The 72089-nt window shown below is 37.2% G+C and overlaps 3 protein-coding genes across 7 annotated transcripts in view; 2 read left to right on the top strand and 1 right to left on the bottom strand.

Moving 5' to 3' along the window:
- Positions 1 to 22070: 22070 nt before the first annotated feature.
- On the top strand, positions 22071 to 26622 carry LOC131052301 (disease resistance protein RUN1). Its single transcript, XM_057986921.2, has 4 exons — positions 22071 to 23771; positions 23904 to 24197; positions 24422 to 25298; positions 25990 to 26622. Exons 1-3 carry the CDS (start codon positions 22812 to 22814, stop codon positions 25085 to 25087), a joined length of 1920 nt encoding a protein of 639 aa, XP_057842904.2. The 5' UTR covers positions 22071 to 22811; the 3' UTR covers positions 25088 to 25298; positions 25990 to 26622.
- A 6560-nt stretch (positions 26623 to 33182) lies between these two features.
- On the top strand, positions 33183 to 42246 carry LOC131064855 (disease resistance protein RPV1). 5 transcript variants are annotated; one of them, XM_057999156.2, is made up of 6 exons: positions 33183 to 33821; positions 33912 to 35013; positions 35168 to 35461; positions 35544 to 36410; positions 41938 to 42000; positions 42103 to 42246. In XM_057999156.2, the coding sequence occupies exons 1-6, from the start codon at positions 33358 to 33360 to the stop codon at positions 42127 to 42129; spliced, it is 2817 nt and encodes a 938-aa protein (XP_057855139.2). In that variant the 5' UTR covers positions 33183 to 33357; the 3' UTR covers positions 42130 to 42246. The 5 variants fall into 5 exon arrangements, with proteins under 5 accessions (XP_057855139.2, XP_057855137.2, XP_059069780.1 ...); XM_057999155.2 differs by lacking the exons at positions 41938 to 42000; positions 42103 to 42246 and adding an exon at positions 36781 to 37710 and having other exon boundaries at positions 33185 to 33571; positions 33698 to 33821; XM_057999154.2 differs by lacking the exons at positions 41938 to 42000; positions 42103 to 42246 and adding an exon at positions 36781 to 37710 and having other exon boundaries at positions 33184 to 33821; positions 35174 to 35461.
- A 21000-nt stretch (positions 42247 to 63246) lies between these two features.
- Positions 63247 to 72089, bottom strand: part of LOC131052295 (TMV resistance protein N-like) — a 10087-nt gene continuing 1244 nt past the window's right edge. Inside the window, exons 2-5 of the mRNA XM_059216922.1 lie at positions 71227 to 72089; positions 65147 to 65443; positions 63902 to 65053; positions 63247 to 63732 (exon numbers count right to left, since the gene is read on the bottom strand). The exon at positions 71227 to 72089 is cut by the window's right edge and continues 242 nt beyond it. Of these exons, the coding sequence (XP_059072905.1) occupies positions 63247 to 63732; positions 63902 to 65053; positions 65147 to 65443; positions 71227 to 72089 (2798 nt within the window). The remainder of the gene's footprint in view (positions 63733 to 63901; positions 65054 to 65146; positions 65444 to 71226) is intronic.

The following is a 72089-nucleotide window of genomic DNA, read 5'->3' as shown; positions in this document are numbered from 1 at the left end:
TTCAAAGGTATCCTTAGGTAGTGTCTTAGTGAATATATCTGCCAACTTCTCCTTACTTGACACATGCTCCAGTCTCACTTTTTTTTCATGTACTCTTTCTCTCAAAAAGTGATACTTCAATTCAATATGTTTAGTTCTAGCATGCAGTACCGGGTTCTTTGAAATGTTTATAGCACTAGTGTTATCACAATGTATGATCACCAATTCTATCATATCCTGCATGTAACCTTCCAAGATATATCTCATCCATATAGCTTGTGTACAATTCATGGATGCAGCTACATACTCTACTTATGTTGTGGACTGAGATATACAACTTTGTTTATTACTGGTGCAAGCTACCATTCTACCACCTAGAAAGAATGCTCCACCGGTTTTGCTTTTCTGGTCATCTACATTCCCTACCCAATCAACATCAGTGAACACCTGCAAAGAAAATTTTCCTCTATATGGATACCACAATCCATATTCAATTGTCTCTCTAAAATATTCTAATATCCTCTTCATTGTTTTCATATGTGTCTCCATAGGGCTCTTCTGAAATCTTGCTACTAAACCAAATGCATGGGAAATATCTGGTCTACTATGAACAACATAATGAAGTTTCCCAAACATAGATCTATAATATTTCTCATCCACTGAGGGTGAATCATCTTCTTTTGACAATATGCAATAGGTAACCATAGGTGTTCCAATTGGTTTACAGTCTTCCATTCGAAAGGTCTTTAACACTTCTTTCACATACTTAGACTGACTGATAAAAATACCACCTTCCGGCTATTGGAACTGCAAACCAATGAAAACTTTTATCACACTTATAAGAGATATCTAAACTCTTCCTTCATCTCATCTGCAAAAATCATACACATATCATCATTTCCACCAAATATAATGTCATCAACAAATACTTATGTGATCAACTTCTTGTCTCCTTCAGTCTTCAAATAAATATTGTTGTCCTCTCTAGTTATTTGAAATCCTATCTTTATTAGATGTGCATGAAGTCTTTCAAACCATGCCCTTGGTACTTTCTTCAATCCATACAATGCCTTATGCAGTTTTCATACCATATCCTTAACTTCTGACAATGCAAACCCATCCAATTGTTCAATATACACCTCTTCTTCAAGAATACCATTCAGAAATACAGGCTTTACATCCATTTGATAAACTTTGAAACCTTTAAAAACTGCAAATGCAAGTAGCATTCTAACACCTTCAAGCCTAGCAACTGATGCAAATGTCTCTCCATAATCTTCACCTTCTTCTTTTGCATACCCTTTGCATACTAGTGTTGCCTTGTTTCTAACAACTTCTCCTTCTTCATTCAACTTGTTTCTAAATACCCACTTTGTACAAATTACATTTATATCATCAAATCTAGGAACAAGTTCTTTATGCATTGCCTTTAACCAGTCATCATCCTTAAGAGCTTCTCTCACTATATTTGGTACAACTTTGGAAATCAGATAAGAGATTTCTCTGATTTTTCTTCTAGTCTGCACTCCAACATTCTTGTCACCTACGATCTTGTCTTCAGAATGATTTAACCTTACATACCTAGGAAAAACTTGTTCTAGTGCAAGAACCTCTTCTTGTTCTTCATCTTCTACCGGTTGTGCTTCTTCAACTCCACTATTCTGCTCAACATCTTTCTACACTTCCGGTTCAATAAACACAAGTTTTTGTTCCTCATCTGCTAGATCAGATTTACTGTATCATCGGGTTTATCAGGGAATTTATCATTTTTTACATTCACACTCTCCACAATCTTCTTTGTCCTTTTTTTGTAACACTTGAAAGCTTTTCTCTTAGTGGAATAGCCAACGAATGTTCCTTCATCACTCTTATTATCAAATTTACCAGTATATTCATTTCTTTTTTATAAAACATCTGCTACCAAAAACTTTGAAATAATTGACATTAGGAGTTTTACCATACCATAACTCATAGGGTGTTTTATCATTACCTTTCTTCACCATACCCGGTTCAATGTGTATACAATAGTGCTGACTGATTCTCTCCAAAATATCTTTGGTACATCTCCATGTATCAACATAGTCCTTACTGCTTCAACAATGGTTTTGTTTCTCCTTTCTGTAATTTCATTATGTTGTGGAGTCCTTGGAGAATATAATTGTCTCTTTATACCATTTTCATCACAATACCTTACAAACTCATTTGATTAAAACTCTCCACCCCGTTCAGATCTCAGGCACTTAAGATTATTACCGGTTTCCTTTTCCACTAAAGCTTTGAATGCCTTGAATTTGCTAAAAGCTTCTGACTTTTCCTTCAAAAAAGTAACCCACATCATCCTTGAAAAATCATCAGTAAACAATATTAAATACTTATCACCATAAAAACTTCTAGTCCTCATAGAACCACATAAGTCAGTGTGCACCAAATCTAGAATATGCTTAGAAGAAAAAGACTTACGCTTAAAAGAAGATGTAGTCATCTTACCCAATTGACATTTTTTACACAACACATTGTCTAGTTTAACAAGCTATGGCGTACCTCTTACCATACTAGATTTGTTGACCTTAACCACATTTTCAAAGTTCACATGACAAAACCTTATATGCCATAACCAGCTATCTTCAACCTTAGCAACCAAACAATTGTTCACATTAGCATTTAGGTGGAACAAGTTACCTTTACATTGCTTGCTAGTAGCAATTAATTCTCCTTTGCATCCTAAGACCCTGCACACTCAATTCTTAAACTCAAGATGATAACCTTTGTCATTCAACTTACCAATACTGAACAAGTTATGTTTTAAACCTTCAACCCAATATACATCATCAACATTACTTGCACCATTCAAAGAGATAGAACCTTTACCTTTTACCATACAAGGTGAATTGTTTCCAAATCTTACTACCCCACCATCAAATTCTTCAAGAGAAATAAACTTGTTCTTATCACCAGTCCTATGGTATGAGCAACCACTATCAATAATCGATTCATCACTATTGTCAATGTGAGATACTAAAGCCTTCTTATCAGATAGATCTTAACAACAACAAAAACAATTTCTTCATTGTCTTCATCTTTAGATTGTTCATTAGTGACTCCTTCATCTGTTGGCATTTTTTATGATTATGTTGTGATTTTTATTGATGGACACAGACTTGCATTGAGATCACTTTTTATATGTATGATTTAAAGCTCAACCGGAACTTGTTCCAACTAGTATAATGCATTATAGTCTTTAGACTATCGGTGTTTTGCAGAAAGTGTTTACCTGTCTGAAGCGGTATGAACACCCCATGAGGTTCGAGGATCTCAAGTGGTATGAGGGATCAAAGCGGCAGAACACATATTTCCCAGTCTTCATTTTTGTCAAACCAGCAACCGGTATTTTGTGTAAATCGGTATCTTGTATGAACCGGTAATACTCTTTGATGAGTTACCAACCAACATTTTGTGATAAGTTATCATCCACCGATTGTTTGACGGTGTCGACACTCTGGCGGTGCTTTTTGTGTCATGTTACCAAGTATGTCTAGATTCACTAAACCTAGGAAATTGGATTGTAATCCTATTGGACCGACATGAAATCATATTCCTTTATAAGGACATCATGTCTAGGGTTTTAGGTGGTTGCTAGGGTTTAAGGTGGTTGATGAATTTTTGTAAGTACGATCTTAACTGAGAAGATCAAGCTGTAACAGAGTGAGAGTTACTGAAGACTGAAGTAATGCTGAAATGCATTAGCTATGAGTCATAGTGGATCTAATCAAGCAACCTATGCCATTTGCTAGATCATTCACTGGTTGATTACTTACATCTTTGACAAGTTTGAAACCCTTAACCGGGTAGGCTCAGAGAAGCCTTTGTAAAATCCTCTAACAAGGTGGTTCACATCTGTGGATCTAAAATCCTCTAGCAAGGTAGTCTTTAATCGGACTTATCTCCTACAGAGATTGAGATTCCTAACAGGATCTGTTTTGATAAAGAACATTGTGTGAGCTTAACCGATCTGACCTTAACCAGTCTAGTTCCTATTCTGTAGATAGTTACTTGTGAGTTTCATCTCACCGTGGTTTTTCCCATTTGGGTTTCCACAAATATCTTGTGTTATGGTGTTATTGCTCCTGTGGGTGAATGTCTTATTTGCTATCTGGTTTGCATGTGTGTTAACCGGTTTGTTTGTTAAACTGTTTTACCAGTTTATTACTAGACTATTAAAGTGTTTAAATACAGTGTTTTTCGGTATACTAATTCACTCCCCCCCCCCTCTTAGTATTCATCAATTGGTATCAGAGCCTATCTTTCTATAAGTCTAACCACTTGGAAAGAGATATGGGGGAATACACTGTGAGGGAACTTACTTACCGGCTCACTCAGTCTGAGCAAGCCTATGATGAGCTTATGGTAAAATATAAGGCCTCTCAGGCAAAAAGAAGAGAACATGCTGAAAAACTGATGGAGCTATCTGAAAATAGTTCTTCTGATGAAGCGGATATGGAAGCCCTAATTCAAGAAGTAGAAAAGCTGAATGAATCAAACTCCAACCTGATAAAGGAGTTGGAAGGACTGACTATCTGAATGTGTCAAGAGCTTGAGAACCGGAGGAAAGCTGAAGATCTGGTTAAGGACAAAGATCATGAGATCTTCAAGTTGAAACAAGAAATCAGTGCTCTAACCATTCAACTCCATGCGAGCAAAGTGGAAAAGGAAGACATGCAAGGAGAACTAAACATAGCCATCTCTAAGAATGCAAACTTGATGGAGACAAATGTTGCTATTTCCATAGAAATCTCTGGGTCAAAGGGAATACTTGCTAAGTTCAAAAAGAGTACTATCAAGCTAGAGTAGAAGCTTGAATCAGCCAAACTGGTAAAGAATACCAATGGACTTGGTTTCTCTAGTCATGAGGAAGGTGAGACCACAAGTGCAAATGTTGAAGCATCAAAGAAGCAACCTACGTTCAAAGGTAAAGGTAAGCAAAAATTCAAACCTATTTGCTTTAACTTTCTTAAAGAAGGACATACTGCCAATGTATGTAGGAGAAAAGCCTACAATAATTTTCCTTACTTTATAAACAATGTACCTAGATCCAATAAGTTCAATGGTAATTGTTATGCATGCAACAAGTTTGGGCATAGAGCATCTGAATGCAGGTTTTTTATGAACAACACTGGAAGATATCCTCAGAGGACTCAAGGAGTTGGTCTGAAACCTTTTGTGAACCGGAATCCCAACCGGTTTAATACCTATAATCATCAGTCACATGGTGGTGGCTATCAAGCGACAACCGGATGGAGAGAAAACTGTTCAATTTGCCATGGTCATGTCACACTACTGCAACATGCAGAAGGAAGAATGGAAACATGAACAATGGACCTTGGAGAGCACCTGGAATGGTTTGCTATCATTGCAACAAACTGGGTCATTCAGCAAGATTCTAGAGAAGTAGAAAGAGTATATCGGATGATATACTGGTCACTCCGGAAGAAAAAATTAATGTTGAAACCATTCAAGTGGATATGAACAAAACCTGGAAGAAGAAACCAACAATGTTGCAAGAAGAACCGGTTTCTACACCTAGTATGGAAATCATGGAACCAGCAAACTAAGTATCAGAAAAGATTAGGGGGAGCAAACAGTGAAATGTTTCGGACCCTTGATTTACATAGTAAAAGACCTTAACCGGTATGTGATACCAGTCATTTGGCAGAAGACCGAAAATGGTAAAAGGCAAATTAGGGTTTACGCCCTAATGGTGGAGCATTTATTATGGTAGGTGAGGAATATGTTTAAAAGGAATTTTCAAATCATTTCTCACTATCATTTTTTGAGCGAAGAAGTTTTTCAAGTGCAGAGTGAAGAAAAAGTGATTTGTGTTGCGATTCAAAGAAATTTTGAAACCCTGAAGAAGATTCAGAAGCAAATATCAAACAGTCAAGAGAAGAACTCAAAGCAGTGATTCAGCAACCGACGAAGTGTGAGGCGAAGTGAAATTAGCAAGCCCTAAATTCTCAATTTCCGAAAGGTATTTCTCGATTTTTTTGTTTTATCATGGCTTCCGCATCACATGCTAGCTCTAGTGCACCTATTGATTCCATGAACTTCATTAAACGCAAGTCCAAATACAATGCCCTGTCTCAAGTACTTGCTGGTGTAATAGTGGAAGAAGGCATTTTTGATTACATAGATTGTAAAATTGAAGACCTAGTGTCTCTTGCAATCCATTCTCAGCTAGGTCTATTCTGTGGGAAGGATAAAAAGATCAAACCAGAGTATAGCATCTTGGAGAAGAAGAAGCTTCACAATACAGTTTATTTCCTTGAGGATTTCACAGATGATCACATCCGAATCATTCTGAGTAGAGTTCATGGTGACAAGATGTATCTTGAGAGAACACATGATATCACACCGGAAGCTATTCATACTGTCACCAGTTTCTGCAATGTCGATGAAATGCCAGCCCTGAGGAAGGTCATCAAGACTGAAATGACCAAGCTCACCAGTTTAGTGAGCGACTCACGAGGAATGACTATCAATTCCATCAAGGATGACCTGGTGAAATATGCGTGTATGGTGATATGATACTAGACGTTTCCTGCCAGCAGAATTAACTCTGTATCTGCTGCAGTGGTAAATGCCACTTACAGGATGATCAAGGAAGATGCACTGTTTGATCTGTGCACTTGCATGCAAAGACAACTTCTATTGAATCTCAATTCAATCAAATAGGATAATGCATTAAAAGTAAAGTTTGGACAACTACTGGTAGGGTTATTCTTCTACTTCCAAGGTTATTTCCTAGGAGTTGGAGATATTCAGTGGTATGCCGACCAACTGGTCACCAAGCAAATCAAAGAAAGCCTACAAGCAGTTGGAACCAGTTACCTTGAAGTTCTGAACAAGTACTTTGATGAGTTCAGAAGCAAGATGAGCCTAAGGATGAGGATATCCAGTGACATTGTCAGGAAATATGAAGAGGACATCTGCTTTATCATCAAAGTGGATGAATGCATAATGGAGGCCGTTGGGCCCAGACAAGAAGAAGTGGAGCCTATGGGCTATGAGGTGATGTATGATATGTTGGACAAGCATGCCTCTACCCTACTTGCCTCGCCTCTTGATCTGAAGGCAAAGAGAACCAGAACCTATCTGGAAAGGGTGACACCGCTTAAAGAACCCTCAACAAAGAAAGGAAAGGTAGTGCCTTCAGCATCGGCACTGGTTACTCCATCAAGTCCCAAAGTAACCAAGCGGTCACCTACTAAGAAGAATCCATAAGTGGCACCTGCCAAAGTCTTCGAGAGGAAGAGGAAGATAAAGAACAATTCACCAAACTCAGAAGAAACTGTGTCTAAAGAAAAGCCTAAGAAGACAAGGCAAACAAGGAAAAAGATAAAGAATGAACTGACATCATCTACACCGATAAATATTGACATTTCTTCCTACAAACCTTTGACACATTGTCAAAGAACTATTAAAAATATTAGGAGAAAGTTATTGAATGATTTAGTAGATCATTTTGATGATTTCAATGATGAAGAAAAGGAAGAAGTTGAACAGGAAATTATTAAGTGTGTGCTAATGACTGGTCGCCTTCAGAAATTAGATCTGACACACTAGATTCTTTGTATAAGTCCTTAGAAAATAAATGGCGCATTCCCATAGAGAAGGAACAAGAAATAAGGGAGAAAGTTTTTGCCCAACACTTTCCTGACCTATCCAATTCTGAGCTATTTGAAGTCATCAATCAAAATAAAGGACTCTTCTTCACTAGAAGAAGAAGACTCTGGTTATTAGAAGGGAGAATTGATGATGTTGAAAAGGACACTCATCTTCATATGACAACTGTTGTATATACTCATAAAGCGCTTCATGCCAACAAGAAGGCTGAGCAAGAACCGACAATAACAAAACCGGATGAAGTGTTTGATAATGAAGGAAACCCGGTTACTGAACCTATAGACACTATTGATGTTGACACTCTGGATGTAGAGGATGTTGCTCAGGGTTCGCCATCAGAAGAAATAGGATAGGAGAAGCAGGCAGAACCGGAAGAAAAGCAAAAGGAAGCAGAGGACGGAAAAGACGAAGCAAAGAAGCAAGCGGAGGAGAAGAAAAAGGAAGAGGATGAGGAGAAAAGGAAAGAGGAGGAAAAGAGAAAAGAGGAAGAAGAGAAAAAGAAACAAGAAGATGAGAAGAAGAAGAAAGAAGAAGAGGATAAGGAAGAGAAGAGAAAGGAAGCGGAGAAGAAGAAGGAAGAGGAAGAAAAGGAAGAGGAGAAGAGAAAGGAAGTGGAGAAGAAGAAAGTAGAGGAGGAAAAGGAAGAGGAGAAGAGAAAGGAAGTGGAGAAGAAGAAAGCAGAGGAGGAAAAGGAAGAGGAGAAGCGGAAAGAAGTGGAGAAGAAGAAAGCAGAGGAGGAAAAGGAAGAGGAGAAGTGAAAAGAAGCGAAGAAGAAAAAGAAGGAAGAAGAGAAAGAAGCGGCAAAAAGCACTCAGATGGAGACTCCAAAGGCAACTGGTAGTCAATCCAAACTAGTTGACCTCACCAGTCCTATTGACCTCCCATCTGCAAAAAAAATGGAGCTGCTACAGAGCATTAAGGTTGCTCAAGAACGCCTTGAAGTGATAAGGAGGAAGAAGGAGTAAGATGTGATCCAAGCTGCGGTGGACACTCTTACCAGTTTGATACCCAGCACAAACCTCCCCAATACTGATTCATCACTCGCACAATTAAAGCTCCTATGCACAGCCGTAGATGATCAAGTGCAGAGCCTAGAAGAGGTAGCAAAGGAAAATGCCAAGAAAGAGCATCAAAAGGCTCCGAACACTTCCCTGGTGAAGAAGCTAAATGAGCTTCGGTCCGATCTGCAAAAAGCTCAAAAAGATATAAGGGATGCTCTGGATGAGGGGAATCTAGTACTTAGTAATATTTGCCAACCCCATCTCTTCTGTGATGATGTGCTTGTACAGAAGCAAAATCTACAATCTGACTTGCAGTTATACATGAGCACCTTCAAGCCACCATATGACTCTTTTACAACTTATGGGCAAACCGTTCACCGGTTTCATATCCAGTCTGCAAGAATAGATCTAGAGATCAGCAACCGGACACGAGATTTGCATCAACTACAACTGGTTCTACTCCCACGCCTGCAAATACTTCAGAAATGCTATCTCAATCTGGATGCCTTAACGATGACTCAAGAGATGAGTACAATAGACGCCATGGAAGAACAGGTCTCCCAGATGCAAACAAAGAAGTGGCTACCTCCCTACTTGAGTCATGGTCCTTATCTATGAAGCAATTTTTACAGGACTTTAAATTAGTTTTTGACAAGTTTTATTCTTTATTGTCATAAACTCTTATTATTTTAATACCAAATGAAAATAGGGGTTGTTCAGCTGTACTTTGTCATTGTTGGCAAAGGGGGAGAAGTATTCTAGTATTTAAAATTTTGGTGTATGCTCTGTATATCTTCATGTCCATCTTTGTAAGCAAATAGTTATTCATTGTATTATTTGCAAAAGGGATAGTGTATATTCTTAAGGGGAGTAATTTTGCTTATGGCATGATTTTTGTTGTAAAAACACTTAGAAGTCAAAAAAAATTTCCTAAGTGTTGCCATCAATGCCAAAGGGGGAGATTGTTGGCATTTTTTATGATTATGTTGTGATTGTCATTGATGGATAGACACTTGCATTGAGATCACTTTTTATATGTATGAGTTAAAGCTCAACCAGAACTTGTTCCAACCGATATGATGCATTATAGTCTTTAGACTATTGGTGTTTTGCAGAAAGTGCTTACCTGTCTGAAGCAGTATGAAGACCCCAAGTGGTTCGAGGATCTCAAACGGTATGAGGGATCAAAGCGACATAACACATATTTCCCAGTCTTCATTTTTGTCAAACCGACAACCGGTATTTTGTGTAAATCAGTATCTTGTATGAACCGGTAATACTCTATGATGAGTTACCAACTGACATTTTGTGATGAGTTATCATCCACCGATTGTTTGATGGTGTCGACACTCTGGCGGTGCTTTTTGTGTCGTGTTACCAAGTATGTCTAGATTCACTAAACCTAGGAAATAGGATTGTAATCCTATTGGACCAACATGAAATCAGATTCCTTTATAAGGACATCATGTCTAGGGTTTTAGGTGGTTGCTAGGGTTTAAGGTGGTTGATGAATTTTTGTAAGTACGATCTTAACTGAGAAGATCAAGTCTGTGAGCTATAACAGAGTGAGAGTTACTAAATACTGAAGTAATGCTGAAGTGCATTAGCTATGAGCCATAGTGGATCTAATCAAGCAACCTGTGCCATTTGCTAGATCATTCACTTATTGATTACTTACATCTTTGACAAGTTTGAAACCCTTAATCGGGTAGGCTCAGAGAAGCCTTTGTAAAATCCTCTAACAAGGTGGTTCACATCTGCGGATCTAAAATCCTCTAGCAAGGTAGTCTTTAATAGGACTTATCTCCTAACAGAGATTGAGATTCCTAACAGGATCTGTTCTGGTAAAGAACATTGTGTGACCTTAACCGATCTGGTTCCTATTCTGTAGATAGTTACTTGTGAGTTTCATCTCACCGTGGTTTTTCCCATTTGGGTTTCCATTTCAAATATCTTGTGTTATGGTGTTATTGCTCCTATGGGTGAATGTCTTTTTTGCTATCTGGTTTGCATGTGTGTTAACTGGTTTGTTTGTTAAACTGTTTTACCAGTTTATTACTAGACTGTTTAAGTGTTTAAATGCAGTGTTTTTCGGTATACTAATTCAGCCCCCCCCCCCCCCCCGCTCTTAGTATTCATCATCATCAACTACAACATAGCACTGTTTCATTCGTTTCCCTTATATTTGCTAAATTTTCCCTTTTTTATCACTATTAGGATAGTTTGTAGCTATATGTCCTATCATGTAACAAGAGAAACATTTGAGATGCAACTTACCTTTGTACTTACCAATGCTTCTAGGAAGAATTTTAGCCAATGATGACTTGACCTGCATTCATGACTATGACAAACATCTTTCCCTTTTCTCATCGGTAAACTAGATACAGATGCTTTAAAAATTGTTTTTGTCTTAGGTACACTGTTATCAAAACTATTTAACTCAAAAGCAGTGAGCTTACCGATCAAAGAATGAATAGTAACCTTATCCTTAGTAACTAACCTCAACTCTTGAATAACAGACACTCTAATGGCATAGGTAGGCAATAGGGTTCTACACATCTTACTCACAATAGTGTCTTCTTTTATAGTACCACCAACACTTTTGATTCCACTGACAACCTCTTTAATCCTCTGTGCATACTGAGTAATGTTTTCTCCTTCCATCATTCTCATATCATCAAACTTTCCTCTAATACTCTCTTCTTTCACTTTTTGAACATGCTTATCACCACCATAGATTAATTCTAATTTCTCCCAAACTTCAAAAGAAGTATCTAAACCATGGACATCAATATATTCAGTATCAGACAATGTACTTATTATGGCTTCCAATGCTTGAATGTTCTCTTGCTACTCTTTAAGTTGATTTGTAGTCAGAAGACCGGTAGGAGGTACATACTTAGTAATAACATGCTGCCAAAATAGAGCACCCATACCTTTGATATATATCTTCATTCTATCACTCTATATTCTATAGTTGTCCTTAGTGAATTTGGGACCCTCCATCATTTTCCTCAGATCTTTTCCTCAAGCAGTTAAGCTTCTACACAAGGAGGACCTAATGCTCTGATACCAATTGTTATTGTGAGAATCCGGTTATTATTGAGAGCGGGGGGGGGGGGGTGAATCAGTAATAAGGATAAAATATAATCTTTTATCAATCTACAAAATATTTCACAAAACAGTTCATAACTAGTACCGGTAACCACTTAATCAATCACTTTAAAGAAAATTTACCAAACTACTCATTCATATGTTCAACAACTTGTAAGCAATGAAATGATATCAAAACTACACATAAACAAATCAACCACCACATGAACACTGAGTTTTTTAACGTGGAAACCAAAATGGGAAAAGCCATGGTGGGAATTAGTACCCACAAGATTTTCACTCTTTCAGAATGCGTCCTGTTAAGAGCTTAGCCTGGTTGGGAGATTTACAACAATGCCCAGTTAAGAGAAGAACCTGTTAGGAGTCACCCGATAAAGGGATTTAAACCTCAGCTCTATTAGGAGCTTTACCCTGTTAGGAGTAACCTTGCTAAAGGATTTAAACCCAAATTAATGAGCGACTCGGCGAAGGGATTTACAAGATCAAGCATGTTAGGACCTACCCGGTTAAGGGATTTTAATGTTGCTACAACTGTTAGAAAGCAATAGATAAATGGTCTGATCAATGTACTTTCTGCTTGCTATTAAAGATCCATTTCAACTCCAATCTGCTTCACTCATGCAAACATCACAATTTGGTTCGACACACACTTCTTCTCTGATCACCGACATAATAAACCTTGTAAAACAATCTGCCAAAACATATTACAGATCATTACAACAATTAAGAAAATTACAACCATTTTATCTTATCACTTCACACGGATTATAGCATGTCATCATCAAATTATGAACATGAAAAGAATCACCACCAAACCATAAAACATCACCGGTCAAAGATCTTGTTACCGGTTCTCAAACCCTACACTGAAAATACAACAGTCAATTACAAACATGACTTCCAGTTCTCCAAACATGATGCGGTTCAAGTCATAGACTCGTCACAATGTCATAAGCACACATTCCAAACCACAACACCTAACTCAACACATATCACTACCGCAACCATCTCCTTCTCTATTCCTACTTATCGATTCATTGTCACTTGGCAATTTTTCTTTCCAACTCAATCCATTACTGGTTAGACTTAACTAATAGACTTAGATAGCTTAGATGACATACCAAAACATAAACACACATGGTTTCCATCAATGACAACACAAATAACTGATCATCAAGCATCATAGCATAATTATATCATCACCAATAGTCCTTTACTGGTACATCGTCATCTACATCAGTTATGCCAACATACCAACACATCTTTCTCTGTGGGCTTACCGCACCTCCATCTGCACACCCATAGGCACCACTCCATATTCCCTCATCTTTGGCTCTGAAGCTTTCCTCCCTCTTGAGATCGAGATCCCCTCCTTAAGGGTGACACTGCAGAACATCCTCCTAGATGAGGAATATATAGTTGCCAGGTTGCAAGAGCTAGAATTGTTGGACGAAAGACGCCTCAAGGCCTTAAACCATCTCCAGGTGTATCAGAATCGCTTACACTTGAGTTACAACAAGAAAGTCAGAACCCAGGAGTTTGAAGTTGGCTATCTAGTCCTTATCGAAAATTAAAAAAATCTCCAAGAAAGAGAGAAGAAATCCAAGTTTGAGCCCAATTGGCTTGAACCCTATGTGATCACAACAAAGTATGGGTTAGGGGCATATCAGTTGGCTACTCCTGAAGGAGATCCCTTGGATGAGCCTATGAACATCATGCACTTAAAGAGATTCTATGCCATCTTATCCTTTTCCCTTGGGATGGATCCTTCCCTCGCTTGGCATTTTAATCTTCCATCCTAATCCTACTCTTGGAAAGAGGCGTTAGTTGGTCATGTGTGAGTGACTTGTCTGATTTTTTTTGGGTTTTTATTTTGGCTTGCATCTTTTGTCCTATGACTACTCCTATCTATGACTGCCTGGATCCTCCATATCCTAGTATATTTGCGATAGGTGTATACTAGGGTAGGTTTCATGGTATGGTGTGTTTAGGATCTCTCTTTTATGAACTAACAACCTGGTAGTAGTGTGTGTCAACACTTAGCTTCTAGTGTACAAGGCATATCTATGTATTTGAGGGTTTCCATGCACGTACCCACAACTTTGTATTAGTGTTTCTCAACCCTTGCATAGTTATATGCATGGAATTCCTGCCCATATTCCCTCATCTTTGGCTCTAAAGTTGTCCTCCCTCTTGAGATAGAGATCCCCTCCTTAAGGGTGACACTGCAGAACATCCTCCTAGATGAGGAATATATAGTTGTCAAGATGCAAGAGCTAGAATTGTTGGGCGAAAGGTGCCTCAGGGCCTTAAACCATCTCTAGGTGTATCAGAATTGCTTACACGAGTTACAACAAGAAATTCAGAACCTGAGAGTTTGAAGTTGGCTATCTGGTCCTTATGGAAAATTAAAAAAATCTCCAAGAAAGAGAGAAGAAATGCAAGCTTGAGCTCAATTGGCTTGGACCCTATGTGATCACAACAAAGTATGGGTTAGGGGCATATCAGTTGGCTACTCCTAAAGGAGATCCCTTGGATGAGCCTATGAACATCATGCACTTAAGGAGATTCTATGCCATCTTATCCTTTGCCCTTGGGATGAATCCTTCCCTTGCCTGTCATTTTAATCTTTCATCCTAATCCTACTCTTGGAAAGAGGCGTCAGTTGGTCATGTGTGAGTGACTTGTCTGATTTTTTTGGGGTTTTTATTTTGGCTTGCATCTTTTGTCCTATGAATACTCCTATCTACAACTGCCTGGATCCTCCATATCCTAGTATATTTGCGATAGGTGTATACTAGGGCATGTTTCATGGTATGGTGTGTTTGGGATCTCTCTTTTACGAACTGACGACCTGGCAGTAGTGTGTGTCAACACTTATCTTCTAGTGTACAAGGCATATCTGTGTATTTGAGGGTTTCCATGCACATACCCACAACTTTGTATTAGTGTTTCTCAACCCTTGCATAGTTGTGTGCATGGAATTCCTTCTTATCTATGAGTCAGTCCATGCCTTGGGTTTCTCATGGCATCCTATTTCCTATAATTAGTGGTGCGGGTTACCTAGGGCAGTATTAAACTAGGTTGGCTCTTCACATATTTTGTGCACAACTCCCCCCCCCATCATTCCTATCTTGCATTTTCATCGAGTCCTTGATTTTCCTCATCTGGAATTCCCGTGGAGTCTTTAATTCCCCCCTGTTCTTCTATCCTACCTAAGGTCATTGTATTATGATTGGCTTATTCTCAAATAGATTTTGCATTATTCATATAGGTGCATTACTCATTTTTATCTATTGCATTAATCTTTCATCTTTCATCATTTAGGTTGCATCTCAAAATTTTGTTATGTCAATCATTTCTTATCCATCATTTAGGTTACATTTCAAATTTTGTTGTATTATTCATTTTTATTTTGTTCAGTGTGCCTATTACCTAGTTTGCATCCAAATTTTGTTACACTTCTCATTTTATAGGTTATCCATTATAGTGTATATGTTCATTTCATTATAGATTTTGTTGCATAACCATTATAGATTAATCCATTAAATCACATTATGTATTCTCAAAATCATCAAAAAAATCTCGAAATAATACATCATACAAATATATATATATATATATGCATCATAAAATCCCAAAATATATGCATCCACATAGACAACCATCCTGCATCCATCAAAATGTCAGTGATATATCATAAACACATGCATAAGTATCCATCTTGCACCCACCAAAGTTTCAGTAACACATCATAAGTATAGGCATATGTAAGCATCCATCTTGCATCACCAATAGGTCAACAAAATACATCCATAACCATCATCAATGCATCACATCATAAAATAACAAATAATGTCCATCATAATGTCCATAATAAAGTACATGTATGCATAGGCACCAAAATCATATATATATGCTCAAAAAAATGAAGATAACAGTCATAGTACAATGGCCGCCCCGAAGAGTCAAAAATAATATATAATGTCATACAGAGCTAACTCTCCCCTGCTATCTCTCCAACCCCCTCCTCATCCCATCTCCCTCCTCTGGATCCCTTTTCTCCCCCTATCCTAGGTGGTCTCATACCCACTGATCTGCCTATCTGTTGGCTCTGCATTAGACACTGACTATGGGTCCTATGAGAACGTACACTCTCTATGTACGATGCTTCTCTCTGATCTGCTAGAACCACTCCATGATATAAGCCTCTATAATAAGCAGCCTCCCATCTTGCCCTCTTCACCCTCTCTCATTGTTGCATCATATCAGAGTACATCTGTTCTAGCCCTGCGGGGACTAACATCTGTCGTGTTGAATCCCTCTCCCTCCGCAGGTGATTAACATATGCCTCTTCTCTTTTTACCCTCGCTTGTAGCCTCTCCAGCTCCTCATCCTGGTACTGTAAGGTGCTCTGCAACTCCCTAATAATAGTCCCTTTCCTCGCCTCCTCCAACATACTCTCTTCCTCCTCTCCCTCCCTCTGTAGATCATCCACCTCCATCTTGGGTGTCTACAAGCTCTCTGTAACATCTCCACCTCTGCCTGCAGACTCTCCCTCCTCACCCTCTCCACTTGTAAATCATCAAGTGAGTGTAAACTCAGTCTGGTTGCACCCCTCTCCTACAAGAGCCTGTCAAAATCTACTTGGGATACTCCCCCTTCACCCTACACTCTAGCATCTTGTCCTTGTATATCAGGAATCTCCATTGACACTACCTCATCCTCTCCACCCTCTCCCTCCCCTGCTGCCTATCCTATCGCTACTGTTGCTACCTGTACCTGGCCTGGAATGGTGATGCAGAGGATCCTGGAAAACCAATCACAACTCTAGGATCATTCTGATCCATCTATATTTTTACCATTATAACAATTCATTAGAGGCATATTCCATCATACTTCAATAATCAATCAATCAAGAAAACACAAACTTGATCTAGGTATCAAATTTGCCAACTTGCTGTCCCTTTGGATAGACCTATACACAGAGGTATATAAATATCTAACCAGATATAAATAAATCAATCCCTTGGTCAGAACCTGAATAGATTTCTTACAAACAACATGTCCCAAATTTAGCCAAATCCAATGGTTAGATTAAAAGTTATGGTCTTTTCACCGAGACCCATTTCTGCTGTCCCCAAATAAGACACGTGCATGCCCAGTCCATCTAGGGCATCAAATATATTTCACAAAAAAAAACCAAATGATTCCAAACTAATATAACATGAAATATTTATGGATCTATTTTCATAATATGTAAGCCATTAAATTTTCAAATGGTTAAATCATTAGATAATCACAAACCCTTGTCTACAACTCCATTGAATATAGTTTAAAAACAGTTTTCACCAAAATCTTCATAACTTACACAAATGTGCATAAAAATGATTCAGAACAAAATTAAATGAAAGGTTATTCATATATATTTTTAATGAATCTATTTTTATGTCATAATTCTTCCCAATGAGTCCATACCAAATGCTGCAACATGACTGTTCTCAAGAAATCTCAAATCTGCAAACAACTACTTTCACCAAAACTTTCATAACTTATTCATTTATTCATTAAACTGCACCAAACCAAAAGAATGAGAAAGATGATTCATTCCAATATCTAACCATTATAAATATACAGGGTTTCTAGGCCATACATGGTCGTACAAGGCCTGGAAACAACAACTTAACACAAAAACACCAATCAAAATGCAAGTTTTAAACACACCAATTTGTTCCAAAACTTTATCCTCCTTCTCTATTCTTCCAATGATGATTTGGTTCGACCAATACAACATATTTATAGACTCTTTGGTAGTTATAAACCATCCAAATACCTTTATGACCCTTCCTCTTCCCTTTTACAACTTTATGTGCAATTTTTGCACTTTTATATTTTTGCAAATGTTGAACTTTTGCAATTTTCTTGCAACTTTGACACTTTTTCCTAATGACTCCCCAAATTGTAAAAACTCTTATATACTATTTAAGATATTTTACAATGATTTTACCCTTCCATGGGTTATTTCAACGATCTTGACCTTATAGACCAAACTGGGACCTAAAGAACAACTTTTAACAGCTTTATGCAAATAATTACAGTACTTGATCTTGTCTTTACAAATGGATTCATCATGAATCAATACATCATAAAAATGATCAAAATGACTTAAAACATCACTTTTCTCCTTGTGACCTCATGTTCTTGGGTGCTCCTGCACCAAATGGCCACTTCAGGCCCTCTCCCTCATACCACCCCCCTCCTCTGCCTCATGACACCCCTGCCTCCTCTTGCCAAAACCATGCCCCAAGGAGCATCCTCCTCCCCTCCGAGTATCTCATCTACCGCAGGCTGTACCTCATCATCCTCTAACACCCCCGAGATAGTCAGACGCACTGGTAGGTGCGCCTCCTACTAGCTCCTGTATCCCCCCGTCATACCTGGATCCTCCCCCACACCCCTTCTCTTGTCCCAAACTAGATAAGACCCCATCTCCCCACCTCCCGAATAGTCCAAGTACATAATCGTATATCTCCTACTATATCCTGTACCTATCCAAACTATCGAGCCACCCTATATGGTGCGTACTACTCCATCACATATACTGATCGTCCAAAGAGCCACATCTCCACACTCGCCCAATGTAGCTACCAGTCTCCCCTCCACCGCTCACTGTCCAAAAATGGCCACCATGTAAACTCCATAAGCTCATAAAAAATGCGGTGCCAAAACCATATATCTCCTATCCATGTGTAATGAAGTAGGCCCCTATATCGGTCAATGTAGGGTCATTGAGGTCACCTGTCCTATACCTCGAGTGGTCACTTCATTGCAATGTGCTCCCATGCCCATAAATGCAATAAAGTAACCCTTGCCAATATACTAGCATAATCTCTATATACAACAAGATGCATATCATGATATAGCTGAGAAAGCATCACTACTCCCCAGGCATACTCCGAGCAGTCATGTATCATATAGTATACACACCTGCTCCATTTGATAGGAAATCCATGCCCTCCTAGATCAGGCATCACTCGTCTGCTCAAAAATCCACAAATCACAAGAACTAGGTGAGAAATCTGTCGGATCTTCGTCACTCTCCCTAGATGCATTTGACTCCTATCCATCATAGGCAGCACCTCACACTCACAAACCTCCTGAAGATAGAAGTATGTCGCATCCAACCTGTACTCAGGAATGATGTCACGAATGGGGATCTTCAAGATCCTTCATACATCCAATAGTGTCATAGTGGCCTCTCTTGTAGGTAGATGGAAGGTATAGGTCCTACTATGCCACCTTTCTACCAGCGCAGTCATCATGGTGGCATGCACTCTGATCCTCGACCATCGACCGACAAAATCCAATCCTATGACGCTCAATATCTCCAGCTTGCCTACCCCCAACTCCCTGTAAAGCCTCATAGTCGCCGACCAGTGCTCCCTTGATGCCAACGACCCTAAATAAAATATTATTTAATTAATAAAAGGGATGACTAAATAACTAGGATTGTATTCGTTTAATTATAGAAAAAATAGTTGGGTAATGACAATGTGTCAATTTAAAGTGTCTACAATAGGTTAATTGCTTGTGAAAATTTTAGATTTGAAAATTTTGTTGTATATGTTTTGTCTTCTCTAAATTAGACTAATTGTTTGTTATATTCATTAAACCTAATCCAAATTTATTATTATTATTTAGGATGTTATAGCATTATTAGTTACAATATATTATAGAAGTCATTATTAAAAAAAATCTTTAAAAAATTGAAAGAGATTTAAAAAGAAATCTTGAAGTATTTGAATGATATGAAATAAACATTTAATAAAGGTGATAATAGTTGATATATCACGATAACTTTATAATGTCAAAAATTGTATATCCTATTAATTATAGCATGACTCACTTTGTTAGTTGCCTCGTAGCATGCTCTAAGATTATTTGGACTAACCTAATATTTTACAAACTGAAAGCAAATTTAACATTATTATTTTTAATATTAATAATACTCAATAACTATTATAAGAATGTGTGAGCCATAAGTACCTATAATAATCATTTTTTTGAAAAATACAAATAATGTCATTTTCTAGGCAAGTGGAGGAGAAAAACCTAATCCACTTTTTTTTTAATAATATTTAAGATGTTATAGGCATTAGTGGCTATAATGAATTAATAAGGACCTATAATAATCCTTTTTTTGCAAAATACAAATAATGTTATTTTCTAGGCAAGTGGAGGAGAAAAACCTAATCCACTTTTTTTTAATGATATTTAAGATGTTATAGGCATTAGTGGCTATAATGAATTAATATAGATGTCATTGTTAATATTGAAAGAAATCTTGAAAAAGTATTTGAATGATATGAAATAAGCATTAAATAAGAGTGATAATGGTTGATATATCAAGATGACTTTGTATTGTCAAAAATTATATATCTTATTAATTATAGATTCACTTTGTTAATTGCCTCATAACATAGTTATAGATCATTTAGACTAACTTAATATTTTGAAGAAGTGGCTAATCTCTACACAAAAACATCGTCCATACCAAAATTAAATGCTGCAAAATGTGATGGATTTTTATATGAAAAACTATCGTATTATGTAGATTTAAATTTAAAAGTATCATATTATGTAGATTTAAATTTTTATAGGTGCACCATTTTATGTGGAAATTACCTAGCCAATTGCACATTTTAAAAGCTGAAAGGAAACCATTTTTTTTTTCTTTAATTTTTTATGGAGGTCCAGATCTGCAAGCAGCAGCAAGGGCATGCAAGCAGCATGACCCAGCAAGGGCATGAAGCCCACGAGCTGCCACCACAACGAGGGCCTTCACAAAGTAATTTTTGCCACCCGATACGGGGGGCACGAGCCAATAGGTTGAACCTCTTCGACGAAGAGTCAATGGGCCCATGGCTCCAAATGAGTCCACCAAGAATCAAGTTTTGCTGAGTGCAAGACTCTGACATCACAAGGGATGAAACCAGGATCGGACGAAGCAAACCATTTTTTAAATCATATTCTTTGAAAAATAAAATAAAATTATAATAAATAAAATTGTTAAAATCTTCATTATTTAACATTATTATTTTTTAATATTAATAATTCTCCATAATTGTTATAAGAATATGCGGGCCATAAGTACCTATAATAATCATTCTTTTGAAAAATACAAATAATGTTAATTTCTAGGTAAATGCGTCACATGGACCAAGAAAGTAATTTTGAGTGGAGTACACGTTGTCCGCTTATCAACTTCAACCACCTGTCGTCCTCCAACTATTCCATATACCAAATTTGAAAGGGCTCTTACATCCGAAATGTTTGCTTGAATCGCCCGGACCTGGCCATTCTATACAACATAGCTTTCAACCCTTCTCGATTCCGCCGGTTTTGAAAGGTTTGGAGTCCACAAAGTGTATTTTATATGCTGTATTTTATAAGGTTGGGAGTCCACAAAGTGTTAAACACCATTTCCCAGAAAATTAACGGAGTCCGCCGTGAGAGTGCATTTAGTTTTAATTAAAGCAATTTCGGTTCAAAAATGTCATTTTTTTTTAATTTTCGAAGTCTGCTTTATTATTATTTATAAAAGTAAAAAACCACGAAATTTAACTTTTCCCACTTCATTCACATGATTTCCTTCGTTCCTATTTATAAAAAGACAATAATGTCAGTTTCAAGTTAGATGCGCCACAAAGAATAAAGACAAAACGACAAAGTAATTGAGTGGTGGACACGCCATGTTTTCGGCTGCGTCTCATCCTTTATCCTATCAATTCACACCTGCCATTAGTCCTACACTGCGTTACGTTTACGATAAGAAGGAATATAATAATAGAGAAAAATTATTATATTCTCCTTCCAACTAGGTTCCATTCGGAAAATTACAATAATAAATTATATTAAAATCACCACTATTTAATATTATTAATTTAAAAGAATATGCCGCCCATAATAAACAATTTCTTTTGAAATACAGAATACTGTCACTTTTTAGGTTCGTGCGCAGAAAAGACTAAAAACAAAGTAACTCTGACTCGTCGACAGTACTTTCTAGCTAAGCAATCAACTTTGTCCTCTCAAATCACATCTACCGTGTGTGGTACATTTTGTTGCGTTTACAATAAGCCAGAGAAAACGAAGATAATAATGGAGCAAAATTATTTTGTCTCCTTCCAGGTGGATTCCATTGGGAAATTCTACATAACGTTTCGATGAAACTGGATCAAACTTTATCAATCCTATAAACGAAGGCCAAGTATTTGGTCTGAGCAACTATCAACTATCGGGCGTTATTTTTGAAGAAAGTTGCAAATAACGCCCGATAGTTGATAGTTGCTCAGACCAAATACTTGGCCTTCAATATGTTTACCCCTGCCGCTACTTCGCCTGTTGACTCCTCCTATGGATTCAATAATCTCAAAATGTATGACGTTTATTTGAGCTTTTGTGATCCTCATCTCGGCCAAGGTTTTTCTAACCGACTGTATTCTGGTCTTGTCGCGGAAGGCATTGTCACCTGGGTAGAAGGAAAATTCATAGATGATATCCCTCCTTTTCAACGCATCCGAGAAAGTAGGATTGGCATTCCCATTTTCTCCCAAATGTTTATCCAGTCACAGTCGTTTTTGAATGAAGTGTGTTTTATGAGTAAGTCGAATGTCAAAATTATTCCTCTGTTTTATGATATTGTGCCTTCAGACGTTCGCCACCAGCTAAGGCTTGCATCCGCTCAACATTCCGGGCAACATCTAACCAGCGAGATAGTCGGAGCAATGCAGAAGGTTTCCTATATCTGTGGCTGGTCTTCAGATCAATATAAAGTATTCACTGGTATTGGTTCACAGATCAGCAGGGAGGATGTTTTGATGAAAGATGTTGTAAGGGATGTAGTGAAAATCTTGGAGACATATAAGGTTCATTTGGACACTCCGAAATGCTTTGGTTTAGACTGGCGTGTTGAGCATGTTAAGGGACTATTAAATTTAGCGGATCGTGAGAAGAAGATTGTGAAAGTGGGTATACATGGGATGCCCGGTATTGGTAAAACCACCCTGGCCAAAGGTTGTTTGCAAAGAAGTCTTCTACAGTCAGTTTGAAATGCATTGTTTTGTACTGGGTGTCGGAGAAAGATGTCAACTGGAAGATGGACTCGTAAAGCTGCAAACCCATATGCTCAAAGATGTTTCCCGATTCATGGCCAAAGAGGATTCGCTCCCATTCAGAGACGAAGTAGAACAAATTGATCGAGGAAAATACCTGCTACAAGAGTGTCTTAGGGGTAAGAGAGTTCTCCTACTCCTTGATGACATTCAAAGTGCCGAGCAGCTGGAAGCTCTTGGGGGAAATTATAGGGATTTTGGGGCAGGCAGTCGTTTGCTCATTACATCTCAGAATCAACAAATTCTAAAATTGGCAAATGTTGATGAAATGTACGAGGTAAGGAGGCTTTCTCAAGAACATGCCATGGAGTTGTTTAAATTCCACGCGTTCCCTAATTACTGCTGTCCGGATCCAGAGCTGCAAACACTAAGCAGCAATATTGTTAATGCTTGTGAAGGCCATCCTCTTGCACTCCAACTTCTTGGTAAAAGCCTGGTTGGTGAAGACGATCGAGAGGTATGGAAAGACATGGCAGACAAGTTAAGTGATGAGCCTTATATGCAAAAGAAACTTAGGGCCACGTACGATACACTTGACCCCAATGAAAAGGAGATGTTTCTAGATATTGCTTGTATTTTTACAGGGCAGGACAAGGACATTGCTATGATCTTTTGGGCCGAAATGAAATGGAATTGTCATGCGTCTCTCGCACATATCTTTCAAAAGTCCTTGGCGAACGTGGGCCCTGGTAATGAATTATCGATGCATCGGTGCCTCCGAGATTTGGGAACAACTTTAGCAAATGAAATTTCTCCAGAACCCCATAAACGCACAAGACTATTCCATGAGGACGATGTGCACCATTTGTTACGTCCACCCTGGGTATGGATTCTCCACATCTCTTCTTTTTTTCTACTGTTTCATTTGGCTATTTTATGTTTGTCTCGCATGGTAGCTAGATACCAGTTGCAATGGAAGTATGAAATATTTGTATATTTTTTATATGGAATCAAGGAAAAGGCCAAGACAGTTCGCTATCTTCGCTACGAGCCCAAGGAAAGGAAGACAGTGACGCCAGGCATGTTCATGCAGCTGTACAACTTGAGGTTGCTTTGGCTTGCAGATGTTGATATAAAGGGACACTTTCCTGAGGCACTCTACTTTGACGAATTGAGATGGCTAAGATTGACGAGATGTTCATTAACACGGCTACCTCCGGGAATGAACCTGAACAACCTTGTTATTCTGGAGGTGACTGATAGCCAGATAACTCATCTCTGGGACGAAAAGACAGAAGAATATTCAAACGTAAGACCTACAAAAGTTGCATTCTTTTTTCTTCTGACGTTGCTATACTACGTAAATCAGAAACGTTGATGATTCATCGAAACATTAATGCAAAAGCCTTTTACCCAGTTAAATATAGAAAAAATGAAAATCTAATAAATTCGATCCATACAAATAGTTTTTTCGTTAATGAAGTGTGAAGAATTTAAGGGTTTGGATTTATGTATGTCATGATGTTTGAACAGACATGCCCCGAGAAGCTTAAAGTGCTTATTTTGAGAGGATGCGCGTCCCTGGAAAAACTACCTCCTACAATAATCTATAACCAGTTGCAGATCCTGGACTTGCACAATTGCCAAAAACTGAGAAGTCTGCCCAATAATTTGAGAAATAATCTGGGAAACTTCCACAGCTTAGTTTCTCTCAACATGAAAGGCTGTGGCGTTTCTTATTTGCCCGAGGATTTCGGCATGCTTTCAAGTCTGGAAGAATTGGATCTCTCTTGGTGTAAGAATTTATGCAACCTTCCGGCCAGTTTCGGCAATTTGACTCGGTTGGAAAAACTAGAAATTCACCACAATTCAAATCTTAGAGAGCTACCGGTTACCATGGGTGGCCTAAAAAGTTTGGCTTATCTGGATGCCGGGTACTGCCAATTGTGTGAAAATGGACTCCCAGCCGGACTATTCGAATTGTGTTCGTTAAGAATCATCCATCTAGAATATAACAGGTTTCGTAGCCTTCCCGGCAGCTTACAAAAGTTGAGTGGACTTTGGGAACTCCATGTGGACGGGTGCAGCGAGCTTTCCGAATTGAGAGCGGTCCCACTATCACTAGAGATGCTGTTTGCCCGTGACTGTATGCAATTGCAGAGCATATGCTGTTTTTTCCGGACAGAAAAGTCTGTGTAGATTAGACGTAAGCAGGTCATGCCATCTGACGGGTCTGCCGGGATTGGAATCATTGCAAGGATTGACAACATTGAAATTGGTGGGATGTACAAAACTTTCCAGCTCAATACTCGGAAGTTGCTTGGCTGGTCTCAAGTCGCTGGAGAGCATTTTCATTGCGGGGCCCGGTGTCAGCTCAAAGCAATTACTTTCTTTCTACGATACCATCAAGGTTGGTCCAACGAAACTTCTCTCCCAACTTCCCATTCACGTTTGTCGTACTTTCTGTCAGCTAAATAATATGCGTATTTTTTACGGCACCGTCTCAAATTGAAATTATAAAAGTGTGTGTCAATTTAGATTTTATTGGTGAATATTTTATTTTTATGCAAGAATATTATAAAAGTATATCACGTGATTTGTACGTGTCATATGCAAGAATATTATAAAAGTATATCACGTTCAAAGAAATGGCGAGCACAACAATATGTAAACCAGCTGTGATTTCTACAATATCTGCACTGCGAGACAGTTATATGTAAACCACCTGTCACTGTAAGTAAAAAATATATCTTGACAGCAAAGGTGACCATCAAATTGAAAGCTCTGCTCCCATTTGATTAAGTACCTTGACCTAACCTTCAATATGTAGTTGGCAGGCCGTCTCTTTCGACTTGGCTTTATGCACTCCCATGTTATTAAAAAGTAAAACCTAACAATCTGCAAGAAAATTTAATTTATTATTAGAACAGTTCAAATAAATGGCGAGTACGTCTGTACAACATCTACACTGCGAGTCAGTGTGTAAACCAGCTGTCACTCGAGAAAAAAATGTCGTGACTGCATAGATGACCGTTTATTTGAAACACATTTTTCCATGTTATTAAAAAATAAAACCTAACAATCAAACATGTATTTGGCAGGCCATCTCTTTCGAGAGTCAATGTCTAATGTCCACTCCAGCTATCACTTCGACTTGGCTTCATGCCGAGCCGAATGGAGAAAACCGGGATGAAAATTGTTTGTTGTCTTTCGCTTGGCCACAATTTTGATTGCGAAGACAGGAACAGGCTGCGCTACAGCATTGAAAGGAATCAGAATTTACGGGCATGTGAAATGATCCACCCGGACGTAGATTGTGGAAGAGAAGATGTGTTGGAAGTACGTGTGGTGAGAGCGGAAGGTGATTTTGACTTCAATTGGCTGAGGATGGGAGACAAAATGAGAGTGAGTGCGCGCTCTGATCATCAGGATTGGAAGGCCTGCTTCAAATTCTTGATGTACGATCCTCTGAATGGAATTTATCCTTGTGTAGAAGAAAAACCTCCTCGTACCATAACATTTGGCGTGTAAAACTATATAAAGACATTAAGCTTTCTTCAAGCACACATTTTGTGTGTAATTAATTGTACAAAGGTAAATCCTAAAGGGTGTGTATTTAACGTAGCCAAAATTTGAAAGTAACTCAATCCAAATATAAATGTTATATTTCTGGCTAGTAAATGGTGTTTCAATCTTATATTTATATAGTAAATTTATATTTGAGTATAGATTTGTGAGTTTTTTTTCAAAGATATCGATTAGTTAAATAAGCATGTTGATAAATTTTCGTTGCAAGATCATGTTTAGTTTTAAAAATATTAAAATTTATATTTCTCAAAATTTCGCTTGGTAGTAGAATTTTTTTTAGACCCAAAGTGGTTGTGATCAAAATATAGTAGACCTAGATTTGAAGATACTACTATTTTTTGTTTTTGAAAGTTTCATTTAAAAGTCATTTGTAGGCTTTAGAGGCATCTCTTTGGCTAAAAAATAGTCATAATTGACATAGCAAGTTATACCTCATTAGAGAACTTCATTAAATTTTGTGTGTTTCAAATAGTTCATCAATCAAAGTCTCATAAGTTGGGTCTCTTGAAAAGGGAAATATAAAAACATATTGGACACATAAATGAGTTGTAAAAGGGAGTTACACGTGTTGGTGTGTCTTTTGACACATCATAGGGTATTTTGAATATTAGATAATTTGGGTGCCACCTTTTGGATGGTTTTAGCTCATAGTTCGGTAATACTATTTGACGATTTCATATATTGCATCTCCTATATATTAGGTACATAAGATAAAGGGTGTTTGTAAGAGTCTTATAGATGTTGAATTACATCTGGATCTTTGGATGTTTATAAGGGTGTTTATTGTTTTGCAAATACATTGTAATTGGTTGTTGATTTTTGAATAATATATTGGGTGGTTTTTGGAGTGATTTATTTTATTATTAATTTTTTTAATTGTTTCAAAAGGGTTTTCTTCGTGTAAATCACTTTGTTGTAGTATGCATGTTATTTATGTTTATTTTTATTGAATTTTTGTAACTATTATAAAGATTTGAAATGGTTTTGCATTACCCTCTGAAGATTAGTGCTGGAACTTGTTTTGCTACCTTAACTTGCTTTCACTTGCACGTAAGAAACCAAAATTATGATTTACTATTAAAGAACTAAATGATCAAAATAATGGACAACTATCTATTGGCCACTAGAATCAATTAAGTGGTTTGGTTTTTATTAGTTCTAGATTTCAAAATTTTATTGTACATAATTTATGTTAACTCAAAATATGGTTAATGACCTATCATATTCATAAAATCTTGTCTTAGGAAGGCAATCCACATATTTCTTCACAATATTTAAGGTTATTATATTGGGAGGCATTCAACAGTAAGGGGTGGAGTGTGAAAGTATAAGTGTGTTTAATAACTCTTACCTTTAATCTTAAATTTGATGGTCATTTACATGTCAAAATATTTAATATAATAACAAATATACTATTAATATTGAAGAATAAACATAAACACAAATATATGATATACAAATGATTTGTAAATCATTTTTCTTGATATTAATACAAATGTAGAAATAAGAATAAAAACTTTTATAATAAATTTTAACAACCATAGTAAAAAAAATTAAATAAATACAAACAATGTAGAGGTTAAAAAAGTAGAAAAAAGAATTTAGAGTTCTAAAAGTAAAATTATAGTAATTTTTGTTTTGCATTATTTTTTATGATTTATTGTATTACTATTGCAAAATAAAACCAGAGTACCTATTTTTAGAAAAATTTATTTAAAGGACATCATAGATTTCATTTTAGAGATATTTATTTTTTATTAGAGCAAAGTAAACACTCAAGAATTTTTTTTTATTCAAAGAAGCAAAAGAAAGAATTTATAAATCATTGAGAAACATAAAAAACATGAACAATTGATAAGTAATAGCTACACCTACAATAGAAGTTGATGTATATACATGAAACTACAACAATGATAGCTACAACTACAAACAAAATTGGTTGTAGACACATAACAAATACACCTATAAATAACAATAGTTACTTGAAAAGTAGTTATAGCTACAACTACAACAAAAGTGGTTGTAAATACATAAAAACTACAATTGAAAATAAGAACAATCACATGAGAAGCAATTACATCATAATTGAATAAGAAAAAAATACAATTTTTATTCTCGTCATTTTCCATCCATAAGTGAATACTAAACGATGTCAGGATCTCTATTATTTTCAATAATTGCATGCAGCTATTGAAGAAGATTGTGTACTTTGTCATTTTGCAAAATGTTATGCCAACTTGTTTGCATATTCTCTATTTGGATAGACAAATTAGCACATAGCATTTGAATTTCTATCTGCAGTGGAAGGATTGGATTAGAAAAAATAATATTGCAATGAAGCTTCCAAAATCATCTAAGAATCACATGTCTACAAGTATGGGGTACAATATCAAAGGATGAAGAAGCACCAAGGAGAATTGTTTTCCAAGACAATGCTCAAGGGAACAAGGTAGGAAAGGCGGTGAATGGAGAGCTCCATAAATTTTTTAGCATAACTACAAAGCCAAAAAGCATGTTTTATAGATTCTAATTTTGCACACAAAAGGCAAGTGGGAAGAGGGTAAACAAATTAAAGGCTGTTACTAATCTACTGTTTAACATGAAGAAATTTCCATGCTAAGAGTTGAGATTTTGCATCAACTATGGACTTCCAAATTTGGAGGTTGACCATGTTCCATTTGGACTGAACAAAAAATAAATGCCACATCTTATTGAGATGGGGTGAGATGGTGGTAGGAGGAAGGATTTGTTTGTAAATGATTCGAAGTTGGAATAAGCAGATTCCATGAGCATTAGGTCATCTCCAATCATTGAAAAAGTTTGCATGACAATCCAGGAATAACAAATTATGAAGTTTAGGAGCAACTAATTTTTGTTTTTCAATAATTGGTTGCTTAGCAGAGCTGAGAGATGAAATTGAGTTTTAAGTAGAGGCCATGTTTTCCATTGGAAAATGGAAGGGTCCATAGATCCCAAAAACCTTAAATACCTTTCCTAAAAAAGACATTTTCCTTTGAACCTATTAATAGTAGCTAATGGTTTATCAAATTTTCTTGAACCAATCAATTATGCCAGATAAATGAATAAGAGAAACTTAGCCCATGATTGAGAGACTAATAAAACCATATTAAGTTTGTTGAAGTCATTTAACAAGCAACCCAAATAACAGTCCTGCAAAAACGTCCAGATGAGATAGTTTGGATGTGAAATTTAGTCAACTCCTTCCAAGTTACACAGAACAGCCCATGATCCATCAAGGTAGGTTCAACTAAAATTCTCTCTCCACTTCCAAATCACATTTTTTCGTCCTTACAGTTAGTAAAACAATTTGCTTATTTACTGCAATACCGTCTTATCAAGTGAATTTATAAAAGTATAGCTGTAAATTTTATCTTTTAAGATATATAAAGTGATTTCGACATGAAGTTTGCAAGAGTATAATTATATTATAATTTAATAGTTGAAATAAATGGTGAGTACGTCTGTACAATATCTACACTGGGAGACAATGTGTAAGCCAGTTGTCACCGGAGGGAAAAACAATTGTGTCGACATAAGTGACCGCCAAAGTCAAACCTATTCTCCCATTTGATTAAAAATAAGTACTTCGACCTGACCATTAGGGACGCGTCTATTCTGGCTCCAAAACGACAGTACGGATTGACTAACATGCGCGTTAGTCGCGCATTTTACATCGTCGATTTTGCAATTAACGGTTGCGATTGACTAACATGTCGCTAACAGGCTGTACAAAAGATCCATTTTGGAGGCAGAATAGACGTAGCCAACCATCAGCATGTATTTCACGAGTGATCTCTTTTGAGAGTCAATGCCTAATGTCTAGAAGAGCCACCTTGTAGAGTTGGCTATAGGCTGATCCAACTGGACAGAATGGGGAGGAAGACAATTATTTTGAATACTATGTAGTTGACAACGAGATTAGCTAATGTGGAGGATATATCATTTGTTGTCTTTCGCTTGGCTAGAATTTTAATCATGAAGGCACGAATAGGCTATACTACAACATTGAAAGAAATCACAATTTACGTGCATGTGAAATGATCCACCTGGACATGGATTCCGGAAGTGAAGATGTGCTACAAGTACGTGTGGTGAGAGTAGAGGGCAATTTTGACTTCAATTGGCTGAGGATGGGAGACAATCTGAGAGTGAGTGTGCACTCTGATCATCAGGATTGGAAGGCGTGCTTCAAATTTTTTATGTATGATCCTTTTAATGTAATTTAACTTTGTATAGAAGAAAAACCTCCTCATACAATAGCATTTGGCGTGTAAAACTATATTAAGGACATCAAGCTTTCTTCAAGCACACATTTTGTCATTTCTTTTAAATGTACATACATCAATCCTATAGGGTGTGCATTTAACGTAGTCTAATTTTCAGAATAATTCAATTCAAATATAAATGTTATGCTAATCTTAGAACATTTGAATTCCAGATATTTTCATTTAGCACATAATCCTAAAAACCCATTTCATTGTTATTTTAAATTTTTCGGGAGGATGGAGATTAAATTTTTATTGCTCGTCCCATCATGCCTGCAATGCTCCCTCACCATAATGAACTTAATAATCAAACCATTTATGGTGCAATTTTTCATCCCTTACCATCGGGCAATTTTTCTTCCATTATACTTTTGGTAGTAGTCTACAATGAACTCTACATATATTTGATCATGTGGTGATGAGTTATCATTTGGGTGATATTATACAAAGTATTTTGGTTAGTGGTTGAAGTATTCGATTGATTCTGGGCTTCTTGGTTGAGAGCTGCAAACTACGAAAAGTTGTAGATTGTTGTACGTGGCAAAGCTTCTATAATTGGATCTCCATATAGCAAAGTTTCCTATAGTCCATGTTTTTATGCAACAAATAGCTTTTTTGTTGCAAGATTTTATTCATAAGGTTTTGAGTTATGGGATTAAGCATTTGTCATTTTCTAATTTTTAACTTATAATGAACTCTTTTTTAAAATTTGTTGTTATTGGTAGGATTGCGACTTTATAGACTTTAATGATTTTTTTTAATTTTTTATTAGAGATTATTTTTTAATATCAGTCGTTCAACGATCTATCATGTTAGTATTTAATCTTTTTTGAATCAAATTATGATTAAATTTTTATGGTTTCAATTCAGTGTTCCATGGAAATGCGTTTTGCCCCCCAGGCCCAAGTCCCCCCGTCCCTAAAACTTTTTCCCTTTGTCCCTCATCCCTGCATCCCCAACAACCGTGGAACAATGGGTTTCATTGAATATAGATCTACTAACCATGGCTTTTATTTTTAATCATTGAGTTTAATCAATTAGATATTGAAGATGTTAATAATATATCACAAATTTATTATTTTTTTGAGTAATTAAGGAGAGTTCAAGCATAAATATCATATGATTTTAATTTTATCATTCAATTTATTTTTTCTTTATTTGATTTACATTCCATAATTTCTTGTTGTTCACATTATACGACTTTCTACTAAAATATGCAAAAAGAAAAAAATTACTTTAATTTTTTTTTTGTGTGTAGAATCTTAACTCTAATGCATTAGATACTTGTCTACAAAAGGTCAACATTAACTAGAAGTAATAAATATTAATGGTCAAAGAGATATACAATACAATTATTTAATAAATTTAATTATTTCAAGATTGCTTGTGATTAACAACAATTTTAGATGTATTATTTTATGGACAACAAAAAACTTAGCTCATAACATGTAGCAAAATATTTGTCGTTTACATGAATTCCAAGCATATACAAATACATAGATTACAATTCCTTCTCTAAAATAACTATATTTATTTGTTGCGAATCCATTTAGGTGATGTTGAATGTCCTCAATTCTATGTTCAACAAAAATCAATGTTCAAAATGTTGACGAGTGTGACATTGAATATTGTTACAATGACCTATGCCAAAATTTACCATATAATGTTGTATCAAGCCACACAAATGATGCCAATCATGTCTCTAGGAAGAGAATTAACAACTATAGGAAAGAAATAGAGATAAAACACAAAAATATACAACTACAACATAAATACCAACACAAATTTTTATTGTTTGTCATAAAAAAGATTACACTGTCATTCTTTTATAGAAGATCTCACACCACCAATTAAGAAACAAAACTAACTGTCTTTTAAGGTGGATTACTGATCTAACTAGAGCTAACTCATTTACTAATCTATGCATGCATGCTAACTATCTATTATCATATGCATGCATGGATTGATCAGTGCATGGTAATGGACTAATTGTTGCATGGCAGTGAGACTTCAGCATCACATGCCAACAATGTCAAGACACAATATCTAATATTTTATCAATAATGCTATTATTAATGATTGATGTCTTATCAATTTTTTAATAAAGTAGTTAGAAATTCAATCATAGACTTCTTATAAAATTTATAAGATAATCTATATAAACTACAAAAGGCATAAATATTGCACCTTCTTTTAATGTTATTGATAATTATGAAAGAATATGCTGGCATAAGTATATAAACGAGCAATAATGTCAATTTCCTGTTTAGTGCGCCACAAAGACTAAAGACAAAGTAATTCTGAGTGGTGGACACATTATTTCAGCTGTCAATTCACAGCTACGATTTGTTTGTCGTACGTTATATTGCGTTTTCGATAAGCATTTCTTTATAAAAAAACACTGTATTAATACTGAAATGGAGCTAAATTATTTTCTACTCTTTGCAGGCGGGTTCCGCATTCCTGAAAATGGGGAAGTCTACATATGTTTAGAAAAAAGCTGGAATAGAAACATTTTGAATACATATAAACCAAGGCCGATTTTGGTTTGAGCAATTATCGGGTGTCCTCTTTGAGAAAACTTGCAGCCTCAATATGTTCCCTGCTGCCGCTTCTTCCCCCGCCAATCCCTCTTTTCCATTCACTCATCTCAAAATACATGACGTTTACTTAAGCTTTTGTGACCCTGACATCATCTGCCAAAGGTTTGCTACCAGACTGTGCTCTGCTCTTGTTGAAGCAGGCATTTTCACCCGGTTACAAAGAAAATTTACAGATGACGGCCCTTCTTATCAACGCATCCGAGAAAGTAGGATCTGCATTCCCATTTTGTCCCCAAAATTTATCCAGTCACAGTCGTTTTTGAATGAAGTGTGTTTTATGGTTAATTCCAGGGTCAAAATTTTTCCTCTGTTTTATCATGTTTTGCCTTCAGACGTTCGCCACCCGGAGAGAATTCCATCTGCACAAGATTTCGTGCAACATCGAAACAGCGAGATAATCGGAGCATTAGAGAATGTTCCCGATATCTGTGGATGGTCTCAGAATCAATATTCTTCGTAAGGCTACAGCAAGTTTTACTTACATATTTTTTTCTCTCTCCTTAATCGACATTGAAGTATTTACCAATATAGTTCACACTTTTGCAGGGACAGCAATTTGATTGAAGATGTAGTGACGGTGGTGGTGAAATTCTTAGAGTCAGCTAAGGTTCATTTGGATACTCCGAAATGCTTTGGTTTAGACTGGCGCGTGGAGCATGTCAGGAGATTACTGAACGTAGCAGATCATCAGAAGAAGATTGTGAAAGTGGGTATACATGGCATGGGAGGGATGGGTAAAACCACCCTGGCAAAGGTTGTTTGCAAACAAGTCTTCTGCAGTCAGTTTGAAGTGCATTGTTTTGTTCTGGGTGTTGGAGAAAGATGTCAACTGGAAAACGGGCTCGTCAAGCTGCAAAACCGTATGCTCAAAGATGTTTCCCAAGTCAGAGTCGAAGTAGATCATATTGATCGAGGTAAATATCTGCTACAAGAGTGTCTCAGGGGTAAGAGAGTTCTCCTCCTCCTTGATGACATTCAAAGTGTCGAGCAGCTGGAAGCTCTTGGGGGATATTTCACTGACTTCGGGGCAGGCAGTCGTTTGCTCATTACATCTCAGAATCAACAAATTCTAAGAGTGGCGAACGTTGATGAAATGTACGAGGTAAGGAGTCTTCCTCAAGAACATGCCATGGAGTTATTCAAATTCCACGCGTTCCCTAATTCCAGCTGTACAGATCCAGAGCTACTAACCCTAAGCATCAATATTGTTAATGCTTGTGATGGCCATCCTCTTGCACTCCACCTTCTTGGAAAAACCCTTGTTGGTGAAGACGATAGAGATGTGTGGAAAGACATGGCAGACAAGTTAAGGGATGAGCCTTGTATGCAAAAGAAACTCAGAGCCTCCTACGATACCCTTGACCCCAATGAAAAGGAGATGTTTCTAGATGTTGCTTGTCTTTTTACAGGGCAGGACAAGGACATTGCTATGATCTTTTGGGCAGAACTGAATCGGAGTGTTCATGCTTCTCTCAGACATCTCTTGCAAAAGTCTTTGGTCAACTTGGGTTCTAGTAACGACTTACTGATGCATCGGTGCCTCCAAGATTTGGGAACTACTGTAGCAAATGAAATATCTACAGATCCCCATAAACGCACAAGACTATTCGATGAGGACGATGTGCACCATATGTTACGCCGACACTGGGTATGGATTTTCTTCCTATCCTATTATTTTATTTTCATCTGTTTAACGTTGCATATGTTTCTTGTGGCTATTTTATGTTTATGTCTTACATGGTAGCTAGTTTCCAGTTACTATGGAGGTAAGAATTATTTGTGTATTTTTATATGGAATCAAGGAAAAGGCCAAGAAAGTTCGTTATCTTCGCTACGAGCCCAAGGAAAGGAAGACAGTGAAGGCGGACATGTTCATGCCGCTGTACAACTTGAGGCTGCTTTGGCTTGCAAATGTTGAGATTAAGGGACACTTTCCTCAGGCACGCTACTTTGACGAATTGAGATGGCTAAGATTGACAAGATGTTCATTAACATGGCTACCTCCGGGACTGAACCTGAACAAGCTTGTTATTCTGGAGGTGACCGATAGTCAGATAACTCATCTCTGGGACGAAAAAACAGAAGAATATTCAAACGTAAGGCATACAATTTTTTTTTTCTTTTTAAGTGTAAGGAAAGTAAGGGTTTGGATTCATTCGTGTCATGATGTTTGAACAGATATGGCCGGAGAAACTTAACGTGCTTATTTTGAGAGAATGCGGGTCCCTGGAAACACTTCCTGCTACAATAATCTATACCCAGTTGCAGATTCTGGACTTGCACAATTGCCATTCACTGAAAAGCCTGCCCAATAATTTGGGAAGCTTCCACAGCTTAGTTTCTCTCAACATGAAAGGCTGTGATACTGTTTCTTGTTTGCCTGAGGATTTCGGTATGCTTTCAAGTCTGCAAGAATTGGATCTATCTTGGTGTAAGAATTTACGCAACCTTCCTGCTAGTTTTGGCAATTTGACTCGGTTGGAAAAACTAGAAATCCACCACAATTCAAATCTTAGAGAGCTACCGGTCACCATTGGTCGGCTAGAAAGTTTGGCGTATCTGGATGCCGGCTACTGCCAACTGTGTGAAAATGGACTCCCAGCCGGACTATTCGAATTGTCTTCGTTAAGAATCATCCATTTTGAGCATAATAGATTTCGCAGCCTTCCCGGCAGCTTCCAAAACTTGAGTGGACTATGGGAACTGCATTTGGACGGGTGCAGCGAGCTTTCGGAATTGAGAGCGGTCCCACCATCACTGGAGATGCTGTATGCGCGTGACTGTATGCAATTGCAGAGCTTATGCTGCTTGTCTGGACTGAAAAGTCTGTGTAGATTAGACGTAAGCAGGTCATGTCATTTGAGGGCTCTGCCTGGATTGGAATCTTTGCAAGGATTGACAACATTGAAATTGGTGGGATGTAAAAATATTTCCAGCGCAACACTTGGTAGCTGCTTGGCTGGTCTCAAGTCCTTGGAGAGTATCTTCATTGCGGGCCCCGGAGTCACCTCAAAGCAATTACTTTCCTTCTACGAGACCATCAAGGTATGTCCAACGAAACTTCTCTCTCCCCTTCCCATTCACGTTTTTCGTCCTTTCTGTCAGTAAAATAATTTGCGCAATTTTTAGGGCACCGTCTCAACTTGAAATTATAAAAGCATTTCTGTCAATTTTATGATATATAAAGTGATTTGGACTTGATATATGCAAGAATATTACTGTATTATAATTTAACAGTTCAAATAAATGGTGAGTTACCTCTGTACATCATTTGCACTGCGAAAAAATGTGTAAAGCACCTGTAACCGGAAGGGAAAACAATCGTAACGGAATAGGTGACCGTCAAACTGAAACCCTTACTCCCATTTGATTAAAAAAAAATAGCTTGACCTGACCATCAACATGTATTTGGCAGGGCATCTCTTTCGAGAGTCAATGTCTGATGCCTAGAAGAGCCAAGTCGTACAATTGGCTGCAGGCCGAGCCACCATCAACATGTATTTGGCAGGGCATCTCTTTCGAGAGTCAATGTCTGATGCCTAGAAGAGCCAAGTCGTACAATTGGCTGCAGGCCGAGCCGAATGGGCAGAACCGGGATGAAAATAATTATTTTGAATACTGTGCTGCTGAGAGTGAGATTAGCTACTGTGCGGGATATATTGTTTGTTTTCTTTCGCTTGGCCAAGTCTTTGACTGCGAAGGCAGGAACAGGCTGCGCTACAGCATTGAAAGGAATCAGAATTTACGTGCATGTGAAATGATCCACCCGGACATAGATTGTGGAAGGGAAGATGTGCTGGAAGTACGTGTTGTGAGAGTGGAGGGCGATTTTGACTTCAATTGGCTGGGGATGGGAGACAAACTGAAAGTGAGTGCGGGCTCTGATCATGAGGATTGGAAGGCGTGCTTCAAATTTTTGATGTATGATCCTGATCCTCTCGATGTAATTTATCCGTGTGTAGAAAAAAACCCTCCTCATACAATAACCTTTGGCCAGTCTTAAACGACACACATTAAACAACATATTCAGAGAATATTAGTCAATTCTGAGTGTTTATCTCTTTTAAGTCTAGAAATGTATTCTTAGTGTGACCATATACATTAAGCAGCATATTAAGTCTAGAAAATGTCTGTCAACTCTGAGTGTTTAACACTTTTAAATCTAGGAGTGTAAGCTTAGTGTGTGTGGTTTAAGCCTTTCCTAAACGTTGGCCAGCAGTGTGTAAAACTATACAAGGATATATCTTTGTTCCAAGGCAAGTCTTACTATGCAGCCTTCCATTGAAATTGAATGTTTTAACTTTTAATTATAACTTCAGCTGGGTTTAGTGCCGGAGAGAATTTATCATCTTTGTCACTTTTCCCACTTGCGCTCATTCAATTTTGTCAAATTTTATTAGAGTTCCATTTTTAAACATAAACTCTCATTTCTCAAATATTGAATAAATGATGAGAATCAATCTTAATAAGATTCTAGATTAGCCATATTTCAATGGTCAATGTTGAGGTTTTTCAAATTTATATGAATTTCGAATGGGATGTGTGTTAGGCGAGATGATTCATTAGCTGAGCATGATTTAATAGTTGTGATAGTATTTTTCGTTTTTGAAAGATTGAATAAATGATGAGAATCAATCTTAATAAGATGCTAGATTAACCATATCTCAATGGTCAATGTTCAGTTTTTTCAAATTTTTAGGAGTTTGGAATGATATGTATGTCAATGGAAAGGATTCACTAGTTAAGCATGATTTTATAGTTGTAATAGCATTTGTTTGATTTAATGTCTAATATTTTTGGTAGTATAACACTAGCAATTGTGACTTTAAAGTTGTTAGTGTTGATCATCAGTAGGTTAGATGAGCCAATAGTTGTGCGGACTAACTTTGTGAGCATGTAGTGATTACATGGAATGTTATAGGAGCTCTATTCTTTTTTAGCAATGCACATTATCATGCCTAGCAAAAAGTCTTAAAAATGACTTTTTGAATATTTGACCAAAAAGTAATTATGGTATCCTAAGAAGGGGAAAAGACCTAATAGTCACTCATGTATCAATAATCACAATGTTATTGCCCAATTAACCCTCCCAATTACTATCTTTAATTAAAATAACCAATACGTGGTAATAAAAAGCCCACTAAAATATTCCACATGTACCAATAGTTGCCCACTTGTACACCAAGTAGTTAAAATTTGAATGCTTAATTGGAGGAGTTGTGTCAATTTATTGGCAACCACAATGCACGGTTATTGAGACTATTTGTGCATAGGTACCGATAAAAATATTTATTAGAAGAATATGTACCAAATCAATTGTGCAATTTTTTTTGGTGGTTGTAGCACACAATTATTGAGGCACCTATGAATAAATATCGGGTGTCACTTCTAAATGGTCACTTTTTAACTTTTGGGCTCATAAAAAATCCTTTCACGTTTGTTGTAACTACTCAAAAGTTGAAACAATATAGTGAACAATAATTGATGCATTTGTGCATAGGTTTTGATAAAAACATTTATTAGAAGAATATGTATTAGATCAATTGTATGATTTTTTTGATGAGTGTAGTGCATAATTATTTGGATGTCTATGAATTGATATCTAATGTCACTTCTAAATTACCACTTTTTAACTTTTATGCACATATGATGCAAAAGGCACTCCCTCTTGCCTTCTACTTCAACACATAAAAACACTCAAACAAATGCAGAGACTCTTTGCTTATAAATTTCAAAAAACAAAAGTAGATTTATTCAAATCAAATGCATTGATAACCACATATCAGTTTTGCGAACATATTATGCACAATCATGGACTTTCAATGGCCTCTCTTAGCACAATATCTCTCTACACTAATTCTCATCTATGCACATTCTCACCTGTATTTCATTCAAAACTTTTCTAAGATTATTCTTCTTTGTCTCTATCAATGAGACTATTTTGAACAATGCCCAAATTTTCGTTCAATTTCTCTACAAATGTTTGCATCCGCTCCTTGTCTCTTGCATATTTTTCTATCTAATGCCTTACATATAGAGGTATCCAAATTTTGTTATGCTTTTCATGCTCTTCTCTATTCCCACACACTCTCTTTCCTCTGCTTCTTCTAATTTTTTTCTCTTGACTTTCACTTCTATTTGTTATGTTCTATTCATGTTCTCTGTCTTGGTGATGTCTTTCCTCCACATAGCATCTTCACATAATAAATGTCTACATCTATACTACTCTCTTAACACTTTGCCAATCTACTCATTATGCAAATTTTTAAATCTTTAAAAGAAATGCCATAGGAAAGTCTTTTACCTATGCCACATGCTCTGATATTCTCAACCTCCTCACTTTTTAACATATCTTTCTCTTTTATTTTACCTAAACATAAATATTTATTTCTTACACCAACTGTCCTATAGTTTCATACCCATCTTCCTCACATGCTTACACTTTTTACTCATGTGCTCATCGCCCTACATTCATCTCCACATTGGCCCTTTTCTTTTTGGGAAATAAATTTTCTCTTATTCTATTGCCTCTACATGCACTACACATCATAATCGTACAAGTGACCTCTGCTCCATTGCAATTTGATTCTTATATGCCCATTGTTGACACCTACGCATTGCCTTATGTCTCTTCTTTCCTCTATTCGATGCAAGTCCCTCTGTGCGTCTTTACTGCTTCGTTTGCATGACATTTTCATATTATTGTTTGTCTTCTTTATGGATTCTCTTATCGCAATGTTTTGTCTTCCATTCCCATGCAACGTTCTTTCTTATTCCATTCACACTCGCTATGTCTCTTCATGCATGATGTCACCTTTTTCTCTTCCTTCAAGATCTACATTCAATTGAGGTGTTTTCTATTGTCTCTGTAATTCTACACATTCTCCCCACACCTACACCCCTCAGTCTTCTCTTGTGCCTCCCCTTAGCCTTCTAAAAGTACGCTGGTTTGATGTGTTTCAAAATGATTGTGGGGTAAGTGCACAAAGATGGTGTGCAGAAAAGTGGACACACATCTAAAAAACTTGAAAAAATAGGCACTGCGTTCGCGGTACTTAAAATTCAAATCACCTTCTACGCGCTAAGGTTTGTTGTCCCCGAGACTAAAGGGACAAAAGCGCGTATGCGATTCTTTAGGACTTAGAGCCTCGTACGCTATTTTAAGTCCTAAAGCATCGCTTGTCAATATTTTTTTTTTTTTGCTGACTGTGTCTTATTTTTCACGCGGCCGCAAGTTGAGAATTTGAGTTTTTTTTCACTAAACCGCGCATGGGCTCGCTCTTTTCTCACCCAAATGCCATGGATCAAGGTTGGTTTTGTTTGATTTTTGTTTTTCTTTCGCATTTGTTCAATTTTTTTTACGTTTTGAATTTAAATTTGTTTATTTTGATTAGGTTTTTTTTATTTTTTGTTACACAAACCAGATTCTGAAAATCCACAACAACAACAACAAGATGCACCTCCTCAAAACCCTGAACAAAACCCACAAAATACACCTCCAACTCCTACATTTGACCGTACCCCTGATACACAGGAGCAATTGCTTAATTAGTTAGGGCAAAACACAACTAAAATAAATAGACTGATTAATAAATTGAAAACATCTAAGCTTGAGCATCATAAATCCGTTGCCACTAGCCTAGAAACATTAGCTAGTGGTGCCACTACAGTTTCCAATCAAATTACAAAATGGGGAAACTATAGGGATATGTGTTGTCAATATTATGCTAGTGGGTTATCAGATGAGGGAGTGAAAAACAAAAACATTAGTAAACAACAAATATGTGCCCTTTTTGTTGATCCTAAAACTAGTGAGTTGTTACCTCTTAATGCAAAGAGGTTTCCCATATATTGGTGTACCAATGCACAGATGAAGAATCTTTTTTGACAGAGGGGGTGGATGGTCTTTGATGAACCACCTTGTAATAATTTTGAGGTGCCATTGTATTTTTTGAGGAAAATATACTGTGTTTGTCTTCAATGAGCTGCCTAATTATTTTGACATGAGAGAGTTCCATGGTAGAGGTGGTGACTCTACCCAAGATAGACCTGGAGCCCGTAGGTGAGTAGCCCAAGAGAGTCGTTGCCTCCTAGCACACAAAACCAAGGTGCATTTGACTGTTCCAATAGACCTAAAAGATTCGATGGAGCTACAGACTCTTTAGGCAACCACAACATTGACTGATGCGATCATCCAACATGGGACACAATTAGCACATCCTCTTGTACCAAATGATGAACCATTAGTTGTTGCAGGTGGCGCTAGTGAGCCCATTCAACATGTGTGTGCCACTTGCTCAAGGATATGCACATGGATGGATGACGAGGCCACTGCAGATGGATCCACATCCCATTAATGCATAATTTGTGAGAGTAGATGTCAGGACCGCATGACTGACGATGTGGCATTGACGAATGAGTTGATGACATGTTGTTTGGTAGTCATCCATAGACACAGGTGTGTTGATTTGAATTCATAGCATTTTATTTATCAATCACTTAAAATTTATAATTGTAAATGAATTTTTATTTATAGATCAATTTAAATTGATACAAATAATATGCATTTCAGGATGCAGTAACGGTATCTGATATTCCTCCTACAGTTACTATAGCGGCAACTTCGACGTCTGAGGTATAAATTTTGTAACATGTTAAAATAGAATAGTACACTTTGAATTAAAAAAATACAAGATATACTAACTCTCTTTAATGCTTGACAATTTTTTGTTTGTAGGCGTTGTCAGGGGACCAAATATCCTAGATTGATGATGTCACGCTCTCGGCCATCAATTTTGACCTACGAGGCTATATGGTATCATATTTTGTACACCTTATTTTATATATTCTTTTGATGGAATATGCAAGTCATTTCATTTTAGATTTGTTAAATTATGTTTAATATTATCTGTAGTCACATAAATCTGTCCATTTTAATTAAATGAATATTTGCTATTTATTTGATTAAAAACCCACTAGCCATCAGTTAATTAAATTAACATTTAATTAATTCATCTTCAAAACATTCTCCAATTAATTAAATAAATTATTGAATTTATTTTAATTAATTCATTAAATCAAAGTCACAATCAATTAAACGAATAAATCTTAATTATTTAATTTAATCCCCTTCTTTTAAATAAATAATTAAAAACATTTATTTAAATCATTCACCCTCTCACTTGCATTTTCCTACAAATGTAAGTTGCAACCACAAATTGAAGTAAATTAATTTTATTTTAATAAAAATCCTATTTTCCCTTACCCACCAAATCCACTTGCACTCCTAAACCTCCTTCTAAATTCTTCTAACCCCTTCCTAATTACCCTAATCCATCCCCTAATTATTGTCACATTCCTAAACAATTTGGAGTCACTTCTCAAAGACTTAAAAGTCTTTGAAAAGCATTAAATGTTTTGTGTGTTCAACAAATTAACCTCTAAAGTCTTCCAAACCACTTATGGCTCTTACATGACCATTTATGGTTAACCCCTAACTCAACCCTCATGTAACTCATGTGTCTCCTCAAGCATTTATTGCTTTGACCATGGTTATCTCTTTAACCTTTGCATAAGAGTTTATCCATTTGATAAAAGTGTTATTATTTGAATAATGAATTTATTCACTCAACCCAACATTGACCTTAACTCCCAAGTTAACTCTCAGGTCATGTCAAGCATTTAATGCTTCTTCCCTTTCCTCTGAACCCCTCTCATGTTGACACTTGTCATCCTGGGATTGGGTTGAAAGCCCTCACATGGATTGAATATCATTGAATCCTGATCCTTGTTGGGATTACTCAATCTCAACCATCCATTGCTCCATTTTTCCTATAAATAGAGCCCATTTCTTCATAATCCAGATCTTGAAAACTTGTATGCATTTAATCTATAGTCAATTTTAGAGAGCATTTTAGCATAAAATCACTAATATATTATCATTTTGGACTAAAATAAATCTTAGTTCATTTCATAGCATCTCATATTTAGCTTATTTTTACACTTCCATAGCAGAAGTTTAAAAGCATTTTCAATCTTGAATCTCCATAAGACATCCATAGTGCAAAAAGCTGCTGAGAGTTACACTAATTTGGAACTTGGAGAGGGGAGGAACAAGGGAGAAGGAGCTAAGAGCATGGTAGAAGGCATTTGGAGATGCTTTGTTGTATTTGCTTCCATAGTTAAATATTTCATCATGTTTTTAGTGTCTCTTTTGGTAGGCCTGCTTAGAATTGTTTTTGGTTGATTAACACTAACGTTTGTCTTTGTTTTTTGTGTTCTTATGTGTTATACGACCACAGGTTTTAGTCTAACATTGCCCATTTTGCAGAGCATCATTTGGTGAACCTGACGTGAATCCAACAATAACTTTTTTTTAGACAAACTAACTTTTTGACTGTTTTACTTGACACACAGGTCGCGCTTCGGCGCTTTTGTTCGCGCTTTAGCGCTATTGTTTTTACAATAGCGCTATTGTCTAAAAATTAGCGCTTTTGTTAATAGTATAGCGCTATTGTTCATTAGTTAGTGCATTTGTTTTGGATTTAGCGCTTTTATATTGCTGCATAAATATTCTGTTTTAGCGTTTTTGTTTTTACTTTAGCGCTTTTGTGTTAAGTAGTGCTTCTGTTTTCACACAGAGTAGCGCTATTGTAACAGAACGTTGTTAAAAAGGGCCTTGTAACTAATAAAATATTTTTTCTTAGGCTTGTGGAAGCCCAACATATGTTTGGATTTTACTAACTTTTCATTTCATGTGCAGGTTTTAAAACTAACCCTTTTTGTTACTTAAGATCAAATTTTCATTTGGTGTTTTTAAAACTTACAAAACAAATTTTTGTTTTTCATGCAAGTTAAAAACAAAACTCAAACACTCCATTTTGGTGCTTAAAATCAATCAAAATCTTCATTTGGTGCTCTAAAATTCACAACACAATTTTATTACTTGCAAGGTAGGAAACAAACTTCGTTTTGGTGCTCTAAAATTCACAACACAACTTTATTTCTTGCAAGTTAGGATTCACTTTTATTTGGTGCTTAAAACAAGACAAACAAATCTCATTTCTTGCATCAAATTTAAGAAAATTCACAATCAACACTTCAATTTATGTCCAAGTAAAAAGAACAATCAACTTGTCTCATTTTGCAAAACGATTTACTTCATGCATATGTGTTTCAATTTTAGTTGACCAGGATTTCAAACTCCTAGTTTACTCAAACATATTGCCTTTGAAGTTAAAAAGAACATCATGGTTGTTAGAGCAACATCTCCAATTAGATAGAACATCATTGCAATGACAAGTTAAAAAGAACAAGTGTATTTTGTGTTTGACACACTTGTGCAAAAAGAGTTTGTCGAGTGGTCCTACTTCTAACACACACTATCCTCTCCCTTGGCTTTCGTGGTCCTAGGTGTAAGAGAAAAGTGTTAGTAACACTCAAATTTTATCTTTTTAAGAGAGGCCTACCAAGAGACACATCACTCATGGGAACGACCTCGCGCGGTAAATCCTTAGAGCCAGTATAGAAATCAGGTGAGAGAGAAAGCTGTAGCCTTGGGTATAGTTGTTCCTACAGTGTAACTTGCCGAAATGACAAATGGGCCCCACCATAAGTTACAAGGTTCTTAAGTGAGTCACTACAGAATGAACTTATGTCCAAAAACATCAAAAATTACTAAACACCTTTAAGTAGTAGCCCACCCGTTCTATTGATTGAGGATATTTGTGATAAATTCAGTGCAAGAGCATAGAAGGTTTTGCTCCCAAGATACTCACCATACATATTTCCTTGAGTAGAAATATAGCTTTTTGAAAGGTTACTTGTATCTCGATAAAAGTGGTGACTCCCCCATCATAGGGATCATCTATTTGTTATGCTCGTGCAAGACTTAGTATATCACATCCTTACTTGCCACGACGGGATTCATAAGGTATGTAGTACCAAAGTCAAAGAAATATCAAGATGTGGGCTGAAATTATTGCAACTGGCCATTTGACCTTAGGGATAAAGAGTGTTTGAAGTGTTTTTCATTTTTGAGTCAAGACCAGTGCAAATTAAGCTGACTTCAGGCTTTGGAAAAACACCTAAAATACATTTGAAGGAAAGGGTCATAAAAAGTTCAAAAGATTGGGTTGATCTAGACCCATACTTACATGTGCCTGTTGAGGCAAAATTCTTGTGTTTGTGTGCTTGCATTGTTTTCTTGTCAAAGAAACATCATAAACCCAAATCAAAAAAAGTATTCATCCAACATAAAGATTTTCAAAATACCAACAAAAGATCAAAAACCAAGAGCGACAACAAAAAATATCAAACTATATGACCATTCTTCACACTTTGAGAAAGAAGAATCTTCATCAAAATATCAACTTGAAGAAAAGACCATTGAGCTCAAAGGCTTTTATCAAAAGGAGGAAATTATTCTATCTCAATAGACAAATTTTTGTCTCTCATAGAACCTTCTTGCATCACATGCGTCTATACCTTCAAGGGAAATCAAATGAGTTTGATCAAGAATCATTAAACCGCAGAGCTTTTACTCAATATAGAGCTTTGAGTTATCATCAAAATAAGAGAGGCAAGATCAATCCTGCCTTCTTTTCAGATATTTGTATCACATATAACTTAGCTAGGGTAGAACCACCAACCCCTGAACAAGAAGAGGAAGAGTTTGTTCCATTTGTAACACAAAGTTTCTATTGAAGTTAAAACGTCTCATCGATTATCATATTCATATCTTATCAAATCCATTCCAACTCTCAAAACATCAAAAGGTTTTTTGTCCTAAGTTCTATTTTCGATATTGCTTGAATCAAACACAAACACATCACTTTTTAGAGCGTCTCTACATCTAGGATAAACTCATCCTAAGAGACATTTCTACGCAGGTTAAAACTAGTCTATGAGTGCATCCTCTCATTACTAGGTAGTTGAGTCTGTAATACATCTCAGATTTCTCTAAACCTTATCACATCAAAATATTTTCAAAACAAACACAACAAGCAATTCAAGAAAGAACTTTAGTAGCATCTACCTTTAGTGCTAGGGATCCGTATGAAAAACACTTCACCAAACATCAATCTTTCATTCCATCACCAACTCATCATCATTTTCATCAAACTTCAACAAAACTTATAAACAAAATGGCTCATACCAGATCAAGGTCTAGACAACAAGAAATTGAAGAAGAAGAGGAAAATATCAATGAATTCCAAGAAGCCCTTGGAGGAAACGCGAACGATGAAAATCCAAGTACTCCTACTCCTGCGGCAATAGAAAGGGCACAACACAACCCTCTCTTTAATAGACTTTTTGATGAAATACTCAGGAGCAATGTTGATGCTCACTTTTTAAGACTTGCTCAAGAGGGGGCTAAACTACCCTCTGACTTTGATGTTGCACAACTAAGACAAGCATCAGAATGACAAAATCATAATGAGGATGAAAGAGGTCGAGATCATATTAGATATAACCTTCATCAAGGTAATCCCCCACCTCCTCCTCCTCCAAATGAAATAGACATGTTGCAACAACAAGTCAAAAATCTCGCCCAACAACTTCATACTGGTGTGAAAACTAATCAGTTTTCACTTAATGACATTTGTCCCTATCCCTTTGATAGGAATCTTCATATGCCACCTTTTCCATGAGGGTTTGAAACACCCAAGTTTGAAAAGTACCGAGGAAAAGAAGATCCTCGTGATCATGTTAGAGAATTCCATTCATCTTGCCTCAAAGTGGCATACGAGGACACATACCTAATGCGACTTTTTCCCCAAAGATTGGGCGGAACAACTACATCATGGTTTTCCCGATTACCAGGTGGCATTAGGACATTTGAAGAACTCATCCAGAAGTTCCTAGCACACTACTCACACAACATTGAACGTGATATCACAATGGCTGATCTATGTAACACTAAACAAAAACCAGGTGAGCTATTTTCAGTCTTTCTGCAATGATGGTGTCAAATGTCTAGCAGACGTTCTCTTCAGTTCCTGAACAAGAACTAGTGGAAATATTTATTTCCAACTTAAATGACGAAATGGAATTTCACCTAGACGTAAAAGACATAGACTCTTCCAATGACATGATCACCAAAGGCTTAAAATGTGAGCGGGCTCTCATAAAAAAAGGGCTTATCAAGATATATAATGAGCCAAAGGATGGCCCTCGCCAACGCTTCAATAGTGGCAAGCTTAATTTCTGGAACAAAAACAAAAACATCATCAACGATGGGGTTGTGGATGCAAGAACTATCAAAAGTGCATAGCCTATGGTCTGATTGGTAGGGCAGAACCCCCCACCCAAGAATAACACAGTTGCTCCTCCAAATCAAGGACGCAATGTCCCTCAAGAGGAACCCAGACAACGTCAACAAAATTTTAAACCAAAACGAACATACACTTCCTTAGGGGAACCCATCGAAACAGTGTTACATCAGTTGGTTTCTCAAAATCTGGGTACCTTACCCAGAACATCAAACTATGAACCTCAAGTCAAACCTTCATGGTAGAGGGATACTGAACATTGTGATTTCCATCAAGGGAAAGGGCATAAGACAAGCAATTGTCATAGATTGAAAGATCTTATTCAAGATCTTATTGACCAAGGTGAAATCGAAATCAAAGGACATGACCCAAAGACAACAAACAATGATCATCTCATGTTTAAAAATCCACTTCCATCACAAGATCAAAGGGGTCCTTCCACTTTAGGGAGAAACATAGATACCATTGATTATATGCAAGCCGCGTATAATTACACTGTGAATCACCTATATGATGCCAGTGAACAAATTGCAACTATTCCCATTAAAAATCCTAGTTTCAACTGCAATGTTGTTACACGTCGCGATAAGATTACCATAAAAGCAGCTCCACAAGGCACCCCATCTATCCCAAAGTAGTGTAGCCTTGTGGATCAAATAGATAAAACACCCACACTGATATCTATCTTAGAGCTATTGCGCCTATCTCCATCTCATAAAACAATCTTGGATCAAGCTCTCCAAGAGGCGTCAGCTCCTGCAAACCTCAACACAGATCAGTTCCAAGCTTTGGTTGGAAACCTAAGGTTCAAAGTGTTCACAGAGTTCAACCAATTACTAAAAATCGGCATTTTTCATTGAAAGACGATTTACAAATAGACTAAGGGCTTGAACCGAGGTATTACAAGAAAACCCAAGGACTCCGAAAGGAATTTAAAAAGGAAATTTATTCTTATTATGAAGAAAATATGACGCGGTAACAATCACATGATACAAAAATCCATAACTGAACCAATACAATGTTGGCAAGGACATAACATTGACCCAAATCAAATCCTCGAACATGCAACACCACCAATTAATTCACCAAGATCATCCGCAACACGCTATACCATCGAATATGTCACATAACATGAAGAATACCACCAAACCAATAAAATATCTAGTAACACGCACCACGATCAATTTGGACGACCAAAATGCATAGCACACAATCAGTGAACATCAACTAGCAACGCAAAATTCCACCACAATCACCGTAACAACTCAGATTATAAGAATCGTCATTAACATCATCACTGGAACTCAAGAATATCAACTGAAAAGCTAAAAGATATATTTGTGAAGTTTCAAATCATGAACCATTTGATCTGAGGACACAGATGAACATCCCAAACATTCTCCAAAATACATAGCTCAATATATTATCACTCTAGAGCAATATGGATCAAATACCATAACTCTGCAACATAGAACCAATAGAAAAACCAACCACTACACTGGATCACATAACTAGACCAATCACCTCGTAGCATCATGAAACTCATACTAAATCAACTAGAGATAAGCATCTCAAAACCCAATAAACTGCATTAGCATATCTGCAACGGGTCACCAAAACCAACTCTCTACAACAACCAAATCTCTGTAACACAAGAATATGTTGACATCAATGACAACACATTCCAACAACTCTAATATCCAACAAAGAAAAGGAGAATATAAAAATATATATAGTCATTTAAATTAGGATATAAAAGGGCTTAGAAAAGGTTTAGTGAATTAATTAACGTAAGTGGCTTAGTAATCCATAATTTATTTTTTTCTCAATTCCGGTGAGAACCGCATTCCATAGTTCCACATGAGAACCCTAGAAGGCAAACAAAATACCCAAAAATCAAAAGGGGTACCCATGTTGAATCCATTTTCACCTATATTGGAGAATCCAATTATGGGTTGAGAGAAAGGATTGCCTATACAACACTAGGTTTTGTGCCATTGAATCACTGACCTAGAAGTCAAATAGAAAGTATCAAGGCATTGTGCAAATCTTCACTAGCATTATCTTCATCTTCAATAAGGGTGAGGAAGGAATCATCTGTAAAATGGTCATTGACAATCTACGAAGGTAACTCGAGCAGAGAAATCCCCTTGATGTGCGCAATAGAAATGGTAGTTGTGAGAAAGTAACAAAAACCTTTAATAGCCAACACGTACAATTGTGGAGCCAATAGAGCACCTTGGCAAATGGAGCGAAACAAGACAAAAGCCAAAGATTTTTGAACATTGATGTTGATGCAAGCAAAGGCATCTCCAACTTGAGCATTTTGCACTATTTGAATGAACTAAGGTCAAACCCTAAGGCCTAGAGCATAGAAATAATAAAAGGCCATTCAATACGATCATAGGCTTTAGAAAAATCTATCTTGACAAAAATGGCATTCTATTTGGAGTGGCGAACCCACTCTATACCTTCCCAAACAACAAAGATATTATCCATAATGAATCTAGACTTGATAAAACTTATCTACTCAGGTTTGACAATCTGAGGGAGGAGATGGTGAATCTTGAGAGTCGGCGGTTTAACATTGATCTTGTAAGAGATATTAAGTAAAGTGATGCCAAGATGCCAATTGAAACTATCCTCAGGATCACCTACCTTAGGGATGAACTTGGTGTTCCCTTTGTTAATAAGATGACCAAGAGATTGAGAATACAAGGTTTCAAGATATACTTTATGGAGTTTTGAGCTAACACGAGGCCAAAGGGATTTGCAAAATTTGTAGGGGAAGTCATCGCAACTTGGGTTCTTGTCATCAGTCATGGATAAAATAGTCTCCTTGGTATCTTCAAGGGTCAAGGTTTGATCATAAAAATTCTTTTGATACTCAAAGAGCCAGGAGGGAACAATAGAGAGACATTACCTCAAGGTCATATCATGTTTAGGAGAATTTCCCTAAATAGAAAATGCATTCTCATAATGTTTGACAAAGGTTGGAAGGATATTCAATAGCGCAAAGAGAACCATTTGACCATCTTTAATGCACTTAATACCAATTTAGGAGTCATGAGCTCTAAGAGACAATAAAAATTATTTAGGCACATGATCCCCCACTTTAAGCCAGTGAATCCTAGCCTTGAATAGGGCACCATGGGTGGCATAACTATTAGCAGTTTATTTTTGCTGCCTAAGCTGAGCAACCCAAACCTACAAGGCAAGACAGAAGGGGTTAGCAGCGAGAGCTTCAGTGGCATGACACAAGTCCAAAGTATTGGTGTCATATGGTCCCATTGGTTGTCTTCTATAGATGCAAAAAAAGTAAGTCGTGCTTTGGATACCATCATTCCACCACATAATCTAGGACAACTAAGTAGGACAAATTTTCAAGTTCCAAACTCGTTGAATGTGGGCCACCATGATAGGACAATTCAGAATAGAAGTATTTAGAAAAAAATTGGGATTTGAAAGGTTGGACACAATCCACTTGCCAATTAATGGAGAAATTTATGGGGAAGTTCTCTAATAGTGTTACCTTGAGGAGAGGTAAAACTGGAATCTCTTGGTTATCTCCAAAAGAGAAAAAAGTTTGAGCTATGATCATAGCACAATCAAGCCTTTTATGAATTCTATTAGTACCAGCCTAGAAACTACTTCTGGTGTGTCAAACACCCTAGGGCCGATGACAGTTGGTATTGGGATCGAAAAGACCCAATTTATTACACATGTAAAACCAAGCTTTTGTCTTCCTAGTTGTCCATTGAAAAGAAAAAAACACCTTCCTTATCAAAGACCACCTCAACCATATTAAAGTTTCCACACAAAACCCAAGTAGTAGGTGGCAATGAATCTACAATTCACCTTCAAAGGTAACATCTTTCCAAAATGTCATTGGGAGCCTAAACATTAATGATCCAAAAAGAATGATTGTCAATTGACATGAGGACCCAAACGAATCTCTAAGTGGGATCTACTCCATGATTCACAATAGAGGACTGTCAGTGTGGCGAGAGAAGGGTGATGACATCTCCTCAGCCAGCTCAATGATCTGGAGAAAAAACTAGGCCATCTAGCCAAATAACATAACATGTAATCATAAGCATGAAAGAAATAATTTTAATCTCTTGAAGACAAAAAACATCATTACCAACATATTTCAGATGAGTATCCTACACAAAATACTTTCTAGAAAGTTCAAAAGGAAATTGAATATTTCAAGACATAAATCATGCATGCTATCCTCATCTTCAAGAGAGGAGAAACTGTTTTGAAAAAAAAATCTTTTGACTAGAAACCTGAGTGTAGAACCACTTGATACTTTTCAAGAGCTTCATCACCATCCTCAACAGGCCCATAAGGCCTGCAAGAGCGATGCAGAGAATATGTTTAAGTTAGAACAAGAGAAGCAGGCAGGGGGGTGTGAACCCAAGAAGACATGGTACCACCAAATCCTGTAGAAACCTTCCCCTATAAACAAGGTTTGAAACTAGTTGTTGTGGCAGTGACAGTTGCAACGACGGTTATGAATAAAATTGGGGTTGTGTTTGAGAAACAACAAAGCTTGATGGATTTTGAGAAGTGTTCAAAGAGCCCTTTCCTTTGCAAACAATGGTAGCCCAACACTCCTCAATTTTAGGAGCTTCAGAATGAGGAGGAGTAGCCTCCTTAGGAGGAGTTCTAACCATCAGAGCTGCCAAAGGGCAATCCTTAATATTATGTTTTGAAGATTGGCACTGAAAAATAAGTATTGGGAAAGTTGAGATAGATTACTCATTGAGAGTAACACATACCTCCTATCTAAATATTTGTAGTCTCCTTTATTAGTCCCAACCGATGCTGAGAGGGGAGGGGTGAATCAACACTTTGCCAGTTTTACAAATTTAAAATCTTTTAACTCAAGTCTACACTAACTTAATATTCATCAATACAAACTGTTATTGCAGAAGAACATGCATGCATAAGAGATACACAGTAACACCAAGATTTATCTCATGGAAACCCAAATGGGAGAAAACCGCGGTGTGAGTAGAAACTCACAAAATTTGCACTCTTCTAGAGTGCGTCCGGTGAGGAGCCATCCATGTTAGGAGATTACAAAGACACTGTTAGGTGCCACCGAGTTAAGGGATTTTAATTAAGTCATGTTAGTTCCTTTGCCCTATTAAAGGTAGCCTTGTTAAAGGACTTAGGATCATCAATTAAGATGTCACCTGATTAAGGGATTTTACAAAGGGACCTGTTAAAGTCCACCCGGTTAAAGGATTTGAGTTGCAATGGTTAGAAAGAAATAGAAAGTTGATCTGTTGGAATAGCTACTAATAGCTTGATTAGATCATAATTAAAATCATACTATATCTGCACTGGTTGTGTCTACTCTGCACTACACCAGTTCTCTTCTTATACCCTCGGCTCTGCATTTTGTCGGTTCTCTGCTCATACCCTCAACTTTGCACTTTGTTAGTCTACTTCACACACACTCTACTTTGCTAAATCATTTAGCAGTTCCTCTCTCTTCGCTTTGCACTTTGGATCGCCTCTCATAGAATCTGTACTTTTCAAATTTCTCGATCAAGAAGTTTTGTATGAACTCAAAATACTTTATACACTCTTTGGTGTCACCTTCAGGTGTTTCCTTAATCAAGGCATTCACAGATTTCGGTAGATTTCAAACTCAAATTATCCCACTCTTTCTCTACATGCCCTATAATAATTCCACCAACTACTCAACCAAATTTTCCACCACATCCCCCAAAAATAGTGACTTCTAGTTGAGTCCAGTTATTTAAATGCGAACCAGAAAATCCACAAGTAATCATGGCCTAACTGCATGATAACTGAAGTTGACTTCACCAACCTTTAGTTTGGCATTGACACAAACTCATGAACTCACCTTTTTCCATCGTAATTGTGTAACCGATCATCGCTCTGAGATTTACGATGACCACCTATTTTCCTTCTGCTTCACCAGTCTACCACTGCGCTCTTCATTATCGGTTCATCCTTTGATACTGATTTGTAGTATTTCAATTAGGCCTCTTTTCCTCTTTGCCAATGAGGTTCTGGTTTGCATAGAACCTCAATCCTTCTTTCCTAAGTCACCTTCTATGACTTCATCATCATCAAAATGGCAAACTTGAAGATTTGACTTTAACACCGATCTTCTTGAATGATAGACTGGTTAGATTAGTCTGTCTTCCCTTGAGCCTATTGAGCCTTGATCATCTGTCTCTGATGATGTATGTTGTTTACAACCCATCACCTCTATTATTGAGATACACCACTTCACTGGTCAGTGTTGGTCATCAATGACAAATTTCAACTAATAAACCGGTTCATTGGATTAACCGATTTTTTCAATGCCAACAATCTCCCTCTTTGGCATTGATGGTAACACTTCAGAATTTGTCTTATCAGTTTCTCCTGTATGTACTTCTGGCAACCCTCTGCTTCAGCAACTTCTGCTCAACACTACTTACCAATACTCACACTATAATGATATCTCCCCCTTTGACAACAATGCCAAAGATGTATTTCATTACACTTACAAGACTGCTCACTGTAACCGGATTAGTCCACTCTTATCAATCTAGTCTTAGAATTTTTTCATAAAGAAATCATACTAGATTAATATAGAGCCCTTTTTCGCTTATTTTAATGCAGGTAGGGGTATTACCCTTATCTTACCTCCAAGGTATTCAAAGGTATCCTTCTGTAGTGGCTTGGTGAAGATATCAGCCACCTATTTTTTTGTTGGTATATACTCCAACCTCATTTCTTTTTCTTGAACCTGTTCCCTGAGGTAGTGATATTTGATAGCTATATGTTTTGTCTTAGAATGCATCACTGTATTCTTGGATATGTCGATGGCATTGGTGTTGTTGTAGTGAATCACCATAGGTTCAGTCACCTTTTCTTGGATACCTTCCAATAATTTCTTGATCCATACTACCTAGATGTGCAGTTGATTGCAGCAACCACATACTCTACCTCAGTTGTGGATTGAGAGATGCAATTTTGTTTCTTTCTTGTCCATGACACAATCCTATCTCAAGAAAGAATGCACCTCCACTAGTGCTCTTTCTATCAACAATGTTTCCTACCCAATCTGCATCGGTGAAGACACTTAAGTTGAAATCACCCTTATGTGGATACCACATACCATACTCATCAATCCCCTTAAGATATCTAAATATTCTCTTGACTGTCATCAAATGGGTCTCTTTTGGATTTGCAGCAAATCTAGCAACCAGGCCAACAACTTGTGCTATATTTGGTCTATTGTGTATTGCATACTGCAACTTACCGATCATGGATCGGTAAAGTGTCTCATTCACTTCATGAGCCTCATCATTTTTGGAGAGCTTGCAACTTGTAACCATTGGAGTTCCAACAAGTTTGCAATCTTTCATTCCAAAATTCTTCAATATCTCCTTTATGTACTTGGTTTGGCTAATGAATATACCATTCTTTAGCTAGGACACTTGTAGGCCAATGAATAATTTTATTTCATCGATCATGGACATTTCTAAGTCTTGCTTCATTTGTTATGCAAATCCTCTGCTCATCTCATCATCTCTTCCAAAGATGATGTCATCTACAAAAATTTCTGCAATCAGATGTTTTCCTTCTACTCCAGTCTTCAAATACAATTTGTTGTTGTCACTAGTTCTCATTAATCCTATGCTTAACAGATATGAGTGTAACCTCTCATACCAAGCTCTTTTTGCTTGTTTTAGCCCATATAGAGCCTCCTTCAGTCTGCATACCATATCTCTTTCATCTTCTAATACAAACCCTTCTAGTTGCTCTATGTACACTTCTTCCTCTAAAACATCATTCAAGAATGTCGATTTGACATCCATTTGGTAAGCTTTGAACTTCTTGTAAGCAATATAAGCAAGCAAGATTCTAACCCCTTCTAGCCTGGCCATCGGTGCAAAGGTTTCTCCATAATTCAAACCTTCTTCCTGAGCATACCCTTTGTAGACTAACCTTGCTTTGTTTCTTACTACTTGACCGGTTTCATCCATTTTGTTTCTAAACACCCATTTGGTGCCTATCACATTTTTGTTCTCCGATCTGAGAACTAGAGTCCAAGTTACATTTTTCTCAATCTATTCCAGTTCCTCCTCCATGGATTTGATCCAGTCTTCATCTTTTAGAGCCTCCTTTTCTATTTTGGGCTCAATTTTGGAGATCAGACAGACATTCTCTCTTGCTTTTCTTCTAGTCAATATTCCTGCATCTTTGTCACCAATGATATTTTCAGTGGAGTGATTGTTTCTGATATACCTTGCTAGTACCGATTCATTTCTTGGAAATTCTTCTACCTGTTGTACAGGTTCTACTTCACATGCTTCCTTATTTGCCGCTACAATAGGATTTTCTTCAACAAGTTCAACCAATACAGTGTACTCAAATCCCTGATAATCCTCTAGTTCACTTTTTCTATCCTATTCATTTTTCTTAGAGAACTCATCTACTCTAAAATTGGCACTCTCCACAATCTTACCTGTGCTTTTGTTTAAACATCGGTATGTTTTACTCTTTGTGGAGTAACCTAAGAAGGTTCCTTCATCACTCTTGGTATCAAAATTTTAAGAGTACTCATCCCTCTTGATATAGCACCTACTTCCAAATACTTTGAAATAGCTGACATTGGGTGAGTATCCACACCATAATTCATAAGGAGTTTTATTTGTCCCTTTCTTCACCTGTATCTGGTTCAAGGTGTACACAATAATGCTTACTTCTTCTCTCCTGAAGATATGTGGAATATCCTTTTCTATCATCGAAGTCCTTGCATAATCAATCAGAGTTTTGTTCCTTCTTCCAGCAACCCCCTTCTACTGAGGTATTCTGGGTGCAGACATTTGTCTCATAATCCCCTATTCTTTATAGTAATTCATAAAATCTTGAGAGGTCAACTCTCCTCCTCTATCTAATCTCAGACATTGGAGATTCTTACCGGTTCCTCTCTCTACTTGAGCCTTGAAGACCTTAAACATGTGAAAGGCTTCAAATTTTTCTTTCAAAAATACAACCCACATCATTCTTGAGAAGTCATCTACAAACAACATGAATACCAGTCCCCATAGAAAATCTTCATCCTCATAGGACCACACAAGTTTGTATGAACTAAGTCCAACACATTTTCAAATGAATAAGATTTACTTCTAAAACTAGACCCTATCAACTTTCCTAGTTGGTATTCTTTACACATAGCATTTTTAGTTTTCATAATATTAGGCATACCTCTGATAGACTTCATTTTATTGAATTTTTCTATGCTATCAAAGTTAACATGACACGGTCTTTTGTGCCACAAACAATTGTCTTCTACGTTTGCCATTAGACAACTACCTATGGTGGTATCTAGGTGAAACAAATTACCTCTAGATTGTTTACCGGTAGCAATCAGACTTCCTAATTTGTCATTTATTTTGCATATTCCTTCATTGAATCTATCTGATAACCCTTATTGTTAAGTTGTGCAGAACTTAAAAGACTATATTTTATCCCTTCTACCTAATAAATATCTTCACAATTTGTTTTATCATTTAGGGCTATAGATCCCTTACCATTTACTACACAAGGAGCATCGTTGTTGAATCTCACTTTTCCTCCATTACAATCCTCCATGTTGAAGAATTTGTTTCTATCATCAGTCATGTGGTGAGTGCAACCACCTACAATTACTTAGTCTCCACACCGGATTGAACTAAATATCAGTGCCATATCACTTTCGTCAATGTTATCTTCCCTTACTACTACAAATGCAATTCCATCTCCATCAGATCCTTCTAATTTTTCATCGGTAACTCCTTCTGCAAGATAGCACTCCCTCTTTCTCTTGTCTTTGTAGCTTCTAAAATTATCCTTCTTGTCACTGTCAAGACATCAGGATGCAATATGACCTATTCTATTGCAAGAGAAATACTTCAATCTCATTTTCCTCTTGGCAACCTTCTTTCTAATAGAGCTTCAATCTCATTTTGTTCCTCTTCTTCAAATAACAGGTTGTCACATTTATGATAATGACTAGTTCTTGTAGTAGAATTATTTCCGGTTTCTTTTCTTCTCATTGTTGGTGCATGTGTCATGGAAGCTCTGAAGGAAGCATCAATCTTTGGTACATTGTTATCATAGTTGCTCAGTTCAAAAGAAGTCAACTTTCTGATTAGTGAGTCAAGTGAAACACTAACTGTTCCCAAGGATCTGAGTTCCTGAATTGCAGCAACCCTTATGACATATTGTAGTAGCAAGGTTATCAAAAAATTTCTGACCACAACATCTTCTTCAAGCTTTCCTCCAACGTTTCTGATGGAATTTACTACATCCTTTATTCTTTTGCTAGATTGTTCTATATTTTCTCCTTCTTGCATCCTCATCTCATCAAATTTGTCTCTCAAGTTGTCCACCTTAGCCTTTTAAACATGAGGATCTCCTTCATAAATAGACTTCAATTTATTCCACATCTCATAGGTTGTATTCAGATCTTGAACCTCTGCATACTCATTATCAGACAAAGTGCTAGCAATCAGATCCATAGTTGCAGTGTTGTCTTGACTTTCTTTGATTTGATTTATAATGAGAACCCCTATAGGTTCATTGTATTCTATGATTACATGATTCCGGTATTGATCTCCTAGGGTTCTTAGGTAGAGCTTCATTCTACCACACCATAAGGTGTAATTCTCCTTAGAGAACTTGGGACCCTCCTTTCGCATCATCTTGGATCTTTCCTTTTGTTGTTAAGCTCTTTTGAATCTAAGGACCAAAGCTCTAATACCAATTATTAGTCCTGATTGGTGTTGAGAGGGGAGGGGTGAATCAACACTTTGCTAGTTTTACAAAATTAAAATCTTTTAACTCAAGTTTGCACTAACTTAATATTCGTCAATACAAACAGTTATTGCAAAAAAACATTCATACATAAAAGATACATAGTAACACCAAGATTTATCTCCTGGAAACCCAAATGGGGGAAAACCAAGGCGTGAGTAGAAACTCACAAAATTCGTACTCTTTTGGAGTACGCTCGGTGAGGAGCCATCCTTGTTAGGAGATTAAAAAGACATTGTTAAGTGCCACCCAGTTAAGGGATTTTAATTAAGGTCTGCTAGTGCCTTTACCCTGTTAAAGTTAGCCTTGTTAAAGGACTTAGGATCATCAATTAAGATGTCACCTGGTTAAGGGATTTTACAAAGGGACATGTTAAAGTCCACTCGGTTAAGGGATTTGAGTTGCAATGGTTAGAAAGCAACAGGAAGTTGGTCTGCTAGAATAGCTACAGATAGCTTGATCAAATCACAATGAAAATCATACTCTATCTGCACTGATTGTGTCTGGTCTGCACTACACCAGTTCTCTACTTATACCCTCGGCTCTGCACTCTGTCAGTCCTTTGCTCATACCCTCGACTCTACACTCTATCAGTCTACTTCACACATACTCTGCTCTGCTAAATCATTTAGCACTTCCTCTCTCTTCACTCTGTACTTTGGATCTCCTCTCACAGAATCTGCACGTTTCAAATTTCTCAATAAAGAAGTTTTGTATGAACTCAAAAATACTTCATACACTCTCTGTCGTTACCTTCAGGTGTTTCCTTAATCAATGCGATCACATATTTTGGTAGATTTTAAATTCAAATTCTCCCGCTCTTTCTTTGCACGCCCTACAATGATTCCACCAACTACTCAACCAAATTTGTCATTGCATCCCCCCAAAATAGTGACTTCTGGTTAAGTCCAATCTTTAAAATGCGAACTAAAAAATTCGCAAGTAATCATGGCCTAACTACACGATGACTGAAGTTGACTTCACCAACCTTTAGTTTGGTGTTGACACAAACTCAGCAACTCACCTTTTTCCATCGCAACTGTGTAACCGATCATCGCTCTGAGATTTACGGTGACCGCCTATTTTCCTTCTGCTTCACTGGTCTACTAGTATACCACTGCACTCCTCATTACCGGTTCATCATTTGATACCGATTTGCAGTATTTCAATCAGGCCTCTTTTCTTGTTTGCCAATGAGGTTCTGGTTTGCATAGAACCTCAAGCCTTCTTGCCTAAGTCACCTTTTGTGACTTCATCATCATCAAAATGGCCAACTTGAAGATCTAACCTTAACACCGATCTTCTTGAATGACAGACTAATTAGCTGAGTTTGTCTTCTCTTGAGCCTATTGAGGCTTGATCATCTATCTCTGATGTTATGTGTTGTTTACAAGCCATCACCTCTGCTACTGAGATACACCACTCCACCGATCAGTGTTGGTCATCAATGATGAATTTCAGCTAATAAATCAGTTCACTGGATTAACCGGTTTTATCAATGCCAACATCATTGAGGCCTCGAGACAAATCCACTTCAATGCATTTACCCTTTTTTAAGGACGGATATGGAAAAATTAGTCGATCTCCATGCAAACCACCTTGTCAATGGATTGAGAAATGATCTACAAATATGAGCAACAAGGCAAAGGGAGACTAGGAAATTGAATCCAAACTAGGACTTTAAGCTGCTTGTCGTTAGAGACAAAAAAGTCTCGCTACCAAGGCTGAAAAAATAAGCAAAGATGACCAAACCATCCAAGGCCCATGATGCATAATATCATGCACATGGGTGGAATCGGCAAAGCAAAACAAAAAAGAAAAGCCTTTGGTGAGATTTTGGATGTTGTCAACCTTGATCCATGAGGTGCCTAGGTCTTGGCAATGCGGGCATGAAGCATGCTATCAGGGTGAACCCTCCCCACAAAATTACCTATTATAGTAAACTTTTCAAGTCATTGACAAGCATTATCAAAGACAAGAAAGACAACATCTAAGGTACCAGAAGGCGTACCTTGTGAAAAACTTTGGAAACAAATTTCCCAGGTCATTTGTTCAGGGGTGTCATGATCACCAAATGCCAAAACTCCAACACCAACATCAATAGTTGGGTTGAGGTTGGCCAAGGCCATTAAAAGACTAAAAAATATCGCAATAAATGCAGAATGATAGCAGGAAAACCACAAAGAGACACACAGAAACAACCATGTAAAAAACACTCAACACCTTTCCAAATTTTATTGAATGGTTTTGAATGAAAATAAATTGTTTACTCTAAGTTAAAATAATTGTCATTACAAAAATAAGCCAAAATAATAATAATAATAAACTATTTAACTTTTTCAACAATATCTATCTAAGATATTGGATATCCCCTTTACCATAATTATTATTAATTAAAATTCAAAATCATATTGATTTCTAGATTTAAATAAATAATTGCAATGAACCCAATGTGCTGAATAAACAATGGAAACTTTTTGTGTGTGACATAAGCCCTTAGCTAAGCAAATTGCAATAATAATCAAAGTGATTATTACAATAATCTAACTTTTTAGACAATATCTATCTAAGATATTGGATATCCCATTTTTACAATAATTATTTAAATTAAAATTCAAAATCATATTAAATTCTAAATTTAAATAAATAATTGAGATAAATCTAAAGTGTTGAATAGACAATACAAACTTTTCTGTGCTTGACATAAGCCCTTAGCTAAGCAAATTGCAATAATCAAAATAATTATTACAATATTTTAACTTTTTGAACACAATTATTCATTCTAAGTTAAAATAATTGTTATTACAAAAATAAATCAAAAAATATTTAATCAAAATAAATAATAATTGTTTCAACCATATCTATCTAAGATTGGATGGATAAGATTTAAATGTGAATACAACGTGCAGAATAGAAAATTCAAACTTTTTATGCCTGACATAAGCCCTTAGCTAAGAAAATTGCAACACCTAATCAAGGTGATTTTCTCGCCTCTGGATTAGCCAAGAGAAAAGAGAGGTCCCCCCAAAATAAAAGTGTGCGCATGTAAGTTGGGGGGTGATGTTTCACGTGCATCAGTTTGACGCTTGTCGCTTACCTATCATAAAGAAGTATTTGTAATTGGCTTCGGAAGTTTCCACAAGAGATATTTTTGCAGCCTACTTAAATGTTACAAAGATTCCTAGTGAGGTGGTAGGACTTGCTCACGGAAATCTCAAACCACCCACCCTTTACATTTGCAGACGGTGGATTCCATTGCCTTCAAGATGCATGACTTTTATTTGACACAATCGGATATTAAAATATTTTGCATTCACATATAAAATTAATTAAAAATTTAAAAATATATTTCCAATCATTCTTATTATTTTACAACAGTTTATTTGGCAAGTCCCTTGTTTATAACTAAGGTTTCAAAGGCACATCAATATGCTTTTTATCAAAGTGTCCAAAAAAGCCCCCCAAAAAGTGAGACCCGTAGTTGTACACTAACATCATGTTCCCATGCGGCTTCTTAACTCTATTTTCTGCTTAAATTTAAGAGTTAAGTGTTCCCATAAAAATTGTCAAAAAAGGGATAATTGAGAATCTTTCACTATTTTGGTGGAGTAGCTATTGTTTAGGAATTATAAATAAGCTATGGAACAAAAGGGGTGTTGGAAATAAGCAGTGGCTGCTTATTAACAAAAACGCCACATGGCTCCACAATTTTCTTTCCCTCTTCTTTTTTAGATTTTTTTTTTTTTTTTTTCCAAATTTTAAGTGCACAAATTAGTATTAATGCTACTAATACAAATTTAAGATGTTTTTCTTAAAAATAAGCAGCAAAGATAAATATTCATGGAGTGTTGCTTTTTAGATATAATAAATACATTTCATTCAATTATGGGTACTTATCATCAATTTTAGCAACTTTAAAGTCACAACTATTGATGCAATATTGTTATAAATATTAGGCACTAAATCAATAAATGCTATAACAACTAGGGGAAGCATATGAGTAGCTGTTATAGCTAACTTCACGCACACAGATTCTAAATAGTAAATCAGATTTTGTCAAAAATAAATTTGTCATCTCTGCATGCACTTAACTACTTATAGCTATTGTTTTGGCTTTTGGGTAGTAACAATGCACACTATTGGATCTGTTATATGCATAAGGGTCAAAAAGTGCACATTTCAAAGTATCGTCTGATACATAATTAAAGACGTCCCAATAATTATGCACTTAAAATTGTCAATACTTATGCACAAATCCCTCAAAAGTCGTGCACCATGGGTGTCAATAATGGTGTGCAAATGGGTCAATTAGGGTCCAAAAATTCTTAAAAAATGGGCAGCTATTGATACATGTGAAATTTATTATTGGGTTTCTAGTTTATTTTTTTAGTTTTTTAAAATTAATAATTAGGAGCTGAGTGTAAGAGTGTTTAGTTATTGAACTATAATGACTAGTGATGCTCTTTCCCTATTGAAACATGCTCAACTACTAGATCCTTTCTCCTATACAATTATATAAATAAAAATATCAACTCATTTACATTGAATATATAAAATAAAATAGAGAGAAAAAAAAATATACAGCCATACACCCCGTTCAGTCCTAATGTACTATTAATCGAGACAAATGTACTATTAATCAAGACATTGAAATGCACCTTGACTGCATTTATTGATAATTAAATAATAAATGTAATTAATACCTCGGAAAAATGAATAAATATTTGTATGGCAATAAAGACTTGAATAAACATTGTCACCTTGTTTTACATAACAAAAGTGATCATTTTGGGAGGCTTCTGTTTTTGAGAAGGCATAGTTTCTTCATACATTAAAAATTTAAAAGATGCCTTCCAATTCTCATAATCAGACCTTGCATTCACCCTCACTTTATTACCTCCCTTCAACCAAGCAAAGTCTGGCGTGGTGTCTGCTCGTACAAGACGCACTTCCAAGTAATCACCACCATCTATGGTTGAGTTTTGATGGTTCACTGGACATTTAAGTAAACTATCATCCCTCTCAATTGTGTAGCTCAGCCTGTTAATACCTGGGTTTACCCCACAATCCTCACGTATTTGGACTTGGCGAGAGGAGACTAAACAAACAATATATCCTGCACAATTCTCAACTTTATTCTTCTCCGTGCAATAATCAATGCTATAGCCGTCCTGTCCACATGCCTCCCCTTGTAGCCAATTTACGGGAGCGTCTAGATTAGCCAGGAGACAATTTTCCCTGAAAGAGAAGTCCTGACAAAGCAAAAAGTGCCCATGTATAAATGTACGTTAGTTCCTAGATTTTAGATGCACAAGTTAGTCGGTCAACCTCTACTACATCTAGAAGAGTTCATAAAGCCTGAACATTATAGGTCCCACATTCAAAACAAAAAAAAAAAACGAGAAGAGCTTAGGTACCTACCTTGTAGGAATCATAAAAAATTTGTAATTGAGCTGATGAGACACCGGGCCCGCCAACAAAAATGCACTCGAGAGCTGTGAGACCAGTCAAACAGCTTTCGAGAACCCCACAAGAAAAGATACCACTGCAGCCCACAAGATTGAGCGTGGTTAATTGCCTCAACGATACCAGGCCATGCAATTGAGTGAGGTGGCAGGACTTGCTAACATCTAATGTCATTAGGCTTGGCAATGCCGGAAGGCAGCAGATTGTGTTCAAACCGAAACAGTTGCGGGCGTAGAGCAGTTGCAACGATGATGGAAGCGCCGACAGTACGGCAAGTTCTCTGCAATCGTCCACATGCAGCTCTTCGAGTTGTGTTAACTTTTCCAAGCCGCTAGGAAGACGGCAGATTCTGTTACCTTCAAGATGTATGATTTTCAGTGAACACAGTTCGGATATTGTGGCTGGTAGTCCATTGTCTGTCAGTCCGCAATAGCTGGCATCCAAATAAGCCAAAGTTTTCAGGCCGCCAAAGCTGTTGGGTAGCTCTGTAAGCCCAGGAATGTGGGGGATTTGTAGCCTTTCTAGCCGTGTCAAATTCCCGAAGTTAGCGGGAAGTCTAGACAGATGTTGACAGTATGAAAGGTTCAGCTCCTGAAGATTTGCAAGATTGCACAGGTTTTGAGGCAGAGAATAAATGCTGCATTCTTCCATTTCGAGACAGACTGAGCTGATCAAGCTTCCCACTGTATTAGGGAGACTGCTCAGTGAATGGCAATAGCTGAAATCCAGATGAGCCAAAGATTTCAGGCCGCCAAAGCTGTCGGGTAGTTCTGTAAGTTTATCATTGTGGTGAATCTCTAGCCTTTCTAGCCGAGTCAAGTTCCCAAAGCTAGCGGGAATTACAGACAGATTTTTACAACGTGAGAGATTGAGTTCCTTCAGATTCACAAGATCGCCAAAGTCTTGAGGCAAAGAACAAACACTGCATCCTTCCATGTCGAGAGTAACTAAGCTGGTCCAGCTTCCAACGGTATTAGGCAGGCTGCTCAATGAATGGCAATTGTGCAAGTCCAGCATCTGCAACGGTGTGTAACAAAGTGTGGCAGGAAGACTCTCCAGGGATGCGCATCCCCTCAAAATAAGCACTTTAAGATTCCCAGGTCTCATCTGTTCAAATAATACACAAGCTATGTGAAATTTGATACCAAGAATATGTTTGACTACAGAATTCAAAGACAAAAAAAAACATGTACTACTCACAGTTGGATCTTCTGTCGTTTCGTCCCACAGATGAGTGATCTGGCTATCGGTCACTTCCAGAATAACAAGGCTCCGCAAGTTCATTCCTTGAGGTAGCCGTTTTGATGAAAATTTTCTCAAGCTTAGCCATCTCAAATCCTCCAAGGAGAATTCCTCAGAAAAGTGCCCTTCAATGCCAATATCTGCAAGCCGAAGAAACCACAAATTGTACAGTGATTTGAACATTTCTGCCTTCAATGTCATCGGCTCCTTGGGCTCATACGAAAAATAACGCACAAGCTTGGCCTTTTTCTGCGACTTCAGTCGAATACACAAATATTCTTCAGTTCCCTATTGAACTTGTTGAGAAACATGTGTCTCAACCTTGCAGTCTTTTTCTAAAAAATTCCAGAATTTGTTTGAGGTAGTTTTCCACATGTTTATGCATTGGAAAATGGTTAGTGAGTTGTTAAAAATGAGTCTTGTCCATAGTAGAATATAGGTGGGCCATTTTTAGAGCCTTAATGACTCATTTTGTGACTTTTAAGAGGGTCTAAGCTAGGGGACAAAATTATAGACGGGATTACTATTTTAACCTAGTTGTTTTTCCATTTTGGAAATGTAAATGTCAAAAATGGGCACCATGTGGCATGGTGGTTAAGCCCATGGTTTTGTAAAACCACAAGTGGTTTCCAGGTTGTAAAATCACTATAAAAGGAGAGCTTGGGGAGGAATTTGATCATGGAGTTTTGGTTTGCAAGGTTGGGTGCTAGAAGGATGCTAATGAAGTCTCTCTGAGCTTGAGTTGAGGTGATGCTCCTGTAAGAACTTGCATTGCAAATGTATTGTAATCAACTTGATTTGATAATACATTGTGCGAGTTTTGGAGGGTGGGGTTTTTCTCCCATAAGGGTTTCCCCACGATAATCACTATGTTATGTGTTTCTTGTTTTATTTCTACTCTATTTGCTTCTTGTGATCTTTGTGATAGTTAAGTTGAAATTTGCAAAATCGTCATCTCAAGATTAGCGTAGGAAGCGTTTCCGCACACCTTTGCTTCCTTATAAGTGGTATCAGAGCCTGGCCAATTTTGGTTCTATTTGTTGGGTACAGGGTTTTTTGAGCTAATCAAGATTTGAGTGGGAGCTTGTGCAGAGTATTTCATTTCTGTATTGCAGGATTGTAAAGATGGCAAGTATATCAGGGAGGATTGATGTAGAGAAGTTTTCTGGCATAAACTTTGAGATGTGGAAGCTGAAGATGGAAGATTTGTTGATTGATCGAGATCTATGGGATGCGATTGATGAGAATAAGCATAGGCCCACAGATTCGACTTTAGCCGCACAATATGATGTGACTGATAGAAAAGCTAAAGGTCTCATCAGATTGTGTCTTGCAAACTCTATTCTGATAAATGTCCATGAAGAATCTACTGCAAAGAAGCTCTGGAAGAAGCTAAGTGAGATCTACCAAGCAAAATCACTTGTGAACAAAATTTTCTTGAGGAAGAAGTTGCATTCCTTGAGAATGGAAGAAGGTGGATGAATTTCTGAGCATCTGGAAAACTTTAATATGTTGGTAACTTAGTTGACCTCTGTTGGGGTGCCAATGGATGAAGAAGAAAGATGCCAAATCTTGCTGTGTTCGTTGCTAGACTCATGGGACAGCCTTGTGATGGCCATAGGGAGCACTGCAATCATCTTGAAGATGGAGGATGTTGTTGGTTCTTTACTTTCTGAGGAGATGAGAAGGAAGGTTTCTCTGAATGCCAAAGAGGCTCTGAGTGTTCGAGGAAGACCAAAAGAAAGAGGCAAGAATGAAAAGTAGAATGGTCGTTCTAAGTCCAAGAATAAGGGGAGATCAAAATCTTCTGGTAAGTCCAATGTAATTTGCTGGAATTGTGGAAAGCCCGGACATTTCTTAAAGGACTGGAAAGAAGAAAAGAAGAAAAAGAAGAAGAAGCAAGATTTAGATTTTGAGTCCGAGAAGGAAGATGGAGATGCTTTTATTGTAGCCTTGGCCACTCGTGCAGGTGACAATGCATGGTTAATAGACTCAGGTGCATCTTTCCACATGACTTCTAATAGAAACTGGTTTAGTAAGTATGAAAATTTTGATGGTGGTAAGGTGTATTTGGGTGATAACTCAGTACTTGATATTGTTGGTCGTGGAAGTATTCGTGTGAAATTTTCTGATGGTAGAATTAGAAAATTTGATGGTGTCTTGCATATCCCAGGACTAGCAAGGAATTTGTTATCTGTTAGCAAGCTAATAGATGTGGATGTGCATGTACAGTTTTCTGAAACAGGTGTGAAAATGGTAAGAGGTGCTATGGTGATAGCAAGAGGAAGCAGATTGGATACACTGTACCAGCTTGATGCATGCACAATTGAGTGCAATAGTACTTCTGATAAGATTGTGAAAAAGACTACTCAGTTGGAAAAGGAGAGGGTTTCTCTTTCAACAGATGGTCATGGTTTTTGGGTACCCAAGGGTGCTCTGTCTATCGAATCAAAGTTGCCTGCAGAGAAGACCATGTTATGGCACTAGAGACTCGGCCACATAGGTGAGAAGGGTCTACGGACCTTGAAAAATAAGAACCTTGTTGATGGGTTGAATGATTGCAATCTTGAATTTGATTTTTGTGAGCATTGTATCTATGGTAAACAAAACCGCATTCAGTTTTACTCGAGTTCTCATAAGTCTTCATGTATTTTGGATCTAATCCATTCGGATGTATTTGGTCCAGTTGATGTTCCTTCTATTGGTAGATCAGTTTATTATGTTTCTTTCATTGATGATTTCAGTAGAAGAACATGGGTTTATTTTCTTAGGAGTAAAACTGAAGTTTTCAGTCGTTTCAAAGAATTTAAAGCAATGGTTGAGTTGCAGACTAGAAAGAAAATAAAATGTTTGAGAACTGATAATGGTGGTGAATTTTGCTCCAATGATTTTGACACATTTTGTAAATATTGTGGTATTAAAAGAGAGAAGACAACTCCGTATTCTCCACAACAGAATGGAGTTGCAGAAAGAATGAACAGTACCTTGATGGAGAAGGCTAGGAGTATGCTGAGTGGAGCTAGACTAGAACAAAAGTTTTGGGCTGAAGCTGTAGCCACTGCCTGCTACCTGATAAACAGGTCTCCTACATCAGCTCTTGTTGATAAGACGCCAATGGAAGCGTGGTCGGGCCACAAGCCTTCACTTAGACATCTGAGAGTGTTCGGTTGCGAAGCATATGCTCATGTGCCAAAGGAGAAGCAGACAAAATTGGACAACAAAGCAGTTAAATGTATTTTCATCGGATACAGTTATGGTGTAAAAGGATACAAGCTTTGGAATCCTGTTGAACAAAAGGTATTTTATTCAAGAAGTGTTATTTTTAGAGAAACTAAGCCTTCTTCTATTACAGTGCAGCCAGAACAAATAGAACAAAAGAAAGATGTGATTCAACTGCCTACTACACCTAAAAAAGTTGAATCGAGGCCCTTAGAAAGACAAGAAGTCGAGGAGAGCTCTATGAGTTCTGAATCATCAGAGGAAGAAGAGGTACCTGAAGCTGAACCTGAACCAGATCTTGCTCGAAGGTCTACTAGACAAAGGAAACCACCTGAAAGGTATGGGTATTCTCCTGATGATTGGAGATGCATATTTGCATTGAATGCTAACATTGATGAACCGAGATCTGTAGAAGAGGCTCTTGGTATGAATGATTCAGAGTCCTGGAAAATAGCCATGGATGAAGAAATGGCAGCTCTTAAGAGGAAGGAAACATGGGATCTTGTACCATTGCCTGAAGGACGAAACCCTGTTGGTTGTAAATGGGTGTTAAGAAGAAGATGGGTTCAGATGGAAGCATTGAGAAGTATAAAGTACATTTGGTTGCAAAAAGTTACTCTCAGGTTGAGGGAGTAGATTATGGTGAGATTTTTTCTCCAGTAGCCAAAATGACATCCATTAGATTTTTACTTTCTATTGCAGTAGCCTATGATCTAGAGATCGAGCAAATGGATGTGAAAACAGCTTTCCTTCATGGAGATTTGGAGGAAGAAATTAACATGACACAGCCAGAGCACTATGTGATGAAAGGTAAAAGTCATTTGGTCTGTAAGTTGAAGAAATCCTTGTATGGTTTAAAATAGAGTCCTAGGATGTGGTACCAGAAGTTTGATACATATGTGTTGAGTTTGGGATTTGTGCGATCTAAATATGATCACTGTATATATTTTAAATCTGATGGTGATCGTTTTTTGGTCATTGCCCTATATGTCAATGACATGTTGTTTATTGGCAAAGGAAAAGGTTTGATTGCAGAGTTAAAATCTCAGCGCTCGATAAAGTTTGAAATGAAAGATCTTGGTGCAGTTAGGCACATTCTGGGAATGGAGATTGTAAGAGATAGACAAAACAGAAAGCTTTGGCTAGGCCAGAGCAAGTATGTTGGTACTATTTTGAAAAGATTCAATATGCAGGATTCAAGACCATTGAGTGTTCCTATTACAATGGGAACAAAGCTTTCTAGTTCACAGTGTCCTACATCCCCATTGGAGATGGAAGAGATGAGTCGAGTACCATATCAGAGTGCTGTTGGAAGTTTGATATATGCTATGGTTTGTACAAGACCAGACATTGCCCAAGCAGTGGGAGTTCTTTCTCGTTATATGTCTAATCCAGGAAGAGCACATTGGGATGCAGTAAAAAGAGTTTTCAGATACTTGAGGGGTACTTCAGAGTACTCGATATGTTTTCATGGAATAGGAAATGAGCATTCCTTAGATATTCGAGGCTATGTGGATTCAGACTGGGCCGGTGATGTTGATAGAAGAAGATCCACCAGTGCATATGTGTTTACATTATTCGGTGGTGCAATCAGTTGGATAAGCAAGCGACAGACTGTGGTCGCTTTGTCCACTACTGAGGTAGAATATATGGCAGCTACTCATGCCTGTAAGGAAGCCATCTGGCTAAAGAGATTATGTTCAGATATAGAGTTTAAACAGGGTGCAGTGACAATTTATAGTGACAGTCAGAGTGCAATCTGCCTAGCGAAGAACCCGACTTTTCATGCCAAGATCAAACACATTGATGTACAATATCATTTTGTGAGAGATATGGTTGAGGATGGCAGGGTGAAGCTAGAGAAAGTAGAAACTTTGGTGAATATTGCTGATGCATTAACTAAGCCTGTGAGCATAGAGAAATTCAGATGGTGTTCAAGTCTATGGGCCTCTCGGCCCCTAGCAATTAAGTCCATGATATTTTGGATCCCCTGACTCTTGCAAGGTGTTCGACAAGTGGGAGAATGTTGAGAAACATGTGTCTCAACCTTGCAATCTTTTTTTGGAAAATTCCAGAATTTGTTTGAGGTAGTTTTCCACATGTTTATGCATTGGAAAATGGTTAGTGAGTTGTTAAAAATGAGTCTTGTCCATAGTAGAATATAGGTGGGCCATTTTTAGAGCTTTAATGACTCATTTTGTGACTTTTAAGAGGGTCTAAGCTAGGGGACAAAATTATGGACTGGATTACTATTTTAACCCGGTTGTTTTTCCATTTTGGAAATGTAAATGTCAAAAATGGGCACCATGTGGCATGGTGGTTAAGCCCATGGTTTTGTAAAACCACAAGTGGTTTCCAGGTTGTAAAATCACTATAAAAGGAGAGCATGGGGAGGAGTTTGATCATGGAGTTTTGGTTTGCAAGGTTGGGTGCTAGAAGGATGTTAATGAAGTCTCTCTGAGCTTGAGTTGAGGTGATGCTCCTGTAAGAACTTGCATTGCAAGTGTATTGTAATCAGCTTGATTTGATAATACATTGTGCGAGTTTTGGAAGGTGGGGTTTTTCTCCCAGAAGGGTTTCCCCACGATAATCATTGTGTTATGTGTTTCTTGTTTTATTTCTACTCTATTTGCTTCTTGTGATCTTTGTGATAGTTAAGTTGAAATTTGCAAAATCGTCCTCTCAAGATTAGTGTAGGAAGCGTTTCCGCACACCTTTGCTTCCTTACAGAACTGATCTAACGACTATCTATGAGTCGACAAGAAAATAGCCTAATGAAACATTTCTGAAAATAAAAAGGTTTACAAAGAAATCCATACGCTGGGTCGCCGTAAAACATGGTGCGCATCGTCCTCATCAAATACTCTTGCGCGTTTACGAGGCTCTCTAGATATTTCATTTGATATACTTCTTCCCAAATCCCGGAGGCAGCGATGCATCAGGAATCCGTTGCTACAGCCAAAGCTTACAAAGGACTTTTGCAAGAGACTTCTAAGAGACGCGTGAGGACTCTGAATCAACCCTTCCCAAAAGATCATAACAATTTTTTTCTCCCTCAATGTAAAAAAACAAGCAATATCTTGAAACATTTCCTTTTCTAAGGAATCAAGGCTATCGTAGGAGACTCTAAGTTTCTTATGGAGATTAGGTTCACACCTTAACTTTCTTACCATTTCTTTCCATACATCTCTATCCCCTTCACTAAACAGGCTTTTCCCAACAAGTTGGAGGGCAAGAGGAAGGCCTTCACAGGCACTGACTATATCATGGCTCAGAGTTTGCAGCTCTTGATCTGCACAGCAGGAATTGGGAAATGCGTGAAAATTAAACAACTGCATTGCATGATTGTAAGCAAGCCTTCGTACCTCGTAGATTACATCAACGTTAGCCACTTTCAGGATGTGTTCATCCCGTGATGTAATGATCACACAGCTGCCTACCCCGAAATCCCTGTAATTTCCTGCGAGAGCTTCGAGCTGCTCAGCACTTTCAATGTCATCGAGGAGAAGCAGAATTCTCTTGCCACTCAGCCAGCCTTTTAGCAAACCTTTGCCTTGATCAACATGTTCTACTTCACCTCTGAACCGTGAAATACCTTTGAGAATGTGGGTCTGCAGCTTTACAAGCCCATTCGTCTCTTGACATCTCTCTCCCACGCTTGGAACAAAACAGAACACTTGGA

This window comes from Cryptomeria japonica, chromosome 2 (assembly GCF_030272615.1).
Source record: "Cryptomeria japonica chromosome 2, Sugi_1.0, whole genome shotgun sequence".
In the NCBI taxonomy this organism is placed as follows: domain Eukaryota; kingdom Viridiplantae; phylum Streptophyta; class Pinopsida; order Cupressales; family Cupressaceae; genus Cryptomeria; species Cryptomeria japonica.
This window is presented reverse-complemented; position numbering and strand designations above follow the sequence as displayed.

What these genes read in the sequence shown, in the direction of transcription:
- LOC131052301 (XM_057986921.2), top strand. Translation starts at nt 22,812, where the DNA reads ATGGGATGCCCGGTATTGGTAAAACCACCCTGGCCAAAGGTTGTTTGC. An exon ending in ATTTGTTACGTCCACCCTGG is followed by an intron (nt 23,772 to 23,903) that starts GTATGGATTCTC and finishes TATGGAATCAAG; the next exon opens with GAAAAGGCCAAGACAGTTCG. An exon ending in AGACAGAAGAATATTCAAAC is followed by an intron (nt 24,198 to 24,421) that starts GTAAGACCTACA and finishes ATGTTTGAACAG; the next exon opens with ACATGCCCCGAGAAGCTTAA.
- LOC131064855 (XM_057999152.2), top strand. Translation starts at nt 33,358, where the DNA reads ATGTTCCCTGCTGCCGCTTCTTCCCCCGCCAATCCCTCTTTTCCATTC. An exon ending in AAACAGAAGAATATTCAAAC is followed by an intron (nt 35,462 to 35,543) that starts GTAAGGCATACA and finishes ATGTTTGAACAG; the next exon opens with ATATGGCCGGAGAAACTTAA. An exon ending in CCTTCTACGAGACCATCAAG is followed by an intron (nt 36,411 to 36,780) that starts GTATGTCCAACG and finishes TGTATTTGGCAG; the next exon opens with GGCATCTCTTTCGAGAGTCA.